The sequence below is a fragment of the Leucopleurus acutus genome (genome assembly GCF_964270905.1).
Source record: "Leucopleurus acutus genome assembly, chromosome: 5".
NCBI classification, from domain to species: domain Eukaryota; kingdom Metazoa; phylum Chordata; class Mammalia; order Artiodactyla; family Delphinidae; genus Leucopleurus; species Leucopleurus acutus.
Genome location: NC_139147.1, coordinates 20,555,780 through 20,627,868, shown reverse-complemented (window position 1 = coordinate 20,627,868; position 72,089 = coordinate 20,555,780). Strand labels below are relative to the sequence as shown.

Genomic DNA, 72,089 nt, shown 5'->3' with positions numbered 1-72,089 from the left:
GGCGGGGCCAAAACCAAAGCTGAGCCCCGGGAGCTGTGAGAACAAACAAGAGAAAGGGATATCTCTCCCAGCAGCCTCAGAAGCAGCAGATTAAAGCTCCACAATCAACTTGATGTACCCTACATCTGTGGAATACATGAATAGACAATGAATCGTCCCAAATTGAGGAGGTGGACTTTGAGAGCAAGATAGATTATTTTTTCCCCTTTTCCTCATTTTGTAAGTGTGTATGTGTATGCTTCTGTGTGAGATTTTTGTCTGTAGAGCTTTGCTTCCACCATTTGTCCAAGGGTTCTATCCATCCTTTTTTTTTTGTTTTTTTCTTTTTTCTTTTTTAAAAAAAAAATTACCTTAATATATTTTTTTATTTTAATAACTTTATTTTATCTTATTTTATTTTATCTTCTTCCTTCCTTCCTTCCTTCCTTCCTTCCTTCCTCCCTCCCTCCCTTTCTTTCTTTCTTTCTTTCTTTCTTTCTTTCTTTCTTTCTTTCTTTCTTTCTTTCTTTCTTTCTTTCTACTTTTTCTCCCTTTTATTCTGAGCCATGTGGATGAAAGGCTCTTGGTGCTGCAGCCAGAAGACAGTGCTGTGTCTCTGAGATGGGAGCGCCAACTTCAGGACACTGGTCCACAAGAGACCTCCCAGCTCCACATAATATCAAATGGAGAAAGTCTCCCAGAGATCTGCATCTCAACACCAGCACCCAGCTTCACTCAACGACAAGCAAGCTACAGTGCTGGACACCCTATGCCAAACAACTAGAACACAGGAACACAACCCCACCCATTAGCAGAGAGGCTGCCTAACACCATAATAAGTCCACAGACACCCCAAAACACACCACCAGACATGGACCTGCCTACCAGAAAGACAAGATCCATACTCATCCACCAGAACACAGGCACTAGTTCCCTCCACCAGGAAGCCTACACAACCCACTGAACAAACATTAGTCACTGGGGACAGACACCAAAAACAACGGGAACTACGAGCCTGCAGCCTGCAAAAAGGAGACCCCAAACACAGTAAGATAAGCAAAATGAGGATAGAAAAACACACAGAAGATGAAGGAGCAAGATAAAAACCCACCAGACCTAACAAATGAAGAGGAAATAGGCAGTCTACCTGAAAAAGAATTCAGAATAATGATAGTAGAGATGATCCAAAATCTTGGAAATAGAATAGACAAAATGCAGGAAACATCTAACAAGGACATAGAAGAACTAAAGATGAAAAAGCAACAATAAACAACACAATAAATGAAATTAAAAATACTCTAGATTGGATCAATAGAAAAATAACTGAGGCAGAAGAATGGATAAGTGACCTGGAAGATAAAATAGTGGTAATAATTACTGCAGAGCAGAATAAAGAAAAAGAATGAAAAGAACTGAGGACAGTCTCAGAGACCTCTGGGACAACAATAAAGACACCAACATTCGAAATATAGGGGTCTCAGAAGGAGAAGAGAAAAAGAAGGACTGAGAAAATATTTGAAGAGATTATAGTTGAAAACTTCCCTAATATGGGAAAGGAAATAGTTAATCAAGTCCAGGAAGCACAGAGAGTACCATACAGGGTAAATCCAAGGAGAAACATGCCAAGACACATATTAATCAAACTGTTAAAAATCAAATACAAAGAAAACATATTAAAAGCAGCAAGGGAAAAATAACAAATAGCACACAAGGGAATCCCCATAAGGTTAACAGCTGATTTTTCAGCAGAAACCCTGCAAGCCAGAAGGGAGTGGCAGGATATATTTAAAGTGATGAAGGAGAAAAACCTACAATCAAGATTACTCTACACAGCAAAGATCTCATTCAGATTTGATGGAGAAATTAAAAGCTTTACAGACAAGCAAAAGCTGAGAGTGTTCATCACCACCAAACCAGCTTTACAACAAATACTAAAGGATCTTCTCTAGGCAAGAAACACAAGAGAAGGAAAAGACCTAAAATAATGAAACCAAAACAATTAAGAAAATGGGGATAGGAACATACATATTGATAATTACCTTAAATGTAAATGGATTAAATGATGCCACCCAAAAATACAGACTGGCTGAATGTATACAAAATCAAGACCCATATATATGCTGTCTACAAGACACCCACTTCAGACCTAGAGACACATACAGACTGAAAGTAAGGGATTGAAAAAGATATTACATGCAAATGAAAACCAAAAGAAAGTTGGAGTAACAATTCTCATATCAGACAAAATAGACTGTAAAATAAAGACTATTAAAAGAAACAAAGAAGGACACTACATAATGATCAAGGGATCAATCCAAGAAAATATAACAATTGTAAATATTTATGCACCCAACGCAGGAGCACCTCAATACATAAGGCAAATACTAACAGCCATAAAAGGGAAAATTGACAGTAACACCTTCATAGTAGGGGACTTTAACATCCCACTTTCACCACTGGACAGATCATCCAAAATGAAAATAAATAAAGAAACACAAGCTTTAAATGATATATTAAACAAGATGGACTTAATTGATATTTATAGGACATTCCATCCAAAAACAACAGAAGACACATTTTTCTCAAGTGCTCATGGAACACTCTCCAGGATAGATCATATCTTGGGTCACAAATCAAGCCTTGGTAAATTTAAGAAAATTGAAATTGTATCAAGTATCCTTTCTGACAACAATGCTATAAGACTAGATATCAATGACAGGAAAAGATCTGTAAAAAATACAAACACATGGAGGCTAAGCAATACACTACTTAATAACGAAGTGAGCATTGAAGAAATCAAAGAGGAAATAAAAAAAATACCTAGAAACAAATGACAATGGAGACACGATGACCCAAAACATATGGGATGCAGCAAACACAGTTTAAGAGGGAAGTTTATAGCAATACAGTCCTACCTTAAGAAACAAGAAACATCTCGAATAAACAACAAAACTTTGCACCTAAAGCAAGTAGAGAAAGAAGGAAAAAAAAAAAAAACAACCCAAAGTTAACAGAAGGAAAGAAATCACAAAGATCAGATCAGAAATAAATGAAAAAGAAATGAAGGAAATGATAGAAAAGATCAATAAAACTAAAAGCTGATTATTTGAGAAGATAAACAATTTGATAAACCATTAGCCAGACTCATCAAGAAAAAAAGGGAGAAGACTCAAATCAATAGAATTAGAAATGAAAAAGGAGAAGTAACAACTGACACTGCAGAAATACAAAAGATCATGAGAGATTACTACAAGCAACTATATTCCAATAAAATGGACAACCTGGAAGAAATGGACAAATTCTTAGAAAAGCACAACGTGCCAAGACTGAACCAGGAAGAAATAGAAAATATGAACAGACCAATCACAAGCACTGAAATTGAAACTGTGATTAAAAATCTTCCAACAAAAAAGGCCCTAGACCAGATGGCTTCACAGGCAAATTCTATCAAATATTTAGAGAAGAGCTAACACCCATCCTTCTCAAACTCTTCCAAAATATAGTAGAGGGAGGAACACTCCCAAACTCATTCTACGAGGCCACCATCACCTTGATACCAAAACCAGACAAGGATGTCACAAAGAAAGAAAACTACAGGCCAATATCACTGATGAACATAGATGCAAAAATCCTCAACAAAACACTAACAAACAGAATCCAACAGCACATTAAAAGGATCATACACAATGATTAAGTGGGGTTTATTCCAGGAATGCAAGGATTCTTCAATATACGCAAATCAATCGACGTGATACACCATATTAACCAACTGAAGGAGAAAACCATATGATCATCTCAATAGATGCAGAGAAAGCTTTCAACAAAATTCAACACCAATTTATGATAAAAAACCTTGCAGAAAGTAGGCATACAGTGAACTTTCCTCAACATAATAAAGGCCATATATGACAAACCCACAGCCAACTTCATCCTCAATGTTGAAAAACTGAAAGCATTTCCACTAACATCAGAAACAGGACAAGGTTGCCCACCTTCACCACTCTTATCCAACATAGTTTTGGAAGTTTTAGTCACAGCAATCAGAGAAGAAAAGGAAATAAAAGAAATCAAAATCAGAAAAGAAGAAGTAAAGCTGTCACTGTTTGCAGATGACATGATAGTATACATAGAGAATCCTAAAGATGTTACCAGAAAACTACTAGAGCTAATCAATGAATTTGGTAAAGTAGCAGGATACAAAATTAATGCACAGAAATCTCTGGCATTCCTATACACTAATGATGAACAGTCTGAAAGTGAAATCAAGTAAACACTCCCGTTTACCATTGCAAAAAAAATAATAAAACCTAACTAAGGAGACAAAAGACCAGTATGCAGAAAATTATAAGACATTAATGAAAGAAATTAAAGATGATACAAATAGATGGAAAGATATACCATGTTCTTGGATTGGAAGAATCAACATTGTGAAAATGACTTTACTACCCAAAGCAGTCTACAAATTCAATGCAATCCCTATCAGACTACCACTGGCATTTTTCACAGAACTAGAACAAAAAATTTCACAATTTGTATGGAAACACAAAAGACCCCAAATAGCCCAAACAATCTAGAGAACAAAAAACAAAGCTGGAGGAATCAGGCTCCCTGACTTCAGACTATACTACAAAGCTACAGTAATCAAGACAGTATGGTACTGGCACAAACACAGAAATATAGATCAATGGAACAGGATAGAAAGCCCAGAGATAATCACACACACACATATGGTCACCTTATCTTTAATAAAGGAGGCAGGAATGTACAGTGGGGAAAGGACAGCCTCTTCAATAAGTCGGGCTGGGAAACTGTACAGGTACATGTAAAAGTATGAGATTAGATCACTCCCTAATACTATACACAAAAATAAGCTCAAAATGGATTAACGACCTACATGTAAGGCCAGAAACTATCAAACCTAGAAGAAAACGTAAACAGAACACTCTATGACATACATCACAGCAAGATCCTTTTTGACCTACCTCCTAGAGAAATGGAAATAAAAATAAACAAATGGGACCTAATGAAACTTAAAAGCTTTTGCACAGTAAAGGAAACCATAAACAAGAACAAAAGACAACCCTCAGAATGGGAGAAAATATTTGCAAATGAAGCAACTGACAAAGGATTAATCTCCAAAATTTATAAGCAGCTCATGCAGCTCAATAACAAAAATCAAAAAACCCGATCCACAAATGGGCAGAAGACGTAAATAGACATTTCTCCAAAGAAGATATACAGACTACCAACAAACATATGAAAGAATGCTCAACATCATTAATCATTAGAGAAATGCAAATGAAAATTACAATGAGATATCATCTCACACCAGTCAGAATGGCCATCATGAAAAAATTTAGAAAAATAAATGCTGGAGAGGGTGTGGAGGAAAGGGAACCCTCTTGCACTGCTGGTGGGAATGTGAATTGGTACAACCACTATGGAGAACAGTATGGAGGTTCCTTTAAAAACTACAAATAGTACTACCATATGACCCAGCAATCCCACTACTGGGCACATACCCTGAGAAAACCATAATTCAAAAAGAGTCATGTACCAAAATGTTCATTGCAGCTCTATTTACAATAGCCAGGAGATGGAAACAACTTAAGTGTCCATCATTGGATGAATGGATAAAGAAGATGTGGCACATATATACAATGGAATATTACTCAGGCATAAAAAGAAATGAAATTGAGCTATTTGTAATGAGGTAGATGGACCTAGAGTCTGTCATACAAAGTGAAGTAAGTCAGAAAGAGAAAGACAAATACTGTATGCTAGCACATATATATGGAATTTAAGAAAAAAAAATGTCATGAAGAACCTAGGGGTAAGACAGGAATAAAGACACAGACCTACTAGAGAATGGACTTGAGGATATGGGGTGGGGGAAGGGTAAGCTGTGACAAAGTGAGAGTGGCATGGACATATATACACTACCAAACGTAAAATAGATAGCTAGTGGGAAGCAGCCGCATAGCACAGGGAGATCAGCTTGGTGCTTTGTGACCACCTAGAGGGGTGGGATAGGGAGGGTGGGAGGGAGGGAGATGCAAGTGGGAAGAGATATGGGAACATATGTATATGTATAACTGATTCACTTTGTTATAAAGCAGAAACTAACACACCATTGTAAAGCATTTATACTCCAATAAAGATGTAAATAAATAAAGTACAGGGAAGATCTGTGAATAGGGCTTAAGATACTTAAGAGCTAGTACCTGCATTAATCAACCAGGTTATAGAATGAAAAATGAAAAAAAGTAATAAAATAAAGAGAACAGTTAATGCACTATAAGAAAACTACAAAATTTTTAGCTTTGTCTACCATGAATAACAGAACCAGATGAGTTAAATTCTATCTTTGCCCCAGGCATGCTCTGAATTTAGAATCTTTGCAGTGTTTCGTTCCACTCTTCATTTCAAGAATGGGCTTGAGGTGTCATATGAATTTCAAAACTAGAAGAAATATCTAGTCTAGTACCTGCTGCTTCAGCTTTATGCACATGAGGGATTTATCTGGAAAAATCTTACAAACAACTTCCATCTATCTGATATTTAAAATCCCACTCTTTAAGGTAATAATGTTAAGAATAAAAATAAACTTCACTACCATTGCTATGCATTATAGATACTAATATACACGTTGAGTCATCCGTTGAGGAAAATGGCAATACATCCATCTTTTGTATATTATATTAATTCTAGAAAATTATTTTAAGGTAAACGTTTTAGAAGATTGTTATTATGAGAATTGTACCCAAGATATCCTCAGAAGAAATATTTAATATTTAAATACAATAAAATTATGATTTTATTATACAGAATATCTCCAAAAATTGAGATATCAAACTTTTTAGATATTTCTGAAATCATAATACATAAATGGGTAGATAATAAGTATACAAAATAATAAATGCAGATTTAAACAAGAAAACTAATTGGATAACACTAGTATCACCAGTAATTGAAAATATAAAAATTAAAATAACAAGGGATGACTATTTACTTGTTTTCTTATTTGTCTACTTTTTGTTTCAGTTACCTTAGAAAAACATTTCATGGTTAGATAAGATGGGATAAAAATTATATACTGCTAGAAACAAATAGATCAACTTGTTTTCTAGCAATACATCAAGCATAATATCAATTGGATAAAGCAGGATATATTGTAGTTTCTCTACCAATATAATTCTACTAAAATAAAATATTCATGCACACACACATACACACACACACACATACACGTGAGAGAAGATTAGAAATTTTAACAGAAGTAATAACATCAAGTGGTTACAGTAACTGTAGAATTATGGATAGTTTCTTTTGCATTATTTTCTGTCTTCACTTTAATATGGTTATTTTTTTCACAATTAAAAATTACAACATATGGTGAAATACAGAAAATGCTTGTGATAAGATGTTGACTAAAATATGTATATTTCGTACAATTTTAAGTGTGAAAACATATGAAAAATGAATGAAAATAATTGTAAATAATGTAAAGCTCTGAAAGCAAGGATAATTTAATTCACTTTAATCTAGTTTGAAATTATCTATTAAACAAGAAATTATCATCGATGAACACATAATGTTCAGACTTTAAGATTTTATGTCATGAATAAAAATTCAGTAACGATGCATCTTTTCTTTTCATGCAGTCATTGAAATTCTGTTGTATCTTAGCTTCTGTGTTTGAAAGCTATTTGACCCATTATTGACCTATTAATCGTCTTATTTTGACATATTTCATTATGTCACACGCCTTTTGATTTGTGAAACATATAACAAGAAATTGTTCTTGCTATATATTTCTTTAGAAAAAGCAAATAATTTGCATTTAATATAGAATCTACCACATTTCATAATACTGATTTACTAATATTTGAGATGGACTCCACCTTAAACTAAATGTTATCTGTTTTTACATAACTTTGAATAAACTTAATATTATTTCAAATGCTAAATCATTTAATGTTATAGAAACAATAGCTAATATTATTTGTATGTTTACTATATGCTAGGGACTTTATAGTTATTTTCTTATTTAATACTCATAGTAGCCCTGTAAGGTAAATCTATTATTTATTCCATGTTTTTCTTAAATAAACTGAATTTCAAAGAGGCTCAATGCCTTGTCCAGGAGAGGACAGGAAATGCTTGGAAGACATGGAGCTCAAATCCAAGTCTGATTCTGGAGAAAGAGATTTAATTGCTATGATCTATAGCAGGGACTAAAACTTCCTTTACCTTTTATCCTTGTTAGTTTGTCATAATACTTGATACAAATATAAAGAATTTAGGTATGTTCTGATTGGAGGTTGTACTTGTGGGTCAGTGTAAGGCAGCCTAACTAGAAGCAGATCATGTTATATGATTGATTTAGAAAATATATTTGGCTTTGTCTGGTCGGTCTTGAGTTGGAAGTGGGAACAAAACTGGGAACTTCAATGTCATCGACCAAATCCTGATCATATGAGCCCATTGCTGCAAAGATTGTGGTTTGGCTTCCTGGACTGGTTGCTGCAGAGGTTGTGGTTTGGTTTCCTGGGCTTCTAATGTGGGCCAGAAGTCAATTGTCACATGTGGTCCGGCTCTTGTGTCTTTGTATATTGAGAGAAATATACAACTAGACAAATATACAACTTGACAAAGTCAATGGTCATTTTCTCTCTCTCCTCATCTTTCCTTTCTACCCTTCATCAACTTGAATTTCTCACTCTTTAGGAGTCTAACACTGGGAAGAGAGGACAGCAGAAAGGGAAGCATAGCCTTTACGATACTAGTAGTGGCAGGCTCTGGTGTGGATGGTCACTGGGTGTGGTGGATACTCAAAGCCAACTCTTTCTTTTACCAACCTTCTGATCCAAAGTGTGTAAACTGGACCAGAAGCATCAGCCTCACTTTGGAAATTGCTACAGCTTACTGATTCAGATCCTATATTTTAACAAGTTCTTCCGATGGTTTGTACATACAATAACATTTAGAAAGCACTGAGCTAGAATGCCTTTGTGAGATTCTCCTAAGTTTTCTTACTGGCAAATTCAATTCCAATTCTTATAAGGTTTATGGTGACCCCTCCACTGACTACGTTCTGTTTCTTTTCAGTCCCCGAGTTTCTGACCATTCGCTGTATTACCAGGCCGTTTCACCGTTTAGGCAATTCTCCTATTTGGAATGCCCTTGAGGACAGCTCCATCCAGCATGGTTTAATCTACATAGTACAGAGAAAATGTAGACTTTTGCTTTCTTCTTAGTAAAAATGCTCTCTCTCTTTTTTTTTCTCTCTCTCTCTGATTGGCTCTTTCAGACAGACTTAACCAGATTTCCTTGTACTAGACTTTAAGCAACCCTAAGCCAAAGAATACACATTGCCCGCACTCCAGTGCCCAACTGCGTTAAACTCCTCTTCCTTAGCCCAAAGAAGAGGGTAGCACTCTTTTCTTTAATGTAGGTAGGAAGCAGCATGAGTGAGAGAGCACAGACCATTTCAACAACTCAGCAAAGGAACTCTATCCTTGGAGTACAAGATTTTAAAAGCTGGAGATGGGAAACACCTACTAACATTGAAACAAACAGATGTGCAATCTCTTAGCTTGACCTGGAAGGGGTAAAGCCCCTCATTTAGGATAAGGAGATGCTTGCAACGTATTGCAATGTTCTTCTCTTTGTGGCTTTAAAAAAACAACAGAGACAGAGAGACATCCTGTTACAGTCAGAGTGGTCAAGGCACAGTTACATTGTAGGGCAAGGAATTAAAGCTTCAGGACACAAATCAAGCAGAAATCTGATAACTTTGATGCCCAAGGGCAGGTGTGTTCTTCAAACTGTCCTTTAAGGCCTTGAAGGTTGTGTTGTCTGTTTTTTTTTTCCCCATAAAATAGGGTGGGGGTTACTATTATTTAGTAAAGCATACAGAATGTTGGACATGAGAGAAATCTGGAAACCAGTTTTGGTAATAACTACTTAGCTCAAGAAACTCCCAGTTGGTGTTTAGCTTTGGGCTTTAAGAAATGTAGGACACCACGAAATCCATCTGGATATAGGTGTAGCCCTTGTTTTGACATCAGATGTCCTAAATATCAAACCTGGGTTTGAGTAAATTACAATTTTTTTTCTTTTCTTTATTTTTTGGGCAACCTTATGTCCCATTAAGTCTAAAATTTTTAACAAGTGGATGCTGCTGTCTTCTTATGAGGAGGCTTGAGAAGGAGAGCAAAGAAGAGAATTATTCACATGCTGCAAAAAAGTAGAACACTTAGAGAACTTTATATCATCCAGATCAGCTTTCAGAATTTATGATAAATAAGAACTCTCTGTAAGCCTTATGGCTTACTGTCCACGTGAACTGTTTTTTGTCGCAAGTGAAAACCAAAAGGTATTGAGTAGCTTCATCAACTAGAATGCTAAAGATTGTGCTGCATAAATCAATTACAGTAAAGAGTTTACTTTTGTTAGGAATGGGTGTTAGCAATATATTAGAGTTAGGGGAAACAGGGTGTTGAGAAATAACAGTGTATTGCTCTGATGTCATGGATAAACCTCCACCCTCAGCCCTTAGGTCTTCTCACTGATAAAATGGGAGTATTACCAAGACTGATGCAAGAGAAAATGGGGCCTTGAACCTTGTAGTCTTCTTTTATGATTTTTATGCCTTGAAGACCTTCTTGACTTATAGGTTATTGATTAATTCTGGGAAGAGATTTTGAGGGGTAGATTCCCATTTGAATCTAATGGGAGGTGCACTGTGAATTTTGCCAACATCAATTGGAGATTTTGCCCATAAGAAAGGTGGTAGTTGATTCAGTAGGCACGAATGATCAGTGTTTCCAGAATTAGCTCTAGTACTGTCAGAGACAGAACAAATAAAATATGTCAAAAGTCATTTAATTCACTGGTCAGTTACTATAATGACTACTGTCAAATTCTAGAATTATTTTCCTCTTTTGGGAGGAAGAAATTCCAGCATGACACTTCTCTAAAAAGTCTCGACCTAATAAATGGATTTCTGGGAGTGAGGGGGAGGAACTAAGAAGAACAGAGTGGGTATCTCTCAATGATCCTAAACAAAAGGGAATATGTTCAGAGACAGGAACCTCTTAAAGTTCATTAGAGATCTCCACTCTTTGAACAGTTTTATTACTCCAAGGCAGGGACTGTTTTATTTTATTGGGGTTGAGCACCAAGAGTGTGGCTCAGTATCAGTTAGGACTGGAAGGGATTCATCTCCAATCTGGAGGACTGTTTCTCCAAGCCAGTTAAGAGGGAGGGCTGGGAAGAGCCCCTGTGCTTCCTTGGAGTCCCATTATTGAGAATGACGAAGAAGTTAAAAGGACTGGTGAGAGGGCTGAAGGAGCCTAAAGTGCTTAAATTTGTAACAATCTCTTCTCCAATGTTCTAGCTCTTTACAATAGCTACAGTGTTCTAGCTCTTTACAATAGCTCTTTAGTTTAGCAGAAACTAAAAGAGTTTTGGTTTTGTTTAGGAGCCTTTATTTGCTGGAGTTGAAGATTAATAATTTTGGCGGTCTTCCTTTTAGGTGACTCATTCAGAGTGTGAGAGAGCTAGTCTTCCAGATTAAGTAAATCTGGAGTAGACATAGTTTACTATTCCAGCCTAGTCCTTTTTACTAAAAGAGAAAGTTCCTGGTTCAGCTCACTAATAAACAGAGTTAGAAGTTCCTTGGGTGAAATCAACATCTGAAGGAAGATCAGAATTTTCGTTAGAAAATAATCTGAAGTTGATTGTAATAGTCATGAACAGATTCATCAGATTTTTGTTTGCAAGCCTGAAACTTATTCCAACAGTCTTTGGAAAAGCCCTAGGAATTGCTGGATGAAGTCATCTAGCTACTGTCTGAGCCTAATCATTTAATAAATTAGTCAACTGGTCTCCCAGTTGTGATGCCAAAGAACTTTTAGGATTTTCCTGATTAGAATTTTTCATCCAGCGCTGGGACTGGCCTTCACTGAAAAGCATATGAGGTAGCTGAGATAAGTCAGAGAAACAAGGCTAATCAGTTTAAATGACTATATTAAGTTTCTCAGCAAATCTGTGAGCATCTTCATTTACTTTGGTAAAATCTTTGACTATTGCTTGCAGTTCAGTTTTAGTCCAGGGATTCTAAGAAATTAAGGGTTTAGCCTCGAACCGCAGAAGGCTGAATTTTAAAGGGACACAATCTGACAAGTTCAGAGAATGAGGGAGTGGGGAGAGTTTAAGAGAAAAGGAAAAGTTTGGGGAGAAAATTAACATGGGAAGATTGAGAGATAGAAAAGGCATTGGTGGCATATAAGGGATGGAGCAACATGGAGCTGGAGGTGAAATCTGAGACAAGGAAGCCAAGAAAGTAGAATCTGAGGCTTCAGGAGCCATTTTGCCTTTCTTTAATTTGTTTTCTTTTGCCTCAGTTAATCTTAAAATTTTATTTTTGTAGAGGGGCAATGCTAGACTTCTGATAATGCTGGGAAGCCTGAAAATACTATTCAAAATAAATATTCCATTTGGTTCTGGAAATGTTTTGATCTATTTCAATCCAATTTGATTTTAAGAAAATTAAGTTTTGGGATTTCAAAAGTTTACCATAATGACCATTGATATTTTAAATTGCCTTCGGTTCGATTGGTTCATTTAGTTAGAAATGCACATGAGGAAAGGCCATGGTTTTTCAATATAAAATCAGGTGGAGTCCCTGTGGGGATGGTGGCCTTCAAAATACTTAGATAACTAGGAACCCATTTCCCAGGTGTTTTTCTCTAGAGTTAAAGAGCAATTTTCAAACAGCTTAAAGTACAGCACAAACAGCTCAATTCAAGCAGCTTGCAAATCAAATAACCTGTGAGGCTAATGTCAGCCAGTTCTAAGGAAACAGCTTGGGCCCAGAGGGGCCAGGCCAAAGTCTTCTCAGCCAGTTTCTATAGAACAGCTTCCAAATGAGTGGTCCAAAGGCTGAAAAAAATGACACATTTTCATGAAGTAGTTCCTGTTCCAGGAGGAATGGGACAAAGGTGTATCAACCAGCTTCAGTTGAAACAGTCTGATTTTGAGATCCAAATGAGCACTTGTATACAGAACAAGGCCTTAACCAGAAATAACAAAGTCTTAAAATAGATCCCAAATAAAACCTAGAGAGCTTCAAGTGCAGAGGATATGAGCTTGGATCTAGGTGAAAAATACATCTTCAAACTCCAGGTCAGTGAGAAAAGCAGTACACTCAGAGGGCTCAATTTTTGGTACTGCACCTGTTTGCTCCTCCTGCTGTCTTCAGAAGCCTTCTCTGCTCCTGGTACAGGACACCAAAACATTGACTTAAAACAATTAGACTGCCAGATAATTCTCCAGCAAAGATGGGTTTATTTGAGATCATAAGAGAATTACAATCTAGGGTCTGCCAACAAGGCAAGCTGCATGCAAGTCTCCACAGCAAAGGAAGAGCTCTTTTAGAGAAGGGAAAAGGAAGTTGGGAGGGCTACAGTAGACAGAGTGCATGGCCTTTCATGGCTTTTGTGGCTAAGCCCTTGCCAGAAAGGGAGTTTTTCTTTGTTCTTTTGGGCTCTGCTACTGTCCCAAGGCTTGAGAGCTCACTCTTCTGTTCTCTTAACTCTACTTAATTGAGGTTTCTGCTTATTATTTTTTTTTTTACACTACACATTCTCAAATTTACAGACAGTTTTTCTGGAGAGCCCATGCCCCTTACCATTGTACTAAGCTTCCTCCCTAATTATCATTTTTCTTCCTTGGGGGGGGAAGTCCTGCAGGGTAAATGACATATCATATGTTAAATACATAATTGTGACTGATCAGTTCTAAAAATTTGAAATGGAAAGAATTATGCACTCTTTCAGAGGGACCCAAATATCTGTTTGTACATGATCAACAGGTCTCAATAATTCCTTCAGTAACTTAGTAAATGTAAGTGTAACTTGAAAAACATTAGAAAAGTAGATTTCTGTTTACTTCTTGATGACCAACAAAAATACAATGTCATAGATGAATGGATAAAGAAGATGTGGCACATATATACAATGGAATATTACTCAGCCTTAAAAAGAAACAAAATTGAGTTATTTGTAATGAGGTGGGTGGACCTAGAGACTGTGATACAGAGTGAAGTAAGTCAGAAAGAGAAAAACAAATACCGTATGCTAACACATGTATATGGAATCTAAGAAAAAAAAAAAAAGATTCTGAAGAACCTAGCGGCAGGACAGGAATAAAGACTCAGATGTAGAGAATGGACTTGAGGCAATGGGGAGGGGAAAGGGTAAGCTGGGACTAAGTGAGAGAGTGGCATGGACTTATATATACTACCAAATATAAAATAGATAGCTAGTGGGAAGCAGCTGCATAGCACAGGGAGATCAGCTTGGTGCTTTGTGACAACCTAGAGGTGTGGGATAGGGATGGTGGGACAGAGACACAAGAGGGAGGAGGTATGGGGATATATGTATATGTATAGCTGATTCACTTTGTTATACAGCAGAAACTAACACACCATTGTAAAGCAATTATACTCCAATAAAGATGTTAAAAAAAAAGTGCTTTAGAAAAAAAAATACAATGTCGTTATCATCACACATGACTTAGATATTTTCAAGCAGGGGATGAATAATCATATGCTGCCCATATACACAATGGAAGGACTCCCTAATTCAGAAGGGAACTGGACTAAATAACTTCTGGATTTGTATCTAATCAATTTATGTTGGCCTAGAGAAATAAGAATTTTCAGTGTCTAGCTCTACTTCATTGAGGAATGAATGGATATGTAATACTAATATAAATACATTATAACCTTCAAGTAGTAATCTTAACTTTCAACTTTTATTAAGAATTATATTTTAAACAAGTGTTGAAACAGAAGAGACTTTATATATATTTTTCAGTTTATCAGAACATTCCTATAAACAGAACATTTAATTGTCAGTGTATTCTGATTGGTAGATTATAGAATTTTATTTTTTTTGAGATTATCTTTCACAGCTTTACATAGACATGAAGTAATATAAGGTCTAAGTGAATCACTTTGAGATGATATAGATCAAAATCTGAAAGAGAAAACTTACAAAACATTTAAAATTTAATTAACAAAGAGAAAGAATTAATAATACCTTAAGCACAGTGTTTTATAATTTATCAGGTGTCTTCACATGAAGTATTACATTTAATGCTAAAACAACCTTTCAATGTATATATCATTTTAAGCTTATTGAATACATAAAATGAAAAAAAAAATATCAGTCTTTGCACATTCTATTACCAAAGCCTGAAAGTCTTTTTCCAAACATTCTTCTGACAGACTTCTATTAGTTTCAAAGCCCAACTTAAATGAGATTTCCTTTATGATCTCTTCTCTAATTTTCACAAAGATAATTTTACCCATCACTCTGTGCATACTTATATTAGAGCATTTATGTCACCACTGACTTTATTTCACATCATCATTTTTACCGGATATTGAACATCTAAAATTCAGGGACTACATACTATTCTCCTTTATCTCCTCATTTCAATCAAAATTCCTGGTACAGATCAGATGCTTAATAAGTTTTTCTAAACAATTAAAATATTGAGTTAATTAATTATGTAATATCATATGCTGGGTAGGTAGTAAATGAAAGTGAACACAGATTTTTTGCAATAAATTTCTGCTTTCTGATGACCCACAGCCATTTCATTAACTGAGTAAAAAATATAAAATAAAAAAATAAGCTATCACAGATATTTATTTTTTAAGGTTTTGAAAATCAAGATAACAATTTTGTTAAATTTACATATGGCTTTATTCCCTTGGTTGTTAATTTATTTAACAATCAAATCAACACTCTAAATGTACTAAGACTTTTTTACCTTCCAGTAAGAGTCACATCTTCACAAACACAAGCACACACTCTTTATTTAAGTCAACACTGCTGATATAGCTAATTGACTTTACATAGTGCAAGAGTCAATATAACATTTGATTTTTCTGAAGTTAATAGGGTGTTTCTTATGGTCATCTTTATTCACTTCTATATGATCACTTAGAATTTTAAACACAGTCATATAGGGGTTTCCCTGGTGGCACAGTGGTTGAGAGTCCACCTGCTGATGCAGGGGACATGGGTTCGTGCCCCAGTCCAGGAAGATCCTACATGCTGCAGAGTGGCTGGGACCGTGAGCCATGTCCACTGGGCCTGTGTGTCCGGAGCCTGTGCTCTGCAATGGGAGAGGCCACAACATTGAGAGGCCTGCGTACCACAAAAAAATAAATAAATAATAAATAAAACAGTCATATAGACCAGAGTTTTCAAAAAAACTTATTTGTTGGTAGTGTACAATTTTAATTATTTAATTTCTTCTAACAAAGTTAGCCTTGTGCAGCATTTACAATGATTAACAATCAGCAAATTCACTTCTGCTACTATTTGTATTAATGATTTTTATTGACTATAATGATAAAAAGGCAATTGATAAAACTGTATTACAGCTATCTATCACCCATCTGATTTGGCCTCATCATGGTTATTTATCAAAACTGCCAAATACCTGAAGAAACTTTTTAAAATGATGGCAATAGAAATTCAACATTCATTGTACAAGGATTTTGCAGCTGTCCCTATTATAAACAGTCAACACTGTGAACACCTATTGTGAAATGATACTTGTAAAAAGCAGAATTTACTGTTAAATATTTAAATTTTGAAAAATGTGTGTGTTTTGAGCCAAACAAAGAGAAAATTTAGATTGAATTTATGAAAGGCAGAGTCCTAAAATTGTTCTTTCTTAAGGTTATAAACGAATTATTACTATTATTAACAATTGTTATCAAGGTAATTACTGAGGACTTACATAAGCTCAAATAAATTTTACACCTCTTATGGTGAATGACTGATTAACGTTTGTTAGATAAAATAAAAATAATTTCCATTAAATGGAATGATGTTGAAAATTTCACCCAAAGTTCTATAATTCCATATTTTAGTTGAAAGCTTAGAAATCAGTTAATATCACATTTTATACCTATTTGGATAACCTGATATGCAACGAATAATAAATGAATTAATAATTGTTGAAATAATACATATTGAGACAGTTTTAATGTGGTAAATGTCTGCATGTTATCTTCCTTCTCCTTTACAAGCAACATTGTTTATATTTTCCTATTGGGATTTCAAGCCTTTTTCTATATCTTAGAATCATATTTAAGAATTTTATCTTTATTGGGAGTCCTACACTTACTTCTTCAGTTTTATTTCCCTTTGTATGATTTGAGAGAAAGATCTCCCAGAAGTTATATCACAGTGGAAGATGTACAATAAAAGAGTGAGGTGGGCTTCCCTGGTGGCACAATGGTTGAGAGTCCACCTGCCGCTGCAGGGGACGCGGGTTCGTGCCCCGGTCTGGGAAGATCCCACAATCCACAGAGTGGCTGGGCCCGTGAGCCATGGCCGCTGAGCCTGCGCATCCAGAGCCTGTGCTCCACAACGGGAGAGGCCACAACACTTGGAGGCCCATGTATCCCAAAAAAAAAAAAAAAGAATGAGGCAAAATGCTAACAACTGTTGAATCTGGGTAAGGGGTCAATGGAGTTTCTTGTAATATTCTTACACATTCTAGCCACTATTCTTTACTTTTGAAATTATAAGAAAATAAAATATTACAAGAAAGCAGAAATATCCATTCAACTCCTACATGGATTATAGGAAGAAATAAAATGACAAATAATTCTTCATGTCATTATCATTCTTCAAATCAATTATAATATTATTGAAGTCATGTTTCAATGTAAGTTTAGTAATAACTGCTTTTGTACCACTAAACTTTTTTTTTTAAAGGTGAGGATTTGACTTAAGAACCTTGAAGCAAAAAATATAAAAAAATATATAAAAAATATATAAAAAAATAAATAAATAAATAAATAAATATATATATATAAAAGTATGCTGAAGTGAAGAACTACTATGAATAAAAGTAAATGTAATAAAAAGAAAGCAAAATATAATAGAAAGATGAATAAATATTCAAACAATTTAAGAAAATTGATAAACATATGATAATCAGTATAAGGATAAAAGAAGGAAACTAAAATACATATTAGGAATAAGAAAGGAGTTAAAACAACAGGTAGAGAAGATACTGAATAATATGTGGAGTATTATATATTATTATTATTAGAGTTTTGCAAGCAAATTTGGCAGAAATGTAAATATCCAGATTAAAAATTAATTTTTGTAAAATATAATTGACCAACTCATATGGAAAATGGTAAATAAATTTTTAATAAATTGGGATTTTTATGTTTGGTATAGTCGGATTTAAAATATTGGAAACACAACATATAATAATTTACCTGTGAAAGAAACTAGGGAAAGGACAAGGGATTAAAAGGCTTTCTCCTAGCAAGGCTTTCAAACTGTATCTGGAAAAATATGCTCTCTATAGGGACATCTCCTGACATTCACTTGGCTAGAACTATGTCACATGACCACTCTAAGAAGTAAGGGAATCTGGGGATGTGAGTACATTTTGCAGGGCATGTTATAGTCCTGAAAAAGAAAACAATAAAAATAATAATAATAAAGGATGTGTTAATATAGAAAAAAGGAAATATAGTTGATGTAGGCAAATAGTCATATATGCCAATTTGATTGGTCAAACTCAAATACTCTTCCCTCACCCCACACTGAGTTATTTCCCATAATATACTCTGTTTTACATAGTATGTGTTACTACCTGAAATTTCCTTACTTTTTTTATTTGCTTATGTTTGTGAATCATCTCTTCCCTTCCCCATTGGAAAGTGAGCTTCATGGGAACAGGAATTCTCTGAAGCCTGTTCACTTCTGTGGTCTTCATGCCCAGATCAATATCTGTCATAAAATTGGTACTAACTAATTCTTTTAAAATAAATGATTAGGTAAGTGAATGAACAAATGCATACATAATTGAAGGAAGAGCTGTCTAATAATTACTATAGTGGATGCGATTGTATTCTTGAATGTTACCTACTAACAAATATCCAATTGTTTCTGTACACAGAAAACTATAAGACACTGATGAAAGAAATTAAAGATGATACAAACAGATGGAGAGATATACCATGTTCTTGGATTGGAAGAATCAACATTGTGAAAATGACTATCCTACCCAAAGCTATCTACAGATTCAATGCAATGCCTATCAAACTACCAATGGCATTTTTCTCAAAACTAGAACAAAAAACTGCAAAATTTGTATGGAAACACAAAAGACCCAGAATAGTCAAAGTAATTTTGAGAAAGAAAAATGGAGCTGGAGGAATCAGGCTCCCTGACTTCAGACTATACTACAAAGCTACAGTAATCAAGACAGTATGGTACTGGCACAAAAATAGAAATATAGATGAATGGGACAGGATAGAAAGCCCAGAGATAAACCCACACACATATGGTCACCTTATCTTTGATAAAGGAAGCAAGAATGTACAATGGATAAAAACAGCCTTTTCAATAAGTGGTGCTGGGAAAATTGGACAGCTACATGTAAAAGAATGAAATTAGAACACTCTCTAACCCCCTACACACACAAAAAAAAAAACCTCAAAATGGATTAAAGACCTAAATGTAAGGACAGACATTAAAAAACTCTTAGAGGAACACAGCAGAACACTCTATGACATAAATCACAGCAAGATCCTTTTTGACCCACCTCCTAGAGAAATGGAAGAAAAACAAAAATAAACAAATGGGATCTAATGAAACTTAAAAGCTTTTGCACAGCAGAGGAAACCATAAACAAGGTGAAAAGACAACCCTCAGAATGGGAGAAAATATTTGCAAATGAAGCAACTGACAAAGGATTAATCTCCAAAATATACAAGCAACTCATCCAGCTCAATATCAAAAAAAAAAAAAAACCTCAATCTAAAAATGGGCAGAAGGCCTAAACAGACATTTCTCCAAAGAAATACAGATTGCCAACAAACACACAAAAGGATGCTCAACATCACTAATCATTAGAAAAATGCCAATCAAAACTGCAATGAGGTATTACCTCACACCAGTCAGAATGGCCATCATCAAAAATCTACAAACAATAGATGCTAGAAAGGGTGTGGGGAAAAGGGAACCCTCTTGCTCTGTTGGTGGGAATGTAAATTGATACATCCACTATGGAAAACAGTATGGAGGTGTCTTAAAAAACTAAAAATAGTACTACCATATGACCCAGCAATCCCACTACTGGGCATATATCCCTAGAAAAACATAATTCAAAAAGAGACATGTACCACAATGTTCCTTGCAGCACTATTTACAATAGCCAGGACATGGAAGCAACCTAAGTGTCCATCGACAGATGAATGGGTAAAGAAGATGTGGCACTTATATACAATGGAATATTACTCAGCCATAAAAAGAAACAAAATTGAACTATTTGTAGTGAGGTGGATGGACCTATAGTCTGTCATACAGAGTGAAGTAAATCATAAATATATGTATATATATATATATATATATATAAAAATATGCTAACACGTATATATGGAATCTAAAAAAGAAAAAAAATGGTTCTGATGAAACTAGGGAAAAGACAGGAATAAAGATGCAGATGTAGAGAATGGACTTGAGGACATGGAGAGGGGGAATGATAAACTGGGACAAAGTGAGAGAGTGGCATGGACACATACACACTACCAAATGTAAAATAGATAGCTAATTGGAAGCAGCTGCATTGCAGAGGCAGATCAGCTCAGTGCTTTGTGACCATCTAGAGGGGTGGGATACTGAGGGTAGGAGAGAGACACAAGAAGGAGGGGATATGGGGATATATGTATGCATATAGTTGATTCACTTTGTTATACAGCGGAAACTAACACAACATTGTAAAGCAATTATACTCCAATAAAGATTTAAAAAAAAAACAGGAAAAAAAGAAGAAAAGAAAAAAAAAAGCATCATTGACATTACACTGGGCCAGGAAAAACCCCCCACCCCATTTTAAAGCCAGTTGATTTGCGATGTTAATTCCCTTTTTACTGCATAATCTCATGTATTCTCAGCTTCCAGGGGTTAGGAGAAGAACATTTTAGGGAAGACTACTATTATGCCTACCACAAAATGTAGACAGAGAAACTGTAGAAGAAATGGGAAAAGTATCCTGCTTTTTTAACAAGTGGCTCACATTTTTATTTTGCACAGGGCACCACAAATTATCTACCCAATGTCAGAAAGGATCTAAGTAGATCTACACTCATTCCCTCCTTTGTGGTCCACATTTAGTTCACAGAAACACTCATGCATCCCTTGCCCCCATAAATCCTGGCAGCATCCTCTTTCCTGCTCCATGGATACCTTGTTTTTCTCAGGCATGAGTCACACATTAGACTTCGTCTCACTCAACTCAGGACCTCTGCATTCTCCCATGGAAATCTCTACAGGGAGAATTAGCCCATAATTCACTGTTAGCCACTGCGTTATCTTTTATATGTTTTTGAAGTATTCATTTCCTGTGGTTGCTGTAACAAATTACCAAACAGTAGGTGGACTAAAACAACAGAAATTTGTTCTCTCAAAGTTCTGGAGTCCAGAAGTCTGAATCCATATCATTGGGCTGAAATCAGGGCGTCAGCTGGGCTATGTTCCATACGGAGTCTCTAGGGGCAAATCCATTCTTTGAGTCTTCCCGCTTCTGGTGGCTGATGGCATTTTTCACTTATAACTACATCACTCCAATTTTCAAGGTCAACATCTTTAAATCTCTCCCTGCTCCATTTTCACATGGCCTTTTCCTCTGTTAAATCTACCTTTGCCTCTTTCTTATAAGGATACATGTGATGGCGATAAGGAGCCACATAGATAATCTAAGATAATTTCCCCATCTCAAGGTCTATGACTTAATCTCCTCTATAAAGACTTTATCACATTAGATTGCATTCATAGATTGCAAATATTAAAACATGAATTTGTGGGGAGGGACAATTTCCAATCTATCACAGTTGATTGGACTGAAGGGTTCAAGAATGGTGATCCAGGTTTCTCTAAATTGCTTCTGCAGTTTGTACCTAAGGGGAAGTCTATTTCTTCCTCACTCTGGCAGCTGTTATCTGTCTAGCAGAACCTAATTTAAAAAAGAGGCTGCAAGAATTCCATTTAAACATCTTGCAAAAAATTAAATTCAACAAATAAGAGAGGTGGACATTTTTAAACTAATCGATCATTATCACTCAGATATAAATGTGAAATGTTCTGAAAATAACCTGGATAATTATTTGAGGACATAGTCTCAAAAAGATAATTTTACTAATGAATAACTTCATTAACTAGAAAGATCAATGTCAAGCTCAAGGTAGAAAAAGTGTATATGAATATTTAATGTGTTCAAAAATTCAAATGACATAGCTTTATGACTTTGGGAAGTTTCTTGTCTTATCTAAACTCAGTTGTTTTCATCTGGAAATTAGATATGTTAAATATTTTCACAATGATAGTGTGATGGTGCTAAATGAGGTAACATGTAGAAGCACTTTGGGAAATTCTAAATATTGCATAAATGTGAGCGATTTGAATTGTCATCCAATGGGCTACATATAAGGATATTTCTAGGGATTTCATTCTGCCATATACTGGTGGTTTATGACTTCAAGGTATTTACAGGTCTAGTTGTAGAGAGATTGACATAGAGAACTAACCATAATATCATTGGAGAATAGAGAAGGGAAATTTCTTAGTTACCTGGGGCTGCTTACAACACAGTTCCATATATTGGGTGGCTTAAATAAAAGACGCTTATTTCTCATAGTTCTGGAAGTTGGGAAGTTGAAGATGCAGGTCCCAGTAGCTTAGATGTCTGGTGAGATCCCTCTCCTTGGCTTGTAGATGACTGCCTTCTTGCTATACGCTCACATGATAGAGACAGAGAGGTTTTGATTTCTTCCTCATCTTATATGGGAACTAATCCTATCATGGGGACTCCATTCTCATGACCTCATGTAAACCTAGTTACCTCCTAAGGGTCTCACCTCCAGAAACGATCACATTGGGGATTAAACATGTGAATTTGTGGGAGAGGGGTGGGGCACAAATATTTATCCCATAGCAGGAACTATCCACATATGTGCCAATACTTAGAGAAAATCTGATCACACTTGAATGATTAATTCTATCATTTTTTTTTTTTTGCCAACATTCTTTTTTTTTTTTTTCTTTGTGGACACCCGGAACAGCAGGCTGGGGAAGTCAGAGTGGAAGATAAGGAAACTGGTGGCCCAGAAGCGCTGGCAAACAGACAACATTAAGATTTGCCACGTGCACCAGCCCCGACCCCACTGAGAAGGGGCGCACGCTTCCTGAGACACTTCTTTGCAAGCATTCTTATAAGAGTTTGCTTCAAAACATGGAGAAATTAGGAAACATTTTCTTGCCTCTGTTCATATTTTAGAGATTTAATATTGAATTTAAGCTTCCTTCCTTTGATTGGCCTCAATCTATCTAAATTCAATCCATATCTATATACCTAAGGTTGTGTGTATGTGTGTGGCAATTTTCCCCAAATTATCAAAAATTGTGTGGCACTCTTTTTCTAATACATAACAGAGTACAGAATCACTGTGGTGTTTCTAGGGGTTAAGCAATACGTTGGGGCTTGGGTAGTAATTCAGTTGGTTAGTTTGAGAGTTTGAGATAACCACACTGTACATGTCACTCATTCTATCACTGTATTGTTATTGTCAGTACCTTGGCATCTTGACATTTCTTTTCCAAGCTATGCCACTTTTAGTTTTATTTTTCTGATTCCTTAAAAGGTAATGAAATTGTATTAGTTATGTATGAAAAATATAACCTTTAATTTTTGAATCTATGTAGGAAAACATAATTTATATTCTTCAGCTTAGAAGTATTTATAAAACACCATAGAAAAATAAAATGAGCCTAGTAATGATTTAATATATGGCACTTAGATCAAAAATAAAAGGTATTCATTGTACTATTATTTTTCTAAACAGTTTTTTAATACACAATTGTTAGGTATATCATTTTCTTTAATATTTAAAATTGCATGTGTTTTACCTCTACATTTTGTGAGAAGCAATTGTGTATCGGTTCTTTTGAGACTCTGTAGGAAGTTTTTTCAAGTTAATTCACTAGGAAAGTACTGAACCAGCAAATCAGCATTACTAGAAATGGCTCCCCATCATCTGTACTGTAACAGGATGCTAATAAGTGTTGGCTTCCTTCCCTGGTAGTGAACCCAACTCCATTTTACCAACCTGCCTGGAGTTCTTCCTTCTGTTTTCTACTTTTATCTACCATATTCTATAATGTATTTTATTTCATCATACTTACTAGCTATGGCTTCCATAACGATTTCTATCAGGAAGGCAGTAGAGCTTGAGAACATAAGTTTTGGCAGTTTAAACATTGGTTCAAATTTTAGCTCCATCACTTATTAGTTTGCAACCTTGTTCAGCTGAACTGAATTTCAATTCCTTCATCTGTAAAATGGGAGTAACAAGAATTTACTCATAGGGATGTATAGGAATTAAAAGAGAAAGATGCAAAGCATGTGATCCACCAGCTGCCACATGGTAAAAACCTTATGCAATACCTGTTGTCTCCATTGTTGCTCTTATTATGACTACCATAAAATTAATGGTTATGAATTATATAGAAATACAGAAACTACATTTAGTTGTGCAAATGTTCCATTTGAAACTGGAAGCTAATATACAGAAAAAATTTTCTCCAACTCTGACAATCAAAAAGATAAAAATAGGGTTTCTCTGATGGCGCAGTGGTTGAGGGTCCGTCCGCCGATGCTGCCGATGCAGGGGACACGGGCTCGTGCCCCGGTCCGGGAAGATCCCACATGCCGCGGAGTGGCTGGGCCCGTGAGCCATGGCCACTGAGCCTGCGCGTCCAGAGCCTGTGCTCTACAACAGGAGAGGCCACAACAGTGAGAGGCCTGCGTACCGAAAAAAAAAAAAAAAAAAAGATAAAAATAAACAGAAAAAAAAGTTATATCTGTAAATTAAATTATTTTCAAAAGCAGAAGCTATGTATATTTATATCAATGGAATTAATTAATAGGAAATATGAACAAGCTTCTGAGTTAAGAACATCTTTAAAATATTTTGCTTAAGGAAAATGATACTTTGTAAAAGTGCAAAGTCTATTCGATATAGTCTATAGTCCAGACTGTCCCATGCTGTGATTATATCATAATGAGTGGGCAAACAAAAGTAGTAGAATAATTTTAAGTTTTCAGGATGTAAGTTTCTTTTCATCCCTGGAATATCTTTTGTATAAAAAATTAATTGTAATGTTGCTCAACTGAGTATGTCTGTCCTTCCATTTAGGACACTCACAAATCACAGTGTACTAGACCTGACCCCCTGGGTAAAATGAATTTGACCAAAATATTTCAATCTCAAGAATATGGGCTATATTGAAAATCACTTTATCACTTTAAGAATTTGGACTGCACTACCTTTGAAACAAGTATTGCATCTTGCTCATGGGAAAGGTATCATCATGGTAAATACTTAATAAGATAAAGATATTATTGGATTTTTTCATCAGTGTAAGAATAAAAGTATTCAGTTTGAGTTCTCAAGGCTTTGATTACAGTCTATGGTTGTAAATCCAGTCTTGTTCATCAGAAATATCAGTTATTAAAATATACATTTTAGTTAAATGGGTATTTGAGTTTTTAAGAGAGAATCTATCTCAAACTCAAATAAGAACATTTAATAATTTTACAGAAAAGGCAATAAAAACAAATTCCTCCCAACAAAGGCTTATTCATGTATATAAATACTTTCTAAAAAATGTTTTCATGGAATATGCTTTAGAAACTTCAACATTTTAGTTGACCTATAATCCTTTAAGAATATTACAAAGTGGCTATAAACCTATAAACCAAGGAGAAGTTTTAAATTAATTTAATCTATAGAGTGAATATTAAGACATTTTAGGTCTTAATCCATCAGATAGTATTTTCATTATGGTCAATAATTCAGAATTTATTGCGGTAGTACAAGTACTCAGAGGAGAAGGTAATCCAAAAATTAGTTTTATTTTTGTTTTGTATCCCCATATTTATATTGAACATGCTTGAATTTTTTTAGGGTTTATAGTAGCTCAAATTAAATATGCAATTTTTTAAGGCTTAATTTAGAACACTAGAAAACTATTTAGATTCTATTCTTCTTGCTCCCTGCCTCAACTGAGTAATTATAAACATCACTTTGCAAATGGATGCAGACTACATGCCAGAGTTAATCTGAAAATTCACTCTCTACATAAATTAGGAATGGTGCATCCTAATTTCTCTGCAAATGTGTATCATATGTGATAACAGTGGTGGGGGTGAGGGAAGAATAAAGATTTTATAAACGCATCAAAATTGTAGTTTGCTAGATGATTTCTGTGTGATTGAAATCTTCTATAAGCAAGGGAATATGTAAAAAAGTACAATTCCTGTTATTTTTGAAGCCAACATTAGTAGTTTATAGTGAAAAGATTCCTAAAGCTTCTGAGTTTTATATTGTCATCAAAATTCTTATCATATAGAAAATGCTGTAGATAATGTCCAGAAGATTAACAAAGATATTAAAGACTTCCCTAAAATTAACTGATTTGAAAGGAATTAATATCCACAGAGGAGAAAGTCCATTATCTCTTATTTAAATTCTGTTTATTGGGACTAAAATTATTGGTATGTTGCCATACGGTTCCTTAAAATCAATCATACCTACTATCAATTATTTGCCAAGTTTCACTGCCTAAACATATGAAAAATATGGTTACACAGTGTTGGAAATGCCAAAACAAATTTGAGTTACAGCCCTAAGGGCCCAGAAAGCCAATTTTGAATATTGTCTTACATTAAATTAGGTTCTGCTCACTATGATTTAAATTTTTAATTTCTCTCCCCAATAGCCTAAACCTATTAGTTTGCCAAACATGCTTTGGTTTTGTTTATAGACAATTTATCTTAGATTTTTGTTAATTTGAATCATACTCCTGTTTAAATATAATGCCTAAAGTGAGAAAAAAGACCACACTCGTTTATTTTTACATTTTAATATTTTGTTTATGGCATTTTTTTTAATTTTTATTTTATATTGGAATAGTGTTGATTTATAACTTTGTATTAGTTTCAGGTGTACAGGAAAGTGTTTCAGTTATACATATACATATATCCATTCTTTTCCAGATTCTTTTCCCATATAGTTTATTACAGGTGGCCACAGCTGGAGCCTAGGTCCTCTATGTGGAAACTGTGGTGTGGGTCTTTACAAGATGGTCAGTGAATTCCTGATAGGGAGGCTTAGTGAACACAGTCTCTTTCCAGAGGATGGGATGAGATAGTTGTAGGTCTTGGAGATGTCGTGGAAGGTGGGTTTAGTGAAGTTATCCATGGTGGTACTGCAGGCCCTGGCTGAGATGTAGCAGTCATTGATACTAGCCATCAACTGCAACTTCTTGGGCACAGGGGCTGAGACTATGCCAGTTCCTCTGCGGGTGGGGAAGAGGTATACCAGCACAGAGCCACGGCAGTGGGTTACTTTGCAAGGGTCGGTGCAGGGCTTGCCAATCTCGTCCCCCCACTATCTTGTTGCACAGAGAGTATGGCGACCTTGGCTGGAATAATGGCCCCATAAATTGCAATGGCTCCCTCTTTGGAGCACTTAACACGCAGAATAACATGTTGTTGTAATTCCCAATGGTGATAAATGCCTTGAACCTGGTCTGCTGGCCAGTGTAGATCTGCTTTTGCACAGGTATACTCTTCAGAATCTCCTCCTTCAGGAACACTTTCAGGAAAAAGTCAGTGATCTCAGATTCCTAAATGGGCAGGGAGAGGTGATAGATATCCTCCAGGGACTAAATAAAAGATACCTGTGTAGATTTCATGGAAGGAGTAAATTTTTGAGCAGGAAAGAAAATTAATTATTCTTCCATTTAAAAAAGTAGGATTTCTGAGCCATATGTGTAGATACTTCTATTTGTTGAAGTGCCTTACAAGAGTAGCCCAGTGTTAGGGCTTCCCTGGTGGCACAGTGGTTGAGTCCGCCTGCCGATGCAAAGGGCATCGTTCGTGCCCCGGTCCGGGAAGATCCCACATGCCGCGGAGCGGCTGGGCCCGTGAGCCATGGCCGCTGAGCCTGCGCGTCCGGAGCCTGTGCTCCGCAACAGGAGAGGCCACAACAGTGAGAGGCCTGCGTACCGCAAAAAAAAAAAAAGAGTAGCCCAGTGTTAAAACATTGGGAATGTCAAACAGGTAATTAGAATCTTGTCACAGTAGCTGAACGTTCATACTGTTCTGAGCACAGGAGCAGAGAAAGCTTCAAATTTTATATTAATATGTTAGATCATAGAGTCTGTACGATCTCCGTACGATCTCCAACATTTATTTATTTAAATTTAACCCTTTTGACAAGCATATACACGTGCACACATCCATACATCACTTCAATAAAAACATACTGGAAAATGAGAAATGAGGAACTGAATAAGAAAATAAACTACTTATTTCAATAAATACAAGAAGGAATATTTAGAAGTGAAGAATCAAGTGTATGGGTCATTGGATAAGAAGGGGTTCAGATGAGATTCATGCTTGAGTTTGAATGAGTGGGAAATAGTGATATATCTGTTAGAATTATTGGACCAAGAACATGAAAAAGTATCTTCAGACTAGTTATGATAAAGATATATTACTTCTTAGGCTCTCACCAGTCATTCCAAAGATCATATGTAACGAGAGGTACAACCATTGGCCTATGTTCATTCTGAATAAAATGGTAGTATTTCTATTCAGCCAGTGAAGCTCTAGAGGGCCGTTTTTGGATTAGGCAGAATATTGAGAGGAAGACAAAGGAATATACTTCATTTTATTAAAATAACAAAATGTGATGAAGGCTGAGAAATCTTGAACCAAGATGTCCTCTTGCACCAGATGTTCCTGAATACAGAATTCTTTGCAGTAGAGTATTTCAGTAAATATAGAAGTAAAATACCTACTTTTCTCATACAAGATTTTTGTTCCAGAAAAGATATCTGAACTAGGAAGATATTGATCATTTGGCCATCAGCAAATAATACATTTTTCTATAAATTATCACCAGCTCAAACCTAGCCATAATTAATTACGATTCTATCTGGAGGACATCAGAATTTGACTAGACTGTGTCATTGCATATAGCTTTGTATGTAACCATGTTACACTGTCACAACTAAGAAACCAACAGTGATACATTATTAGAAACTAAACTTTTCAATGTGCTTAGATTTCACCAGTTTTTCCAGTAATTTCCCTTTTCTGTTCCAGAATTCTATTGAGGACACCACATTGCATTTATTCATCATGTCTCCTTAGCTTCCTCTGGTCTATGATGATTTCATAGGTTTTCTTCTTTTGATGACCTTGGTGGTTTTGAGTTCTGTTCAGGTATGTTGTCCTTCACTGGATTTGTCTGATGTTTTTCTCATTATTAGACAGGAGTTAGGGGGTTTGGGGAAAGAATAGAGATGGAGTGTCCTTTTCATTACCTCGATCAGTAGATATGTGTCAGCAACACAACACTATCAGTGCTGTCAAACTAGATCACTTGGTTAAGGTAGTGTTTGCCAGGTTTCTCCATGGTAAAGTTATTTCTTTTTTCCTTTTGATATTCTCTTTTGTGGCACCAAGCTATTAATTTCCCTCCACATTCAGGGTGGAAGATTAAGTTCTGCCTCCGGGAGGTGGATTGTTTTTCTTTCTCTGTTTCTCTCTGTCCCTCTGTCTCTTTTTAGATTAGATATAGATAGATAGATACTGATATAGATAAAATTATGTATATACATATATATGTTCATTTTCTAGGGTTGCCCTAACAAAGTACCACAGACTGGGTGGCTTAAACAACAGAAATGTATTTTCTCACAGTTCTGGAGGCTGGAATTCCAAGGTCAAGGTGCTGGTGTTGGCAGGGTTGGTTTCCCCTGAGACTGTCTCTCTCCTTGGCCTGCAGATAGCCACCTTCTTGCTGCCTCTTTACATGGTTGTTCCTCTGTGTCCCTGTGCCCCTGATATCTCTCTCTGTGTATCTTAATCTCTCTCTTTTTTTTTAAATAAAGTCATATTGAATTAAGAGCCACCCTAAAGGTCTCATTTTAATTTAATGAAATGTATTTGAATATCCCACCCCAAAATATGCATCCTTGGCATATGAATTATGTGGAGATAAAACCATTTGAGCACCGGCAGACACAGCAAAAGTTATTTACCTCTTCCCAACTACTTAAAAATAAATTATAAATGTCTCCTTTTATAAAATAAATTTACATTTATAAGGAAAATTTCTATTTTTAAAGATATCTCTATACCAGGAAAACGGGCTAGTCCAGGGACACCTCATGTCATCTAAGAGACTCTAATCTAAATTTCAAGACAACCTTTATTTACCATAGATTTCCTTCCCTCACCCTCCCATAATTTGCCTTCTCAACCCAGAAGCCCAAAATTCCATTTCCCCTTGTTTACACTAAAATATTATATAAGCTGGCTGCCTCCTTGAGTTATGTTTTACTTTGCATACTCCCATGAGAATCTGTATAGATAACATTGTTTTTCTTTTGTTAATCTTTTATCAGTTTGATTTGCTAGCCACAGACATTGGTTTTAAGAGGAGAGAGGAAGAGATTTTTTTTTTCCTCCCCTACTTTAATCACCACTTTAAGGCCTTATTTCTAAATACAGTCACATTCTGAGATGCTGAAAGCTAGGATTTCAACATATAAATTATGGAGAGACACAATTCAGACCATAACACCTTCTCTCTATCATGTAGAATTCTTCTGTAAGGAAAATATTTCCCTTCTCTATTTATTCTATCATTTTTTACACCATTATGGATTCAATAAGTAACTTACACCTTAAGTTATAATCCAGTACTACATTATTTATTTGTTGCTTGATTTTTTTAAGTTTGGGAACTCTTTCAGACTGTCTCCAGTAACTCTTTGAATGTCTTCATCCTTTAAAATTTTTTTGAGCACTTCCTTATTTTGAGGTACTACATGAGGCTCCAAACTCATCTTGTATTTCCCTTGCTCCAGCCCTAGAATTAGCCATTTTTCCTAGGAGTCGTAGTTTCTTTCAAAGGAGAATATCACTTCTTATCATTCAGATCACACCTTCTTCTCCAGGAGGCCTTCCAGGAGTAATTGAAGTTCCCTGCTTCTGGACCCCCAGAATTTCCATTATAGTCCCTGCTGCTATTTTTCTTAATAATCAAAAGTAATTTAAAACCACCTTGTTAGTGGTTGTATATTTATTAGTTTATTGTCTGTGTTCCTCTAAGGAATAAACTGCATGAGAACAGAAACATTGTTTTGATCTCCAATCAAGCTGTAGTTCTCACAAGAGGACCTGTCTCATAATTAACACTCAAAAAACATTTTCATGAGAAGGAATTAATAATTTATTTAGAAGTTACCTCAGGTTCAATCTGGTTGCATTTATTCTATCATACTTTCAAATTATTCCATAGATCAATATAGGCTAGGTCAAGCTGCAATAACTAGCATTAGGATTTTAATGACTTAACAAAAGCTTTTTTGTTTGTTTGTTTGATGTAGGCTGTTTCAGTCATATGACTCCTTCATATCAACTTGTGCTCCACAATTATCAAGTATGGAGAAAAATAAGGTATATCAGTGATACTCATATTTCATTGACAAAGCAAATCACATAATTCCAAAGGAGCATGAAAGGCTAAGCTGTCTGGAGAAAAGGAAACATGATTATTAACATCTAATACTAATGAACATAAATTCGACAGTTTGTTTAATATTTGTGATTTCTTGGGGAAAGAGATGGTCTTTTTTTTTTCTTTTTTTAATTTCTCCAATTGACCTTACATATAATAATCATTCAACTATCTCCCTTTTTTCTTTTTTTTTTAAATTAACTTTAATTCTTATCATCTTCTCCCAGATTTTGAAGCTGGTGTTTGCAACTAAAGGTAGAATTATGAAAGCCTTCAAATAATGTCCTTAAAGACATATAGGATATATGAGTGGATTTGCTTAATCCACAGCAAAAATCATGGTTCTCAATAATATAATAAAAGTTAAGATAGTGAAGGAAACTTCTCATGGCTCAGTGAACAATAATACGATGGAATGATAAAAGAACTACATGGTCAGTTTCCTGGTCATTAACATGTTTTTAGTGTTAGGATGTTGAAAGATATTATGTCAAGGAAAGGAAGGCTTTGTGATTTAAAAAAGGTAGGAAAATTCAAGTTTAAACAAAGTAAATTAAAAATTAACATATTTATTAACTGTTGGACTTCTTAGAATTCCCATTATGCTAAATGTTTCCTATGAATTTTCTGAAAGATATTTAATATATGGTATCTGCTAAAGTATTTGAAGGCAGGTATAGTTTTGGTAAAAAAAAAAAAATGGGCCAAAAACAAAGGTTTGTAGTACAGGAAGTATATTTGGAAAGTCATCACAAAAAACAGGATTGAGAGACAGGGAATGAGAAAAACATTACAAGTATTGATCTTGGCTGACCTTGGCCTGCAGCAGCTTGAGGCAGGTTTTCAGTTCCCAGCCAGAGACTGAAGTCAGGTCAAGGCAGTGAGAGTGCTAAATCCTAGCTACTAGACCACCAGGAACCAGTGGCCACTGACGAGGCCCTGGCCTATCAGCTGTGTAGAAATGAAATTCCACATAGAGATGGGAAATAAGTGAAACAAGTAAAGTGTTTATTAGAAGGAGAAAGGGTACCTGTGGATAGACATATGGGTGGACTCAGAGAGAGAAAGTCGTGCCCTCATGGTACTTTGAATCATTTATATGGGTCATTTCTTCAGGGTTTCCTTTGGCTAATCATCTTGCTTTGCCTGGTTCTGAGTCTGTATTTGGTTTGTTTCAGGGTCTTCTCATGTATGCATGTGCATCTCTTAGTCAAGTTGGATTCCAACAAACGGGCCTATGGGTAGTTGACATCACTTACTATGGGGTGGCACCCCTTCCCTTTTTGAGCTCCAAGGAGCCTTTCTGTGCATGTGTAGTCAGAAAGCTCTCCTTGACCTCGAGAATGAAAAATGTGTGGTCTCTTATCTGGGCAAGGCTTAGCTCCTCCTCCTCTTCATCTTGGAGTTTCTGTCCACAGGGGACAAACTTCAGCTGTTCAGCCTGGGACCCATCTATCTCCTACCTCAAGATGAGTTACTGAATTGGACACTGCAAAGGTTGACTAGTGTTAGATCTTACCTGTGACCTCTTGAAGAGCCTTATGGAATGCCTCTTAGAACTGGCTACCTGCAGCATTGAAGGGGGAAGATTTATCCACCCAACATCTATTCCTAAGAGGTCAATGATGGATCCATGAGGGTTCATTACTTTCATGTCTGGGTTCACATGTTTGAATGTTAGGTTGGTTTCTAACAAGGATGTCGATGTCAATTTCTTAGGTTAGAAAAGTCTCTTGGGATGGAGGAGATTGGTTCAAGATGGCAGAGTAGAAGGAAGTGAGCTCACTCTCTCTTGCAAGAGCACTAGAATCACAACGAATTGCTGAGCAATCATCAACAAGGAAACACTGGAACTCACCAGAAAAGATACTCCATATCCAAAGACAAAGGAAAAGCTTCAATTAGATGGTAGGAGGAGTGCAATCACAATAAAATCAAATCCCATGACCACCGGGTGGATGACTTACAAACTGTAGAACACTTATACCACAGAAGTCCACCGATTAGAGTGAAGGTTCTGAACCACAAGTCAGCCTTCCCAACTTGGGGGTCCAGCAACAGGAGGAGCAATTCCTAGAGAATCAGACTTTGAAAGTTAGCAGTATTTGATTGCAGGACTTTGACAGGACTGGAGGAAATAGAGACTCCACTCTTGGAGGGCACACACAAAGTAGTGTGCACATCAGGACCCAGGAGAGGGAAACAGTGACCCCATAGGAGCCTGAACCAGACCTAACTGCTAGTGTTGGAGGGTCTCCTGCAGAGGCGGGGTGGGGGGTGTTTGTGGCTCACTGTGGGGACAAGCACACTAGTAGCAGAAGTTCTGGGAAGTACTCCTTGGTGTGAGCTCTCCCAGTGTCTACCATTAGCCCCCTCAAAGAATTGGGTAAGCTCCAGTGCAGGGTCATCTCAGACCAAACAACCAAGAAGGATGGAACACAGCCCCACCCATCAGCAAACGAGCAGATTAAAGTTTTACTGAGCTCTGCCAACCAGAGCAACATCCAGCTTTACTCACCCCCAGTCCCTCCCATAGAAAGCTTGTACAAGCCTCTTAGATAGCCTCATCCACCAGAGAGCATAAGCAAGGAAAACTACAATCCTGCAGCCTGTGGAACAAAAAACAAATTCACAGAAAGACAGACAAAATGAAAAGGCAGAGGACTGTTTACCAGATGAAGGAACAAGATAAAACCCCAGAAAAACAATTAAATGAAGTGGAGACAAGCAACCTTCCAGAAAAAGAATTCAGAATAATTATAATGAGGATGATGAAGGACCTCAGACAAAGAATGGAGGCAAAGATGAAGAAGATGCAGGAAATGTTTAACAAAGACATAGAAGAATTGTAGAACAAACACCTACAAGAATTAAAGAACAAACAAACAGAGATGAACAATACAATAACTGAAATGAAAAATACACTAGAAGGAATCAATAGCAGAATAACTGAGGCAGAAGAATGGATAGTGACCTGGAAGACAGAATGGTGGAATTCACCTCCACAATACAGAATAAAGAAAAAATAATGAAAAGAAATGAAGACAGCCTCAGAGATCACTGGGACAATATTAAACACACCAACATTTGCATTATAGGGGTCACAGAAGGAGAAGAGAGAGAGAAAGGACCTGAGAAAATATTTGTAGAGATTATAGTTGAAAACTTCCCAAACATGGGAAAGGAAATAGCCACCCAACTCCAGGAAGTGCAGAGAGTCCCAAGCAGGATAAACCCAAGAAGAAACATGCTGAGACACAAAGTAATCAAATTAAAGAAAATTAAAGACACAGAAAAAATATTGAAAGAAACAAGGGAAAAATGACAAATAATATATAGGTGAATTCCCATAAGGTTAACAGCTGATTTCTCAGCAGAAACTCTACAAGCTAGAAGGTAGTGACACAATATATTTAAAGTGATGAAAGGGAAGAACCTACAACCAAGATTACTCTACCTGGCAAGAATCTCATTCAGATTCGATAGGGACATCAAAAGTGTTACAGACAAGCAAAATCTAAGAATTCAGCACCACAAAACCAGCTTTACAACAAATGCTAAAGGAACTTCTCCAAGTGGGAAACAGAAGAGAAAAAAAGAACCTACAAAAACAAACCACAAATAATTAAGAATATGGTAACAGGAACATACATATCAATAATGACCTTAAATATGAATGGATTAAATGGTCCAACCAAAGGACACAGGCTTGCTGAATGGATATAAAAACAAACAAACAAAAAAACCCCATAGATATGCTGTCTACAAGAGACCCATTTCAGACCTAGGGACACATACAGACTGAAAGTGAGGGAATGGAAAAAGATATTCCATAAAAATGGAAATCAAAAGAAAGCTGGAGTAGCAATACTCATATCAGATAAAATAGACTTTAAAATAAAGAATGTTACAAGAGACAAGAAGGACACTACATAATGATCAAGGGATCAATCCAAGAAGAAGATATAGCAAATATATATATATACACACACACACACACACCATAGGATACTTCAATACATTATGCACATATTAACAGTTATAAAAGAGGAAAGTGACAGTACTACAATGATAGTGGGGGACTTTAACACCTCATTTACACCAATGGACAGATCATCCAGACTGAAAATTAATAAGGAAACACAAGCTTTAAATGACACAATAGACCAGATAGATTTAATTGATATTTATAGGGCATTCCATCCCAAAACAGCAGATTACAATTTTTTCTCAAGAGCACATAGAGCATTCTCCAGGATAGATCACATCTTGGGTCACAACTCAAGCCTCGGTAAGTTTAAGAAAATTGAAATCATATCAAGCATCTTTTCTGACCACAACACTATGAGTTTAGAAACAAATTACAGGGAAAATTGTAAAAAGCAAAAAGACATGGAAGCTAAACAATACAATACTAAATAACCAAGAGATCACTGAAGAAATCAAAGATGAAATTAAAAAATACCTGGAGACAAAAGGCAATGAAAACATGACAATCCAAAACCTATGGGATGCAGCAAAAGCAGTTCTCAGACAGAAGTTTATAGCAATACAATCCTATCTCAAGAAATAAGAAAAAGCTCAAAGAAGCAATGTAACCTTACACCTAAAGGAACTAGAGAAAGAGAAAAAACAAAACCCAAAGTTAGTAGAAGGAAAGAAATCATAAAGATCAGAACAGAAATAAATGAAATAGAAACAAATAAAAGAGTAGCAAAGATCAATAAAACTGAAAGGTGGTTCTTTGAGAAGATAAACAAGATTGATAAACCTTTAGCCAAACTCAAAAAAAAAAAGGGAGAGGACTCAAATCAATAAAACTAGAAATGAAAAAGGAGAAGTTACAATGGACACAGTAGAAATACAAAACATCCTAAGAGACTACTGCAAGCAACTCTATGCCAATAAAGTGGACAACCTGGAAGAAATGGACAAATTCTTAGAAAGGTATAACCTTCCAAGACTGAACCAGGAAGAAATAGAAAATATGAACAGACCAATCACAAATAATGAAATTGAAACTGTGAGTCAAAATTTTCCAACAAACAAAAGTCCAGGACCAGATGGCTTCACATGTGAATTCTATCTAACATTTAGAGAAGCGCTAACAGCCATCCTCCTCAAACTCTTCCAAAAAATTGCAGATGAAGGTACATTCCCAAACTCATTCTAAGAGGCCACCATCACCCTGATACCAAAACCAGACAGAGACACTAAAAAAAAGAAAAGTACAGACCAATATCACTGATGAATATAGATGCAAAAATCCTCAACAAAATACTAGCAAACAGAAACCAAAAGCACATTAAAAGGATCATACACCATGATCAAGTGGGATTTACCCTGGGATGCAGGGATTATACAATATATGCAAACCAATCAAAGTGATACAAACATATTAACAAATTGAGAATAAAATATGCACACATATTTAGGATAAAAACTCTCCAGAAAGTGGGAGTAGAGAGAACCTACCTCAACATAATAAAGGCCATATATGACAAACACAGCAAATATCATTCTCAATGGTGAAAAATGGAAAGCATTTCCTCAAAGATCAGGAAGAAGACAAGGATGTCCACTCTCACCACTAATATTCAACATAGTTTTGGAAGTCTTAGCCACAACAATCAGAGAGGAAAAAGAAATAAAAGTAATACAAATTGGAAAGGAAGAAGTAAAACTTTCACTGTTTGCAGATGACATGATACTATATAAAGAGAAGCCTAAAGATGCCACCAGAAAAATACTAGAGCTAATCAATGAATTTGGTAAAGTAGCAGGATACAAAATTAATACACAGAAATCTCATGCATTCCTATACACTAACAATAAAATATCAAAAAGAGAAATTAAGGAATAACTACATTCACCAGTGCATCAAAAAGAATAAAATACCTAGGAATAAACCTACCTAAGGAGGTAAAAGACCTGTACTCAGAAAACTATAAAACACTGCTGAAAGAAATCAAAGATGACACAAACAGATGGAAAGATATATCATGTTGTTTGGTTGGAAGAATAAATATTGTGAAAATGACTATACTACCCAAAGCAATCTACAGATTCAATGCAATCCTATCAAGTTACCAAAGGAATTTTTTTACAGAACTAGAACTAAAAAATCTTAAACTTTGTATGGAGACACAAAAGACCCTGAATACCCAAAGCGATCTGGAGGGAAAAAAAGGAGCTGGAGGAATTAGACTCTCTGACATCAGACTATACTACAAAGCTACAGTAATCAAGACAATATGGTACTGGCACAAAAACAGAAATATAGATCAATGGAACAGGATAGACAACCCAGAGATAAACCAATGTACATATGGTCAACTAATCTATGACAAAGGAGGCACAGATATACAATGGAGAAAAGACATTCTCTTCAAAAAGTGGTGCTAGGAAAACTGGACAGCTACATGTAAAAGAATGAAATTAGAACACTCTCTAACACCATACACAAAAATAAACTCAAAATGGATTAAAGACCTAAATGTAAGACCAGACACTATAAAACTCTTAGAGGAAACATAGGAAGAACACTCTTTGACATAAATCACAGCAAGATCTTTTATGACCCACCCCCTAGAGTAATGGAAATAAAAACTAAAGTAAACAAATGGGACCTAAGGAAACTTAAGTTTTTGCACAGCAAAGGGAACTATAAACAAGATGGAAAGACAATCCTCAGAATGGGAGAAAATATTTGCAAATGAATCAACCAACAAAGGATTAATCTCTAAAATATATAAACAGCTCATGCAGCCCAACATTAAAGAAACAAACAGCCCAATCCCAAAATGGGCAGAAGACCTAAATGAGAAGAAGACATATGTCTCCAAAGAAGATATACAGATGGCCGAGAAGCACATGAAAAGCTGCTCAACATCACTAATTATTAGAGAAATGCAAATCAAAACTACAATGAGGTATCACCTCACACCAGTTAGAATGGGCATCATCAGAAAATCTACAAACAACAAATGCTGGAGAGGGTGTGGAGAAAAGGCAACCCTCTTGCACTGTTGGTGAGAATGTAAACTGATACAGCCACTATGGAGAACAGTATGGAGGTTCCTTTAAAAAATAAAATTACCATATAACCCAGCAATCCCACTACTGGGCCTATACCCAGAGAAAATTATAATTCAAAAATACACATGCAGCCCAATGTTCATTGCAGCACTATTTACAATAGCCAGGTCATAGAAGCCACCTAAATGCCCATTGACAGATGAATGGATAAAGAAGCTGTGGGACATATATACAATGGAATATTACTCAGCCATAAAAAGGAATGAAGTTGAGTCATTTGTACAGACGTGGATGGACCTAGAGACTGTCATACCAAGTGAAGTACATCAGAAAGAGAAAAACAAATATCATATATTAATATGTATATATGGAATCTAGAAAAGTGGTACAGATGAACTGGTTTTGCAAGGTAGAAATAGAGGCACAGTTGTAGAGAGCAAACATATGGACACCAAGGGGGAAAGTGACATGTGGGTGTTGTAGTGGTGGGATGGGTTGGGAGATTGGGGTTGACATTTATACACTGATATGTATAAAATAGATAATTAATAATAACCTGCTGTATAAAAAATAAATAAAATAAAATTGAAAAAAAAAGTCCCTTGGTAGGAAATAAAGGCAAAAGGCCTAGGTAGGTCTAAGTGAAACCTTGTAATATGAACTAGTGCAAACTTGGACAGTCTGTTCATAAGCAACTGCTACATCAGAAGCTAGAATAAGAGTTGCAACCCAATTTTTTTTCATGTATTTAAGTGTATTTAAAACGTTGAAGGATAAGTTAAGGAAGCAAATTATAAGTTTTACAAAAATGTATATAATAGACCTTACTATTGATGATTCTTCATAATATTAGCAAGAATAAAATATATATATAAAGGAAGTTCTAATCTAGCATCTAAGAACTCGTAATTGTCACATAAATTTAAGAGCCATCACAGTGTAAGATGCCAAAATTGTAGTTATTTAAATATATGTGTATGCATACACACACACACATGTGTGTATATATATGCATACACATATTTATCTCTTACAAATAATCTTATTTTTCATTTTCAAATTTGTATACCAAGTTCTTACTTTTCTCATTTAGAACACATTCATGGAATGTAATGGAAGTATTATTGCTTTCATAGGCTTAATGTCTGCAACTCAATTAAAAGCAAAACTACAGAACAGCTATTTAACAATACAATAATTCTCAAGTTATTGTACACAGTGATAAATATCCACTGAGCAAACAGTATACAAGGACATTGTTTCCACAAATATAATTGGAAACGAAAAGCAGTTTAGAAATGAGAGAGAATAAAAAAAAACTAAAAGATTAGCTTTCAATACTCTAGAATTCCCAGGATTTGTTTTTTCATGTTTTCATGACCTTTCTTACAGGATCTCAATGTATAGACATTAAAGTCTAGAGTGTAAAAAGATAATAGCTATAATGATATGTCTCATACATTTCATTAAAAATGTGTTTTCTGTCAATGGGCATTTAGGTGGCTTCTATGACCTGGCTATTGTAAATAGTGCTGCAATGAACATTGGGCTGCATGTGTATTTTTGAATTATAATTTTCTCTGGGTATAGGCCCAGTAGTGGGATTGCTGGGTTATATGGTAATTTTATTTTTTAAAGGAACCTCCATACTGTTCTCCATAGTGGCTGTATCAATTTACATTCCCACCAACAATGCAAGAGAGTTCCCTTTTCTCCACACCCTGCCCAGCATTTGTTGTTTGTAGATTTTCTGATGATGCCCGTTCTAACTGGTGTGAGGTGATACCTCATTGTAGTTTTGATTTGCATTTCTCTAATAATTAGTGATGTTGAGCAGCTTTTCATGTGCTTCTTGGACATCTGTATGTCTTCTTTGGAGAAATGTCTATTTAGGTCTTCTGCCCATTTTTGAATTGGGTTGTTTGTTTTTTTAATGTTGAGCTGCATGAGCTGTTTATATATTTTGGAGATTAATCCTTTGTCAGTTGATTCATTTGCAAATATTTTCTCCCATTCTGAGGATTGTCTTTCCATCTTGTTTATAGTTTCCTTTGCTGTGAAAAATTTTGTTTCCTTAGGTCCCAATTGTTTATTTTAGTTTTTATTTCCATTACTCTAGAAGATAGGTCATAAAAGATCTTGCTGTGATTTATGTCAAAGAGTGTTCTTCCTATGTTTCCTCTAAGTGTTTTATAGTGTCTGGTCTTACATTCAGGTCTTTAATCCATTTTGAGTTTATTTTTGTGTATGGTGTTAGAGAGTGTTCTAATTTCATTCTTTTATGTGTAGCTGTCCAGTTTTCCCAGCACCACTTATTGAAGAGCCTGTCTTTTCTCCATTGTATAACTGTGCCTCCTTTGTCATAGAATAGTTGGCCATATGACCCATGACTGAATTGAATTATGGTCATACCAAGTGAAGTAAGTCATAAAGAGAAAAACAGATATTGTATTTTAACACATATATGTGGAATCTAAAAAAATGGTACAGATGAACTGGTTCACAAGGAAGAAATAGAGACACAGATGTAGAGAATAAACATATGGACACCAAGGGAGGAAAGCAGGTGCAAGGTAATGGGATGAATTGGGAGATTTGGATTGACAGGTATACACTGATATGTATAAGATAGATAACTGATAAGAACCTGCTGTGTAAAAAATAAATTAATAGAATAAAATTTAAAAAAAAAGAAAAAAATATGTGGTTTCTTATATTTTTGGATTATATTTCCCCAAACCATCTGATTGAAATATTGTTTTCACAACAAACTCTGGAATTGAATCTGGCTTCAGCTTTATGGAAAATAGCACACAAATATCATGAATTGATTATACAGCCTTGATAAATTTTATCTAAGTGTTCAGTTCCTTCAGTGATGAATGAACAGTAACAAGTGTTTCCATTTGTAGGGAACTATGGAATTTTCCAATGAAGAGTACATGTCAGATAAAGATATCTTAACTTTCAGAAGGATACTGGCTCAAATACCTTCTTGTGCAGCTAGCAACGGAGAATATTTTAAATCAAATATTCTTTTTGTCTATATTATCTGCTCATGAGCTTTAACCAAGTGCTATTCATTTACATTTAACCTCAACATCAAATATAGGTTATACGTTAATCCAAGAGCAATATATATGTTTTGGTCAAAGACATTTCAATGCTGTCACATTCCATAATCATTCATTATTATATATAGAACTAAACCCAATTACACTGACACCAAAAATGCAGAATCTAACATTCAAATTAAAAAAAAAAAACATCTAAAAGTATTTCTCACTATAGTGGTTAATTTTATATTTCAACTTGGCTAGGCTATTGTGCCTATTTGTTTGCTAAAGCACCAGTCTAGATGCTGCTGTGAAGCTAGTTTTTTTACATGTGATTAACATTTTAAAAATTAGACTTTTATTAAAGCAAATTAACCTCCATAATGACTATTATCAGTTGAAGACCTTACTAGAAAATATTAAGGTCCCCCAAGAAGGAATAAAATCTGCCTCCAGACTGTCTTTAGATTCAAGACTACAACAATTCTTTCCAGCACTTTTAGACCTGTGGCCTGCCCTGAAAATTTTGGACACTTCCACCCCTACAATTGCATAAGCCAATTCTTTAAAGTAAATGCATATGTTTTTCTGGAGAAAAATTGGGGGTTAAGACTTCAGCATGTGAATTTGTGGGAGAAGGGTGGGACTTGAACATTCAACTCATAACAGGAACCCTCAGTATATGCACCAATACTTAGACATAATTTGATCACATTTGAATGATTAATTCTATCAAAAATTTCTCGCCAACATTCTCTTATTTTTCTTTGTGGACACCTGGGGCAGTGAGGCATTTTGGGTTATTTCAATTTTTCAAATTCCATTTTAATTTGTTTGTTGACTTTTGATTATATCTTTTAGTATACTATTGTAATGGTTATTTCTGGTATTGAAATATACTTACCAAATTTTATATAGGTCACTTGTTTAACATTTTACCCTTTCAAATAGAAGAAAGAAACCTAAAAATTTCCATAAGTCTTCTTACTCTCCCAGCAGTGCCATATTAGGGAAATTTTCACTTTCATCTGTTTTGCTGAAAGCCATTTTGATACAAAGTCTTACTTGATTTACTGGCTATTAACTAGCTAGCCAGTAGTTAAAATTTTCCTTTCTACTGAATAGAAATTATTTTTTAAAATTACTCTATATATTGAATACATGCCAATTGTGTTTAACTCTTTTCTCCCGCATATAAAGTACTTTGAGATCATAATCCATGGCATATTTTATTTTTAATCACTTTAGTTTGTAGGAATTGGCGAGCAGAATAAACTGAAAATTATGGGTCCAAAACTTGGAAAGTAAAAGGTACTAGACAGCTATGATATAAGTTTAAGAAAGTGGAAACTCAGGAGTAAGGACACATAGTCCAGCCCTAGAAGATAAAATCATATTTTGCTATATTTACTATTTTAAAACCATTTTAGCAAGAGGGTCTTAGCATTGGTTGCTAATGTCCCTATCAGTGGGAGAATGGCAGAATGGAAAATACCAGAGCAGAGTTCCTTAGATATCTTGTTTAAGGAGCAAAGTGTTGAATACTGGAACAACCACTGTAGGGTTCTTAAATAAATTAACTTTCCAAGTTAGAGTGTCTAACATTTTCAATACTGCAATAAAACACCTGCATACCAGAAAGCACCATGGGGACTTCAGTGGAATAAATATCTGTCTCACATGGTAGACACCTGTCAAATGTTAATGATGACAGTGACAGCTTAAATAACTTTCATTGGGCTTAAGAGAAGCAATGTGTGCCTTAGAAAGAGAAAAGAAGAATCATTTATATCATATCTTATTTTTACATAGAAGATCTTAAAGCCAATCAACCATTCTTACTTGAAAGTTATGCTATGCCCAATAATGAATAGCTTTTCAAAGCAATCCTTGAGCACAGTGATTTTTTCACTTTCTGCACATTAATTTCCCATAGTAAGATGAAATCTCTAAATGTCTCTTTTGGTCCTGATCATTATACAGGCTATCATTAAAACCATAAAAATGATAACCCACTGTGTAATCATACTCAAATACATTCTATCATGTATTCCACAGAATGTTGAAAATAAAATTAGCAAATGTAGGAGCTTGTGGTTTTAAATCACTAAACAGTAAAATAAGGCATCTTGATCTTCTAAAATTGAAAGCCTAATATAACTAAATCACATATATAACGTTTTTGTGATATTACTAGTTGAATATCAATAGTATATATATATATATATATATATATATATAAAAGGTTAGCTTTTTGTTTTTATTAATAAAGATAATATCAATATTGCCAATATCCCAGATGCCAGGGTCTGCATGGATTTCAAGATAGATACACTATTAAATAGCAATGAAATTCAATAATGATTATTGAATGGGGATCTTCACTGGGCATCTCTGGTCTGGCTCACAATCTACAACCACCATCCTTATTGTCTCTGAGGACCTCCTTTCTTTCTTTCGTGAGTTTTCTGATGAGTAGCTGGAGCCTGCACCATTGGGTTAGTGTTTGGGCTGGTTCCCAGGACTGCCCATCAGCCTCATTTCTGTTTATTTCTTTCTTTCTTTCCTTCTTTCTTTCTTTCTTTGTTTTTTTAACATCTTTATTGGAGTATAATTTCTTTACAATGGTGTGCTAGTTTCTGCTTTATAACAAAGTGAATTCGTTATTCATATGCATATGTCCCCATATCCCCTCCCTCTTGCATCTCCCTCCCACCCTCCCTATCCCACCCCTCTAGGTGGTCACAAAGCACTGAGCTGATCTCCCTGTGCTATGCGGCTGCTTCCCACTAGCTATCTATTTTACGTTTAGTAGTGTATATATGTCCATGCCACTCTCTCACTTTGTCCCAGCTTACCCTTCCCTCCTCCCAATGTCCTCAAGTCCATTTTCTAGTAGGTCTACATCTTTATTCCCATCTTGCCCCTAGGTTCTTCATAACCATTTTTTTTAATATTCCATATATATGTGTTAGCATACAGTATTTGTTTTTCTCTTTCTGACTTACTTCTCTGTATGACAGTCTCTAGGTCCATCCACCTCACTACAAATAACTCCATTTCACTTATTTTATGTCTGAGTAATATTCCATTGTATATATGTGCCACATCTTCTTTATCCATTCATCTGTTGATGGACACTTCAGTTTCTTCCATGTCCTGGCTATTGTAAATAGAGCTGCAATTATTTTTTTTTCTTCTCTTTTTCTCTTCTTTTCTTCTCTTCTTACTTAACTTTTACCCTATAAGCAGTAATTAACACCAATCCTCTTACATATATTTTCCTTCTTTGTGATTTTCTACCTGTTTCACTCTCTAGGCAAAAACACAATGTTGTTGAAATACAGTATCCCACCTACTCTCTACTTCTACCTGTGTTGAGTATCACAGGAGAAAACACACAATGATGGGCTTTTAGTCTTGCCTTACAAACCTGATTTTATTTATTTTATTTTTTTTTTAGTTAATTTAGTCTGTACCTTCCTAAACAATTTCACATCTTTTATTCTCTCTTTAAAGTCACACCTCATCCTCACACTCTTCACTCAGTTGATAAGTTTGCTTAATAGGAGCCATTAGAGAAATTTCACATCAAATGTTATCAGCTTATGTGCATCTGCATATATGTAGGCTCTTTCTTTATGCCCTGGATTTATTCCATCCCATTCACATAAGGACTCCGCATCTGTAATTGTTCCTTCTTGTTTTCTGTGTTATCAAATTCTCCATCTTTGCTGGAACTTTTCCACTAGTGTGCACACATGTTAATATTTTCTACTTATTCAACTTCCTGATAGTGACCTTTCTTTTCACTATTTCCAGCCAAATCTTCAAGAGAGTTTTCTGTATTCTATCTCCATTTTTCCACTCATTCAGTATTGGTTTTTATCATCAAGTTTCCAGTCTCTTCTCCCTTGAACCTGTTTCCATCTAGATCATTTGCTACATTTTCATTGTCAAAATTTGTGGTCCATTCTCAGCTTTCTTCTTGATTCATCTGTCACAGCTAATCGGAAGCCTTCTTAAAATATTTTTTCTTCACTTGACTCCTTAGATAACCTCTCTCATGTGTCTCCTGTGACAAAACTGCTGCCAATTCATTTTCTATTGCTTTTGTTCATTCTTCCTTATATTCCCAAATTCTACCTGTTTGAGAGTCCCAATTACAGTTCTTGGCCCTCTTCCTTTTTTCAATACATACATTTAAATCTTTTATAGCCCAGTTTCTTTCAATGAAATCTGTATGTTGACACTTCCCATACTTGTGCTTCCAGTCCCAACATCTCAAATTGAACCACAGATTCATATTTCCAACAATCTACTCAACATCTCTGCTTGAATGTCTAATAAGCATATTACATATCCAAAATAATTTATTCCTTTCTCTTGTTGAACTTGCTCTTCCCAAGGCTTCCTCATGTTTATAAATGTCATTCTTGCATTTGCTCAACCCCTAACTTGGAGTCCTCTTTGCTCTTTTGCTCTCTTTCACACCACATGTCCAATTTATCAGAATTTCCTGTAGCTTGTGTTAGAAATATATCAAAATTCCAACCATTCTACATCAATTCCACAACTAAGTGGTCTAAGTACCTCAATCTCTTAGTTGTATTATTTCAATAGACTCATAAATTGACTTTCTATTGTGTATTCCCAACACTGCAGTTAGAGGGATGCTATAAAACCCAAAGTCAGATAGAGTGACTCTTTTACTGAAAAAACTCTCATATAGATTGCCATATCACCCAGAGTGGAGTTCAACTTTGCTATGAACCCCTGTATTATCTCTCCTCCCACTGCTTCCCAGACATAATCTACAATTCCCTCCTCACTCTTTGTATTCTAGATATATCAATCCCTGATATGAGGGATTTTTTAAAAATAATTATTACAGTGAATAGAGGAGGGCCTCTTTTTTTTTGTAACTACAGAAAGCCAAAAAGTTTCACAGACCCTGTTCTAGTTTTTCTCTAAGAAGTATAAACTCGTTCCACAACAGGATGGAATGGACAATGGCAGGGTGGGGTGGGTATACATATCCAAATAGAATGTATTTTATATATATTTTAAAATATATGCACATATAATATGTTAAATTATATAATATGCATTTATTTATATTACATTTAATATGTAACCTATACCATATAAATTATATTATATATTTCCTATATATATATATTATCCTGTGAGTCCAAGCACATATATTTATTAAATATTTAGCTTCCACTAGGAACAATGACAATTCATTTAAATTTGTCCTCATTTTAAATTCTCATAACAAGCTCATATAGTGGAAAATAATCAAATTTCCTTTCTTTCTTTTTCTTTCTTAATGAGGGAACTGAGATTCAGAGGTGTTAAATATCTTGCCCAAGGTCATGTGACTACTGAATAACAGCTGGGATTTGAATTCAGTCTCATTGCATGTGATTTATTGTACTTTTCTCTCAATTAATTCTTCTGTTCTTGTGCCATTGACTTGGGGCTTAGTCATGCTAATTATTTTGGTTAAAGAATGCAAGTGTACATAGGCATACTATTTCTAACAAGAGACTTTACAAATGCTCCATGGATAGTTTCCTCTCTTACACTAAGTGAAAAGACTATGCCCAGGTAGCCTCAAGTTCTTCAACCAGACTTTGAAACAAGAGACATATTTCTGGTAAAGAACTCAACATGCAGCATGGATGAGAGTTACCCCTGGACAAGAAAAAGTGAATGTGTTTTGTTAATAGCCACTGAGATATTTGGATTGCTTGTTATATTACATTTCCATAGGAATAGCTAACTAACACTGTTCACAGGTAACATTCCTTGTCTGTAGAATTAATGATAATTACTATGATAAAATAAAGGCAGATAAAGCAAAGTTATACTTCAGCATGAGAGACTTAGTTTTAAGGATGAACATGCACATTGTTACTAGAAATCCTGAGTTCAAATACTGTCTCTATTCTCCTAGCCAGTAAGTTTTATTAACTTCCTGAGCTTCTGTTTCCTTAAATTAGATAGTGAATAATACTGCATGTCTATTGAACTGCTGTAAATATTAAATTTAAAAGATATACAGGGACTTCCCTGGTGGTCCAGTGGTTAAGACTTCACCTTCCAATGCAGGGGGTGCGGATTCAATCCCTGGTCAGGGAGCTAAGATCCCACGTGCCTCGCAGAAAAACAAAACATAAAACAGAAGCAATATTGTAACAAATTCAATAGACGTTAATTTTTTTAAATAAAAAAATATATACAAAATTTCCTAATATAGAACAAGTCCCATAACTGATATTTAACATATATTATGTTTTATCCTGATAATGAGGATTACAGATACTGATATAAGCAAGCACACCAATATAGTCACTTTGAAAGTGTCTAACTCAGAGTAAAGATTCAACATGTTTGGTGTATTTATGAATGAACACGCTCTTTATATATCCTCTAACAACCTCATCTAATTTTGTAATCAAGTCACCCAAATAGGCTAACATAGGTTGAATAAAATAATATTCTTTATTCTATTACTTGTGTCCATGTAGGACAAAGTAAATAATTCATTTAGCATTTATATAGTTAACTTTGACTTTCAAATCAGTCTACATGGATTATCCTACATTAAATAAATAAATTGATATTTCCTTCAAGCTAATGAAAAATCAGATCTATTTCTTTGGTTTATGTTGTTTATTTCAGGATTCTTATATTGTGGTCATCAGGTTCTTGCTGTAAATGAATAACTAATATGCGTGATTTATAGGCGAGATTTCTATAGTCAAAAATGGTTGGAGAAGGATTCTAGGAGAATGTTTGGAGACATACATTCAAGTATTCCCCAAATCTATAACCCTCTACCCCTGAATCACTGACAGTGCAATTTAGGTAGCAAAACTAAAAATTCCTGAGCAACATGTGCAATAAATGTAGATGATCCTTAAATATGAGTGAATGTGGACAAACCATTGGTTGCCACTTGATCTGAGTAGTATTAGCACTATGCAGAGGGTAGAAGTAAGCAAGGGTATGCCTTACATATCTGTGAAATTCAAAAGGGCCACAATTTCTTGAAAACTCAACAGGTCAATTTGAGATCATCTGAAACAAGAGTGGGGCTCTACTCACTGTAATGCTAAGTGAAAACATATCTCCATATTGAGATCTAAAAGGGCTGGGAAGTCTAAGCCCTCTGAACTCTCAAAACTAGGCAGCCAAACAAAGCCCCACACAGGATAAACTTAGAACGAAGTCTATATTGAGCATAAAAAGGAAAATAGAAAAAATAATAAAGTCCAGATAAAAGTATAAAATGAATATAGGAGAATTAAGAAAGCAGGATGCCATTCTTTTGAACTAAAGGGATATCTTGAGCTATAAAACAATCTTGAACCACTTTTCTCATTTAAAATATAATATTAAAAATACTGGTTGCCTTAGAATAACTCCTAGAGACAAAAAAGCATGCTAGAAAGAAACACTCACACACACAAAAAAAAACAACTATAACATTTTTAAGTGTGCTAAAAGAATTATACAAATAATACATATATGATAGACATAACTTTATAGCTAAGAAGTGAGGGGATAAAACTCAGAACCAATAAAATTAAAGAAAACATATTTCTTAACTGAAGACAAAATAAGAAGATCAGAATAAAGACAGGGCAAACAAACAAAATAGATAATGCCTTCTGAGTAATAATGTAAAAAATTAATCCAAAAGAAATGAAGAAAAGGATGCAAATGGATCAAGAGAATGTGATAAATATAGAAACTAGTCAAAGAAGATACAGCTTATGTAAAATAAGATTGCTAAGGAACACCAAAGCAAGAGAATAAAGTAAATACTAAAAATTATAATTCAAGACAATTATCTGGAGATTAAACAAGGAAAATGTCAGTCAGTAAGAATTCCTGGGGATTTATATTCATATTTCAAAAAACAATGACCACTCCTAATATCCAAATTGAGGTCCTGGAATCAATTTCCCACCAAAATAAATAAATAGGTGAATTGCCTGCTTCCAGTTTAGATGTAGAATGGCCAAAGGTGGACAAATTTTTACATCAGTGAGGATAATAAGTACAATATATCAAACCACATCAAATATACTTAAGTTCACCAGTTTTAAATAACACTTAAAAAAACATAATTGCTTATCTTTTGAGGATTCTAGAAAATCAACTCTTTAACAGTCGGTAAAGAAGGGAGAAAATCTATTCTGTCTTTCTTATATTAACTATGTCACTAGGTAGCTAAGACATGGAAGAAATGAAATATATATATTTAGAAATATATTCTAGTTTTGTAAAGAAGAAATTTTAGAATGAGAACAAATTAATTTTGCAATCCCTAGGGAATTAATTGAAAATTCATGGCTGTTAATATCACGACATAAGAGATAATCAAATAGTATATTCTTCCTAACTGAAGTAAACATGTTATCTATGAGGTAGACTTGCTAAAACATTCACCCTAAATTTAATTACACAAGGGATCCCATTATCCATTAACAAAAATTAAAAACGACAGAGACACATATTAAATTACAACATCGTGATCCAACCAGCAAAACCTGGATTGTGGGAAACTTCAGAAAAAATTATCTGACTTTTTAGACAAATAGGTAACAAATTATACAATAAAAGAGATCAAGGAGGAACACATAGATTTTTAAAAAATTGAAAAGAAGCAAAACTATGGAATAATAAAGTTATTTTAAAGAACATTAGAGTGTTTATCATAAAAGCCAGCATGCAATTGGAAGGGGCTAGTGGAATGTATATGCAGAATTTCTATTTTCTGACCTAGTAGCTGTTAAAAGTGTACTTGTCTTTTAATAATTAACGAAGTTCTAAACTTTTAAACATTTTTATTTAAATATAGAAACATTTGGGAGCTTGGGATTAGCAGATGCAGACTAGTATAAATAAGATGGATAGACAACAAGGTCCTACTGTATAGCACAGGGAACTAGAGTCAATATCTTGTGATAATGGAAAAGAATATGAAAAAGAATATACATATATAAATATATATATATATATAAAACTTTGCTGTACAGATGACTACAGATCAATAACTCTGTTAAAACATTCTCATGATTTAAGTATTATTTTTATATCACAGCAACTCCCATATTTTTCTTTATAAGTAACCAAAAGCATTATTTAAAGAATGGTACAAAGCTGAATGTTTACAATTGCATCTTCTGTTAAATTAAAAATCATTAGGCCTTCTTCTTTATGCTTGTAACTGAAACATAGCCCAACACAAGTGCCAGATCCAGCACAATTAGGCCTCTTCATCGAAGGCAAGAAATGAGACATTTTGACAGTTCTGGAACATTGTATTTCATGGGGCTCTGTGCACAGTTAAGTAGCACAGGTATAATTGCAGTACAATGGGAAAATTCAGTGCTCAATGACCTTCAAATTCTCCACTTCTTTGTGTGATGTGATGTGAAGGTCATATGTTAGTGCTGCCTGCTTTCTCTGTGACAGAATGGCATTATGTGAAATGCAACTGAAAATATGTTGAAGTTCTCAATCTCTGAAACTAGATTAAAGTTATATATTTGGCTCTTTTTCCTGTCTCCATAGCTTCTGTATATCTGCATCTGTGATTTTACAAATATAGAAAAAAAATATTTTAAAAGTCTTTGTTGACAAAAGTTTACATTGTGAGAGATATTTTCTCTTTCTCTTGTTAGAATGCTACAGCCAAACTCTGCTAGTTCCTGAGCCAGCCTGCCATAATTATCTTTAACAATGTGCTGCTTAATGTGGCAAGAATTCTGGTGATTTTTTTCCCAATTTTCTTGTCATAATCGAGCCAGTTTCATGTTTAAGTTCCTAAACTCCCTCTCAGTGAACTAGAACATGAAAGATAGAAACTTAGGTACAAAAAGAGGTCAAGCATCTATTCACTTAAAGTCGTGCTATATTCAAATTTTGAAGAACATTTGATATTAGAAGATATTTTTTGAAGAAAATTTTCAAGTTTAATTTTTGAAATCACCATTAAATTGACTAAGTGATAATCTCAATGGAGAGCCATAAGCTCTTAACTGAATCTTTAATAAAAATTGTTCTGTCTTTCAAAGTTTGCCTATAGTAACGGGACATGGTAAGATACTTGTTTTTAATTATAGGGTGCGAAAGTTGTGTTGATAACTGGCTTATCCAAAATAAGAACTCAGAAATTGTGTTTGAGGCTGGCACATCAGTTGAAAATAGGAGAAAACTCTTGGAAGAGAAGCAAATTCAGAGAAGGTTAGCCCCCAGGTAAGTAAATTATGCCCAAATACTTGGAAAATTACATACTGAATCACGTAGGGTGGACATGCTAAGCACATATGTTGAGCTCTGCAGAGCTTCTGAATGTTGATGTTAAAGATTTCTACTGTTATAAATGATCTATCAGTTATTCATAATTATTTCCTTTCTTGAAAAATGATATAAAATTGATATCTATTTTCACTTTCTTTTCTGTTTCATTTTACATTATGGATGAAAGAAAATCACTATCTTTAATGTTTGCAATTTTCATCATGATTTTTATCATTATAATCAATAAAACTGTATGAGATGACTTACCAGTCATTGCAAAATGGGATTTTCTTGAACTTACCCACTAGAAATTAATAACTCAAGGGATGTGAGCCTTCTGTATAATTAGATCTCAACAGGTATCTGTTGAATAATTGAGTTAATGACTTGTATTAGTGTATTGAAAATAACCTAATAAATATGTTCAGGTTAAGGTCTCATTCCCTTTCCACATTTTATTCACCTATTCTTTCAGAAAATCATCATTCTTTCACATGGCTGATGACCTTATTACTACTGACTCCAGAACAGAAGATGAAACTCAACTTTTGAATGAAAGAAGTAGCTACGAAATTAGCAGGTGGTGGACATAGCTGATATTTCATTTTCCTAACCCTTCTCATAATGGATCATGCTCCAAGAGTGTGACTTTATTTTCCATCCATAATGCAGAAACTTCTTTCCTTTTGCTGCCACTCAGAGACTGAGAACTTATTAACATTCAGAAGCTTTACAGAGAGTCTTCTTCAGCCCAAATATCACAGGAACTATTTTTTTCTTTGAAGGAATTCATGCAAATTTAAGAAAATGCTCTCCAAATAGTCAGTTTTCAGGTGCCCCAAATAAATATATATTAGGGACCCAGGTATAAGTTTTGAATGATTAAAACAGGCAAAATTATTTGATATTAAATAATTATATAATCTTAATATTACTATGATTTATTTTAAACATAATGGTATCAAATTGGCATGAGTTGGTATATTTTACACTTCAATACATATAAAAGTTACTATTAGCAACTATCACCATGTAAGAATAACTAGATAATATTGTAAACATATGGAGAATAGGAAATACTTGATTTTTCCAACTGATGCCAAAGTTGTAATGGGGTCCATTACTGACCACATGATTTTTAACTTATGTGACATTTTTATGTCATTATTACACCTCTTCTTCAAATGTAAGCAAATGCAGAAAATAAAAGTGGGACACTGACAAACAAAAAGAATTTAAAAATGTTTCCTAAGAAATTGATGTTGGCTTTTTATTTGCATATTTATTGTAAAAATGGCTCCCTTAATTTTTAGTTCATTAAATTTTTATATTAACAAAACTGAAGTAATCAAAATCTGGTCAATAGGAATATTTTGAGGAAATCCTAGAAACTAGGTCAGAGATAAGGTTTTTCTTTAAAATCTAAGAGAGATACATGTTCTATCACAACCACATTAAAACAGGAATTTATTTTCTTCTCAGACACTTTATGTACTTTAAGATGACATCCACTAGACACAGCACAAACTTATCCTATTGTAGTACTGTAGTAGTCACTATACTCTGCTTGCTGTCTCACATGTGCCTACTTGAGCTTTACTTCTACCTTACTATCTGCACATGATTAAATTTGTTACTAAATTCCACTACCACAGGGAACATTTTTTGTTTGTTTGTTTTTTACTCAAATGACTGAAAACTCAGGGCATTCAGCTGAAGTTAGTATTCCCTCACTTTATCTCTCTCTCTCTCTCTCTCTCTCTATGTATATATATATATATATATATATAGAATACATATAAAATCAAGATTTTATGGAGTCTTAGAGATATCTGACAATTCCCTGTAAATACCTTCTGTTGAATCACAAGAAATTTCAGAGTAGATAAAAAAGTTTTTATTCAATTAATTGTAGATTAATCTACTAGGACTCTTTCTTTCAACATCAGAGGCCATATGTTCTTCAGATCTGATAACTATGTTAAATGTAGTCAAATATAGTAAAAATATAGTATATGGTCTACATGTTTTATAAACATTCTATACTTTCTATAAATTGTATTACTATTTTCATGACTTCTTTTGCATCATTTTATTTTGATAAAACGGAACATACAGAAGAACTTTTGGTAAGTATTGACACAGAAGGGCAAAAATTAGGTGGTCAGTCTAGTATTATAAAGCAAAGAGTTTTATGCAACCATTTATAAATAGATTTTTGAGTCCTTGAATTAGGGTCTGCTTTCTCCTAGACTTGCTAGAGATCTACTGACCAATTATGCATTGTTTGATTCCACTTTCAAGAACAGTAACACAGATTTTCTTCAGACAGAGAACAGTACAATCTGTTACAAATTTGTTTATTGATTTTATAAATTTCCTGTCACTGACCACCTAAGTACATCTTCCTTTTATCTTGAAACTTTCCTTTTATTGGCCTTTTCTCTAGAAAAATAAACATATTACATCCACACAAATTTTGCATATTCTTTAAAATTATTGACAGATATGTTGAAGTTAATTCATATGCCATGAGTTAAGAATAAGTTCTTAGGGGTTGCTTTACCTTGAGCACCAGAACATACTTAATTTTGTTGTTCTTAGTAAATTAAAATAGATCAGAGATTTCAGGAAACCATGAAACTGAAATGGAACTAAAGTGGGATTAAAAATTTCAAATACAGAATTCCATACCAAATGCAGTGTCAGGCAATGCTTCGATCTCTTCTTAAGGCAGATAACATCCCTAAGCTGAGATCTAGCTTTGCTTATAGTGAGAACTGGGGCCAAGAACAGAGGTTTTTATCTGCAGCTTCCAGCAAAGAGCGAAGCTGGTGTTCTCCTCTTCTTACTCTGTTCAAAACAGAAATGACTGGTCAAGTATTCCCCTTGTCTCTTTTGGGTTTCTAACTGGCAGGGGTGGTGAAGGTTTCAAAATATTCTATTGAAAAAAAAAATCAAACGTTAGTTTAAACAAAAAGATATGATAATGGTCTACAGACATGACTTTTGTTTCTCTTTTCTTGCAGATACACAGCTTATTTTGTAGAAAGTCAACAGACGCTTTGGCACAATTTTCTTAATTAAAAAAGCAATGAACATGTCTGTTATCCACATTGCTTCCCATGAGGACAAATGTTGTGATATTAGGGAATCTTGGGGCTGGGGTGGCAGGTAGGGGCTTTTGCTCATTGTCTTGCCACCTGATTTTGCACATTATGAGTTGACTTTTGTTAAATTTACCTCTGTATTTTACCCTTCGTTTCAAGCTGGAGATTACCTTATTGTCATTCTTGTTGTCCTCATTTTTTTTTACTAAGAAACCTTTTTACTAAGAAATTGTGCATATGTTGCCAATAAATAATTTTAAAAAAAATTACATCTACTTTTGAAGCACTTTTCAAATACTTCATGTAACTGAATCAATAATGTATGTGTATTTCTCTTGATAAAACTACATTAAAATTAGAAATACCATAAAAAATTTGGTAATGCTTATGGTATGCTGAGAAAATATGGTGGAATTTTGTACTCTTTGTAAGAAAACGTTATGCTGATTTCCATTGCATTCATACACTCTGCCCCCATACCTTACGCATAGATTACCTATTTATGTCTGAGTTTATTTTGAATGCCTTCATCTCACTAATATCATCTGGTGGCTATTATATCTCTGTGTACTCTTTCTCCCAGAGTCAAAATGCTAAATGGAAATGCCATTGCATAACTTTAAAGAGTCTATCTTTATTTTGTCAATTTTTCTTTTTTTTTTTTTTTGCGGTACGCAGTCCTCTCACTGTTGTGGTCTCTCCCGTTGCGGAGCACAGGCTCCAGACGCGCAGGCTCAGCGGCCATGGCTCACGGGCCCAGCCGCTCCACGGCATGTGGGATCTTGCCAGACCGGGACACGAACCCGTGTCCCCTGTATCGGCAGGTGGACTCTCAACCACTGTGCCACCAGGGAAGCCCCAATTTTTCTTTTTAATGTGCATGATATGTTTCAAAATCCAGTAGTTAATATATTTTAATATATTTAATATATTTTAAGAAGATTCTAACATTAACAGGAAACTGCTTTATTGTTGGTATAGTAGAAAAATACATTTTAATTTTTACGTTAGCTTTCCTATATATGTTTTAGGTTTTGCATAAAATACACATTTTCATAAGTCAAAACTGGTCAGATATGGCAATTTCATATGGTCCGAGATAAACTGTTTATTTTAGAGGCAAATTGAATTCTGCTACATCTTAATGAATATGCATATTTCTCTTATGGCATATCTTTAAGAAAAGTCCTATTTCTTTATTTCCTGACTCAAAAATTATGCTTGTTATCTCTTGAGAGTTCGGAAAAATTATTTTATCTGTCTATCAACAAGGTCTCTAAAAGATCTAGCTGATGGATGGAGATTTCCACAAAGAAGTCAGTTAATTACTTGCCAAAATTTCTAGATGAGGAATCATGTTTTGTGTCATTTGGTTTAAAGATTCCAGCTGCTTTTTGTGTCTATCACAACATAGTGCATGCACTAAGCAACAATTTAGAGACAAGCTCTGTAAGTTGTTAAGTACAATGTTGGTGACTGAAGAACATTTCCAAGAGACAGAAAATTTTAAGTCAACTAGAGTAAAGTGTATATGATTAGCTTTCGCAGGATAGTTTATCTAGATCATTATTTTATACAGTTTTGCGACCTAAAGCTCAAAGCATTTACTCAGCATTCAATTCATATAACTTCTTAGAAATATTCATAAAATGTCAAGAACTTGGAGTTTCTGTTTCCACATGTAAGGAGCTTAGAAGTGACCATTCCATTCTAACAAGTTAAAAAGCTAAACAGGGGCTTCCCGGGTGGCGCAAGGGGTTGAGGGTCCGCCTGCCGATGCAGGGGACATGGGTTCGTGCCCCGGTCTGGGAAGATCCCACATGCCGCGGAGCAGCTGGGCCCGTAAGCCATGGCCGCTGAGCCTGCGCGTCCGGAGCCTGTGCTCCGCAACCGGAGAGGCCACAACAGTGACAGGCCCTCATACCACAAAAAAAAAAAAAAAAGCTAAACAGACTGAAAAATCAACAATTCTTCTTGGATTCATAAGAGAGATAAAGACACGGGGCCAACTGCTATCTCCCAGGCTGGAGAGACAGACAGGCAAATACGGGAAGTCATGGCTTACTGAAACTGAGACTCACGAGAAGAAACCTCCATGGGAACCAGTACCAGTGGAGGTAAACATGGACTGTAATTGACAAACTACTCCGCCTTTCCAGCCCACTGAACACAGCTGTGTATGATGCTTCTGGTATTATTTATAGTAGTGATGTTCTAACAATTTCATTTCCAAAAGTTCTTTTGAGAAGACATTTCTCTTGTATGATCTTTGAAGGACATTTACAATGTGTGATTTTATAACTTGATGTTATTATACGGTAGCAACCTGCTTACATTTAGAATGTGTAGATATAGCAAAATGGTCTAATATGCAAAATTTCCAGAAAAGTTTGAGAGCTTTTTCATAGGCAAAAAGACCTTCTACAAATGGCCCCCAAATCTTCAAAGAGTAGTGAGCATTTCTTATTCAACAAATGTGGAACATTATTCTACACTTTTTCTCTTCTAATATCAAGTTCAAGTAGAAAATCACACATAGGTAGGCTGCTGACCACTCTATCATTCTACTTTGGGAAACTGCTGGGCCTTGCTTGAACAGATGGAGTCTTGTCCATTTAGGAAACAAGAGTGACCCAAGGTCCCAAATCTTTGTGGCTCCAAGGCTCGAAGCTGTGTTGTTGGATCTGTGAAACATTATGTACCCAATTTCTTGAGTCAAGGAGACACCCTTCTTCCTGCATTGGTTTGTTATTGTGACCTTCATTCTTTCTACACAATTGTACCGTGAAGCAAGGCCTTGTTGGGTCTCCTCCGTCATTCTTTCACTTAGCATAGTGTTTTCCCAGTTGGACTATATTGTAGCATGTATCAGTATTCTATTCCTTTTTATGGCTGAGTAATATTCCATCATATGCTATATTATATTTTGTTTACCCAGCTATCAGTTAATTGGTATTTATGTTGTTTTCACTGTTTTGCTTTTATGAATAATGCTGCTATGAGCATTCATGTACAGATTTTTTGTGGGTTTGATTTTTGTGGGGGTATACGAACTAGTATAAAACTTCTGAGCCATATGGTACTTCCATGTTTAAGTTTTTAAGGAACTGCCCAGTTGTTTTCCATAGACATTAAACCATTTTACATTTTATGAGTATTCCTATTTCTCTATAGCCTCGTCTACACTTAGTGTTTGATTGCAGGTATCCTAGTGACTATGAAGTAGTATCTCTTTGTGGTTCTGGTTTGCATTCTCTTCATGACTAATGATCCCGAGTATCTTTCCACATGCTCATAGTTTATATAGATATAGATACATATATATATAGATAGATAGATAGATATAGATATATAGATATAGATATCTTCCTTGGAGAAATGTTTATTCAAACCTATTGCCCATTTTTAATTATTGGGTTTTAATAGACATTTCTTCAAAGAAGATATACAGATGAATAATATATACACAAAAGATGCTCAAGGTCACTACTCATTGTCTCCAGAAATATATAATGAACTCTTACAACTCAACTCAATAAAAGAACAAAACTGGGTTATTTGTCTTTTTATTGTTAACTTGAAAGAATTACTTTTGTATTCTCGATAGGGGACCTTTATTAGATATATGATTTGCAAATTTATTCTCCCATTATGCAGATTGTCTTTTCAGTTTTTTTGATAGTGTCCTTTGAAGTACAAAAGGTTTTAATTTTGATAAAGTCAATTATGTATTTTTTTCTTTTGTTAATTGTACTTTGATTTCACTTACAAGAAACTGTTGCCTAATCCCAGGTCACAAAGGTTTACGTGTTTTCCTTTTTTTATAATTTTATCACTTATATTTGGTTCTTTGATCCATTTTGATCTACCTTTTATAAATGCTGTAAGATAGAGAACTAATTTTACTCTTTGTATGGAGATATTCAGATGTCCCAGTGCCATTTGTTAAAAAGACTCTTTCTCCCTTGCTTTATTATCTTGACACCCTGGTGAAAATCTATTGGTGATAAATGATTGTGTTTACTTATAGACACATAATTCTTTTCAAATGGTCTAATATGTCTATGCTTATGCCAGCACTACATTGTCTTGTTTACAGTAGCTTTGTAGTAAATTTTAAAATTGGGAAGTATGAGTATTCTAACTTTCTTCCTCTGCTTCAAGCTTATTTTGGCTATTCTGAATGCCTTGAATTTCTATATGAATTTTAGGGTCAGCTTAACAATTACTGCCAAAAAAAAAAAAACTAGCTAGGATTTTGCAGAAATGATGTCTAATCTATAGCACAATTTAGAAATTATTGCAATCATCTTAACGATATTGTCTTCTAATCCATGAACACAAGATATCTTTTATTTATACAGGTCTTCTCTAATTTCCCTCATTAATGTTTTATAGTTTACACTGCATGAGTGTTGCATTTCTTTGTTAATTTAATTTTTAAGTATTTTATTTGTTGTATGGAAGTGCTCTATTAATTTCTGAATTGTTCATTGCTAGTATTTAGAAGTATATTTAATTATTTTATTTAATTTTGTAACTTGCAACATTGCTAAATTCACTTAATCATCATACTTGTGTGTGTACATGTCTATGTGTATTTCTTAGGGTTTTCTATATACAAGATCATGTCATCTGCAAATAGAGGTAGTTTTACTTTTTTCTTTCCAAGCTGAGGGTCTTTCACTTCAATTTCTTGCCTAATTAACTAGTCTATAACCTCTATACTGAGTAAAATGACAGTAGCAAATTTCTTTGTCTTGTTCTTTATCTTGGGGAAAAGTATTGAATATTTTACCATTAAGAATGAAGTTAGCAGTAAGTTTTTGTAATAAATTCCTTTTATCACCTTAAGGAAGTCTCCTTCTATTCTTAGTTTCTTAAAATGTTATATCCTGAATTTTATCAGTTGTTTTTCTTGCTCTACTAAGAAGACTATGTGTTTTTCTCCTGTATTCTATTAATATATTATAATACACTGATTATTTTTTTTTGTATTTTGAACCAAAGTTACATTTCTGGAATAAGTCTCAACTTGGGCATTGTGTTATCATTTTTTTTTGTTTTTTATTATGTTGCTGGACTAGGTTTGCTACTATTTATTGGAAATTTTAGTGTCAGTATTCATAAGAAATATTGTTCTGTAATATTCTTTTCTTGTGATATATTTGTATAGTTTTGAAATCAGGGTAATAATGGACAGATGGAATGAGAAGGGAAACAGTCCTTCTTTTTTTGGTTTTATTTTTGTAAGAGTTTGTGGAGGATTGGTTTTAGTTCTCTTTAAATTTTGGGAAGAATTCACCAGTGACATTATCTAGGCTTGGGCTTTTCTTTATAGAAAAAAATAAATAAATAACATCTTTATTGGAATATAATCACTTTACTGTGGTGTGTTACTTTCTGCTGTATTGCAAAGTGAATCAGTTTTACATATACCTATATCTGCATATCTGCTCACTCTTGCGTCTCCCTCCCACCCTCCCTATCCCATCACTCCAGGTGGTCACAAAGCACCAAGCTGATCTCCCTGTTCTATGCGGCTGCTTCCCACTAGCTATTGACTTACATTTGGTAGTGCATATATGTCCATGACACTCTCTCATTTTATCCCAGCTTACCCTTCCCCCACCCCCATGTCCTCAAGTCCACTCTCTAGTAGGTCTGCATCTTTATTCCCATCCTGTCCCTAGGTTCTTCAGAACCATTTTTTTCTTTCTTTTTAGATTCCGTATACATGTGATAGCATACAATATTGTTTTCCTCATTCTGATTTACTTCACACAGTATGACAGACTGTAGGTCCATCCACCTCACTACAAATAATTCAATTTTGTTTCTTTTTGTGGCTGAGTAATATTCCATTGTACATATGTGCCACATCTTCTTTATCCATTCACCTGTTGATGGATAACTAGGTTGCTCCCATGTCCTGGCTATTGTAAATAGAGCTGCAATGAACATTGTGGTACATGACACTTTTTGAATTATGATTTACTCCGGGTATATGCCCAGTAGTGGGATTGCTGGGCCATATGGTACTTCTATTTTTAGTTTTTTTTAAGGAAACTCTATACTGTTCTCCATAGTGGCTGTATCAATTTATATTTCCACCAACAGTGCAAGAGGGTTCCCTTATCTCCACACTGTCTCCAGCATTTAGTGTTTGTAGATTTTTTGATGATGGCCATTCTGACAAGTGTGAGATGATAGCTCACTTTAGTTCTGATTTGAATTTCTCTAATGACTAATGATGTTGAGCATTCTTTCATGCTTTTGTTGACATCTGTATATCTCTTTGGAGAAATCTCTATTTAGGTCTTCTGCCCATTTTTGGATTGGGTCGTTTGTGTTTTTGACATTGAACTTCATGAGCTGCTTGTAAATTTTAGAGATTAATCCTTTGTCAGTTGCTTCATTTGCAAATATTTTCTCCCATTCTGAGGGTCGTCTTTTGGTCTTGTTTATTGTTTCCTTTGCTGTACAAAAGCTTTGAAGTTTCATTAGGTTCCATTTGTTTATAATTGTTTTTATTTCCATTTCTGTAGGAGGTGGGTCAAAAAGGATATTGCTGTGATTTATGACACAGAGAGTTCTACCTGTGTTTTCCTCTAAGGGTTTTATAGTGTTTAACCTTACATTTAGGTCTTTAATACATTTTGACTTTATTTTTGTGTATGGTGTTAGGGAATATTGTAATTACATTCTTTTACCCGTAGCTGTCCAATTTTCCCAGCACCACTTATTGAGGAGGCTGTCTTTTCTCCACTGTATATTCTTACTTTCTTTATCAAAGGTGACCATATGTGTGTGGGTTTATCTCTGGGCTTTCTATATTGTCCCATTGATCTGTATTTCTGCTTTTGTGCCAGTACCATACTGTCTTGATTACTGTAGCTTTGTAGTATAGTCTGAAGTCAGGGAGCCTGATTCCTCCAGCTCCTTCTTCTTTCTCAAGATTGCTTTGGCTATTTGGGGTCTTTTGTGTTTCCATACAATTGTGCAATTTTTTCTTCTACTTCTGTGAAAAAGGCCATTGGTAGTTTGATAGGGATAGCATTGAATCTGTAGATTGCTTTGGGTAGCAGAGTCATTTTCAAAATATTGATTCTTCCAATCCAAGAACATGGTATACTCTCCATCTGTTTGTATAATCTTTAATTGCTTTCATCAGTGTCTTATACTTTTCTGTATACAGGTCTTTTGTCTCCTTAGGTACGTTTATCCTTAGGTATTTATTCTTTTTGTTGCAGTGATAAGTGGCAGTGTTTCCTTAATTTCTCATTCAGATATTTTGTTGTTAGTGTATACGAATGCATGACACTTCTGTGCTATAATTTTGTATCTTGCTACTTTACCAAATTCATTGATTAGCTCTAGTAGTTATCTGGTAGCAACATTAGGTTTCTCTATGTACAGTATCATGTCATCTGCAAACAGTGACAGTTTTCTTTTCCAATTCGGATTCCTTTTATTTATCTTTCTTCTCTGATTGCTGTGGCTAAACCTTCCAAAACAGTGTTGAAAAAGGTGAGAGTGAGCAACCTTGTCTTGTTCCTGATCTTAGTGGAAATGGTTTCAGTTTTTCACCACTGAGGACAATGCTGGCTGTGGGTTTGTCATATATGGCCTTTATTATGTTGAGGTAAGTTCCCCCTTTGACTACTTTCTGGAGGGTTTTTATGATAAATGAGTGTTGAATTTTGTTGGAAGTTTTTCAGCATCTATTGAGATGATCATATGGTTTTTTATTTTTCAGTTTGTTAATATGGTGTATCACATGGATTGATTTGCATATACTGAAGAATCCTTGTGTTTCTGGGGAAAAAACACTTGATCATGGTGTATGATCCTTTTAATGTGCTGTTGCATTCTGTTTGCTAGTATTCTGTTGAGGATTTTTGCATTTATTTTCATCAGTGATATTAGTCTGTAGTTTTCTTTCTTTGTGACATCTTTGTGTGGTTTTGGTATCGGGGTGATGGTGGCCTTGTAGAATGAGTTTGTGAGTGTTCCTCCCTCTACTATATTTTGGAAGAGTTTGAGAAGGATAGGTGTTAGCTTTTCTCTAAATGTTTGATAGAATTCTCCTGTGAAGCCATCTCTTCCTGGGCTTTTATTTGTTGGAAGATTTTTAATCTCAGCTTCAATTTAAGTCCTTGTGATTGCTCTGTTTATATTTTCTATTTCTTCTTGGTTCAGTCTCATAAGGTTGTTCTTTTCTAAGAATTTGTCCATTACTTCAAGGTTGTCCATTTTACTGGCATATAGTTGCTTGTAGTAATCTCTCATGATCCTTTGTATTTCTGCAGGGTCAGTTGTTACTTCTCCCTTTTAATTTCTAATTCTATTGATTTGAGTCTTCTCCCTTTTTTCCTTGATGAGTCTGGCTAATGGTTTATTAATTTTCTTTATCTTCTCAAAGAACTAGCTTTTAGTTTTATTGATCTTTGCCCTTGTTTCCTTCATTTCTTTTTCAATTATTTCTGATCTGACCTCTATGATTTCTTTCCTTCTGCTATCTTTAGGGGTTGTTTTGCTCTTCTTTCTTTAATTGCTTTAGGTGTAAGTTTATTTTTTTTATTTGAGATGTTTCTTGTTTCTTAAGGTATGATTGTATTGCTATAAAGTTCCCTCTTAGAACTGCTTTTGCTGCATCACATAGGTTTTGGGTCGTGTTTTCATTGTCATTTGTTTCTAGGTATTTTTTGGTTTCCTCTTTGATTTCTTCAGTAATCTCCTGGTTATTAAGTAGTGTATTGTTTAGCCTCCATGTGTTTGTGTTTTTTACAGATTTTTTCCGTAATTGATATCTAGTCTCATATGTTGTTGTCGAAAAAAGATACTTGATACAATTTCAATTTTCTTAAATTTACCAAGGCTTGATTTGTGACCCAAGTTATTATCTATCCTGGAGAATGTTCCATGAGCATTTGAGAAGAAAGGTATTCAGTTGTTTTTGGATGGAATGTCCTATAAATATTAATTAAGTCCATCTTGTTTAGTATATAATTTAAAGTGTGTGTTTCCTTATTTATTTTCATTTTGGATGATCTCTCCATTGGTGAATGTGGGGTGTTAAAGTCCCCTACTCTGATTGTTTTACTGTCAATTTTCCCTTTTATGGCTGTTAGCATTTGCCTTATGTATTGAGGTGCTCCTATGTTGGGTGCATAAATATTTACAATTGTTATATCTTCTCGGATTGATATCTTGATCATTATGTAGTGTTCTTCTTTGTCTCAGGTAATAGTCTTTGTTTTAAAATCTATTTTGTCTCATATGAGAATTGCTAATTCAGCTTCCTTTTGATTTCCATTTTCATAGAATATCTTTCCCCATCCCCTCACTTTCAGTCTGTATGTGTCCTTAGGTCTGCAGTTGGTCTCTTTTAGACAGCATATATATGGGTGCTGTTTTTTTGTCCATTCAGCCAGTCTATGTCTTTTGGCTGGAGCATTTAATCCATTTACATTTAAGGTAGTTATCGATATGTATGGTCCTATTACCATTTTCCTAATTGTTTTGGTTTTGTTATTGTAGGTCTTTTCCTTCTCTTGTGTTTCCTGCCTAGAGAAGTTTCTTTAGCATTTGTTGTAAGGCTGGTTTGGTGGTGCTGAGTTCTTTTAGCTTTTGCTTTTCTGTAAAGATTTTAATTTATCCATCAAATTGGAATGAGATCCTTGCTGAGTAGAGTAATCTTGGTTGTAGGATTTTCCCTTTCATCACTTTAAATATGTGCTGCCAGTCCCTTCTGGCTTGCAGAGTTTCTGCTGAAAGATCAGCTGTTAACATTATGTGGATTCCCTTGTATGTTATTTTTCCCTTGCTGCTTTTGATATTTATCTTTGTATTTAATTTTTGATAGTTTGATTAATATGACTCTTGGCCTGTTTCCCCTTGGATTTATCCTGTATGAGACTCTGTGCTTCCTGAACTTGATTAAGTATTTCCTTTCCCATATTAGGGATGTTTTCAACTATAATCTCTTCAAATATTTTCTCAGTCCCTTTCTTTTACTCTTCTTCTTATGGGACCCCTATATTTCGAATGTTGGTTCATTTAATGTTATCCCAGAGATCTCTGAGACTGTTTTCAATTCTTTTCAGTCTTTTTTATTTATTCTGCTCTGCTGTAGTTTTTCCACTATTTTATCTTCCAGGTTACTTATCCTTTCTTCCTCAGTTGTTCAACTATTGATTCCTTCTAGAGAATTTTTAATTTCATTTATTGTGTTGTTCATCATTGCTTGTTTCATCTTTAGTTCTAGCTCCCTGTTAAATGTTTCTTGCATTTTCTCTCTTCTATTTCCAAAATTTTGGATCATCTTTACTATCATTATTCTGAATTCTTTTTCAGGTAGACTGCCTATTTCCTCTTCATTTGTTCAGTCTGGTGGGTTTTTATCTACTTCTTCATCTGCTGTGTGTTTCTCTGTCCTCTCATTTTGCTTAACTTACTGTTTGGGGGGGTCTCCTTTTCCTGCAGGGTCGTAGTTCTTGTTGTTTTACATGTCTGCTCCCAGTGGCTAAGATTCATTCAGTGGGTTTTATAGGCCTCCTGGCGGAATGGACTAGTGCCTGTGTTCTGGTGGATGAGGCTGGATCTTGTCTTTCTGGCGGTCAGGTCTGTATTCATTGGTGTGTTTTGGGGTGTCTGTGACCTTATTATGATTTTAGGCAGCCTTCATGCTAATGAGTGGTGTTGTTTTCCTGTGTTGCTAGTTGTTTGGCATAGGGTGTCCAGCACTATAGCTTGCTGGTCCTTGAGTGGAGTTGGGTATTGGTGTTGAGATGGAGATCTCTGAGAGATCTTTGCCATTTGTTATTATGTGGAGCTGGGAGGTCTCTGGTGGATGACTGTCATGAACTCAGCTCCTCCACTTCACAGGGACAGGCCTGACACCTAGCCAGAGCACCACATAGCTCAGAATAAAATTTAGTAAGTTATTAAAATAAAAAATAATTATTAAAAATAGTAAAAAGTAAAAAAAAAATGAAAGAAAGAAGAGAGCCACCAAACCAAAAAACAAATCCACCAATGATAACAAGCACTAAAAACTATACAAAAAAAAGAAAAAAATAGGACAGACAGAACCCTAGGACAAATGGTAAAAGCAAAGCTATACAGACAAAATCATGCACAGAAGTGTACACATACAACTCAGAAAAAGAAAAAAAGAAAAAAAAAAATATATATACACATATATATAATTGCTCCCAAAGTCCACCCCCTCAATTTGGGATTATTTCTTCTCTATTCAGGTATTCCAGAGATGCAGTGTACATCAAGTTGACTCTGGAGATTTAATCTGCTGCTCCTGAGGCTGTGGGGAGCGATTTCCCTTTCTCTTCTTTGTTCACACAGCTCCTGGGTTTCGGCTTTGAATTTGGCACCACCTCTGCGTGTAGGTCACCTGAGGGCATCTGTTCTTCTCTCAGACAGGATGGGGTTAAAGTAGCAGCTTATTACGGGGCTCTGGCTCACTCAGGCTGGGGGGAGGGAGGGGTACAGATGCAGGGCGAGCCTGCAACAGCAGAACCCAGCATGACATTGCACCAGCCTGACGCATGCTGTGTGTTCTACCAGGGAAGTTATCCCTGGATCATGGGACCCTGGCAGTGGTGGGCTGCACAGGTTCCCGGGAGCGGAGGTGTAGAGAAGACCTGCACTTGAACACAGGCTTCTTGGTGGCGTCAGCAGCAGCCTTAGCATCTCATGCCCGTCTCTGGTGTCTGTGCTGATAGCCGCAGCTCGTGCCCCTCTCTGGAGCTCGTTTAGGTGGTGCTCTGAGTCCCCTCTCCTCACGCACCCCAAGACAATGGTCTGTTGCCTCTTAGGCAGTTCCAGACTTTTTCCCAGACTCCCTCCTGGCTAGCTGTGGTGCATTAGCCCTCTTCAGGCTGTGTTCACACAGCCAACCCCAGTCCTCTCCCTGGGATCCGACCTCCGAAGACAGAGCCTCAGCTCCCAGCCCCTGCCTGCCCCGGCGGGTGAGCAGACAAGCCTCTCGGGCTGGTAAGTGCTGGTCAGCACGAATCCTCTGTGTGGGAATCTCTCCGTTTTGCCGTCTGCACCCCTGCTGCTGAGCTTTCCTCCATGGCTCTGAAGCTTCCCCCCTACCTTGTTTCCACCAGTGAAGGGGCTTCCTAGTGTGTGGAAACCTTTCCTCCTTAACAGCTCCCTCCCACTGATGCAGGTCCCGTCCCTATGCTTTTGTCTCTGTTTTTTTCTTTTTTTTATTTTGCCTTACCCAGACATGTGGTGAGTTTCTTGCCTTTTGGTAAGTCTGAGGTCTTCTGCCACCGTTCAGTAGGTGTTCTATAGGAGTTGTTCCACGTGTAGATGTATTTCTGATGTACTTGTGGGGAGGAAGGTGATCTCCGAGTCTTACTCTCCTGCTATCTTGAAAGTCTTGCCTGGTGTAGCAGCTCCAATAGCCTTGAGAGTCACTTTTGGGGTCGCCAACGCAGGTGAAAGTAAAGGTGGAGTCTGAGTATCTGAAATCCGCTGCCCGGTTCACTGCTGCTGAAACCCAGGAGGCAGGCTCGGACACTCCAGGCATTCACTGGGGACTCGGAAAATTTTAATTATTTGTTCTCTTCCCTTTGACATCATCTCAAAATTCCAAATTTTTTGCCAGTACTCTATTTTTTAAACGTTTTTGTAATAACATCTGACTTACAAGAAAAGTTGCAAAAAACGCAAACAGTTTTCACATAGCTTTCTCAAATCCTCATATATTTACATTTCACACACTTGCTTTATTCTCTTTCATTCTTTATTTTTCCTTGGAAATATTGAGCATAATTTACAGGGATATGTCCTTTTAGCTCTAAATACTTCACTGTATATTTTCTAAGATAAATGATATTCTCTGATATAAAAAAAAAATATGATGGTCAAAGTCATAAAATTACATATTGATGTCTGTTTCTGTTCATGATCCAATATAACAACACACATATTTAATTCCATATTTGCTAAATATAGAACAGGTCCTCAGGGTTGCTTTTGTTTTAACAGTTGTGAAGAGTTAAGGCTAGTTACTTTGTAGAATGTCCCTCAGTGTGGGCCTGTCTGATGTTTTTCATAGATTCAGGTTATATACTTTTGGCAATAATACCAAAGAAATAATAGGTGTTCCTCTCAGTGTATCATGTCAAGAGGCATATAATGTTAATTTGTCCATTAAGGTGATGTTAATGTTGATCACTTGGTTAAGGCTGTGCCTGCTAGGTTTCTCCACTGTAAAGTTAATATTTATACTCTTGTAATTAATAAGTACTTAAGCAGAGATACTTTGAGACCATATAAATATTCTAATTTCATTTCAACTTTTGCTCACTAATTTTATCATTCACTGGTGATTTTTGCTCAAAGGAATTATTACTGTGATGACTACCAAGAGTGATGTGCCATTATCTTTTAAAGGAAAAAGTTCATCTCTTTCATACATAGTATAACCAAGCAAAATACCAGTACAAAAAAAGGAAGGATAACTTGACTTATTCATTAGATTCTATTGCTATTTCACACATTCTGATTTGTTTTATAATTTAAGATCTTGGGTTAGTTTATATATTTATAGTTGTTTTAGGCAAGTGTTTATTCAAAAGATAAAAGAATTTAAAGGGCAAAAGCAAAATCATTTCACGATTTAATTTTGACCTAGATATACATTTTTTTTTAATTTAAAACTTCAATGATTACTTTGGTTAGTTCAACATAACAATAGAGCATATGCGATTTGGCAAAATGCTTGTCATTGTCACAATCAATTTATACTTAGAACAAGCAAAGTATTCGTCACATTTTAGATGGAATTTATAGTGTATCAGAACAGAAGGAAGGCAATGATTGACAAAATGTTTATGTGACAGATACAATCACCATATAAATATACATCTGATGAACTTGAAAATTAACTTACTTTGTGGAACGAAGTGCATGTTTTTAGAATTCAAATTCCACCCTTCATTTCAGCTAAGAGAGAGTGAATGCATAAATCTAGTAAACTAAAACAAAATTATTTCCTTTACTAAGCCATTACAAACAACTGATGGCTGGGAGATGTAGAAGCCAGACCTTTTAAATCCCTAGGACATGTAATAAGTGACATACTGTTTTTTTTAAGGGAGAGAGATCATTATTTTACTTGATTATAGTATGCATTGATAAAATTTTAGTGAAATTTATTTTTATCTTTTTAGCATTCAGAACCAGAGATGCACATACAGTGAGTAGTTGAGCTATAATAATACCTTAGTTTCCAATCCTGGATTCCCTACCCCTCCTTCCTGTCCTCCCATTATGCTTCCCAGAGACTGGTTTTACTTTCTCCTGACTCTTTCTCAATATTATCTTTAGGACCTGGCTACAAAACTCCTCATGACTCCAAGAATGTTTACAACCCAACTTTCTTCCAGCCTAGCTCAAGTTCTCCACCCTTAATGCAATAACATCCTTCAGCTAACTCACAGCAGAGACAGCAAGACCAGAAATCAAAGGTAAGGAAAAGCAATGAGAGCCTGCCCTAGAGTTACAGTACCAGAGATGTTGCCAAATCTGAGAGATAAACTGCAGCCAGCATCCCTTGAGTCCCAAGGGGATAAAGCCTTGTTTAGAGTTTGCTGTATATCTTTAGTGTCACACAGGTCAAAAGGCAACCCTTATTATGCTATTAGCCTCAAAGAGAGTTCCAATTTTTTTTTTGATCCAGACAATGAATAAATGGAAATTTCTTTTTATTATAATGGCATACAAATGTTTTAAGTGGGGTAATTTTTTTTTTAAGGGAACACTATTTATTTATTTATTTTTTCGGTTGTGTTGGGTCTTCGTTTCTTTGTGAGGGCTTTCTCTAGTTGCGGCAAGCAGGGGCCACTCTTCATCACGGCGCACGGGCCTCTCACTGTCGCGGCCTCTGTTGTTGCGGAGCACAAGCTCCAGACGTGCAGGCTCAGCAGTTGTGCCTCACGGGCCTAGTTGCTCCGTGGCATGTGGGATCTTCCAAGACCAGGGTTTGAACCCGTGTCCCCTGCATTGGCAGGCAGATTCTCAACCACTGCACCACCAGGGAAGCCCAGAAGTGGGGTAATTTTTATTTAATAAAATTCTTCCATTTATTTCAAAATATTCATTGAGTCATTGAATTGAACACAGAAGAAATTGTGAGATAGTTGGAGGGAGGGTGGAAAAAAAACGTGTATTAAAGTCAGACTGATTTGAACTCAGAACTCCGTTCTGCAATGTACTACTGTGTGGCTTTAGCTTAATTTCATGCCCAATCCAGCCTTAGTTTTCAATTATCTTACAGACAAAATGTGGGTGTTTGTTGTTGTTGTTATTGTTTATTGATCTTATATCTTACCACACTGATGAACTTGATTATTAACTCCACTAGCTGTTTGTGTGGATTTTTTAGAGCATTCTTATATACAAAATCATTTCATTTTCATATATAGTTTGACCTCAGATTTTGGAGTTTAACAAAGCATTCTATGTACAGTGAATACATATAACAGATAATTGTCTAAGTTGGCTCTTTATTCTTTGATAAGAAGAAGCTTAAATGAAGATGGCTGGGGAGGAATGTCTTCAGTTATCTGCATATAGTTCTCTGATCTAATGGCAATTCTTAGGCCCAATATTAAGCTTTTTGAGAAAATCACTCAACTGAAATTATACAATAAGAAATAAACATTCTCAATTTAGATTAGCAAACACTCCTTTCTCAAGCTAAGTAAGATAAAAGGTCTTCTCCAGACATAGTTTTAAGCATGAAATTTTAAAACATTCCCTTGAAAAAGAGATCAGGCTGTCTCTTTTCGTTCATATAAACAGGAAAGTGAAAAGAAAGAACAAAATAACAAGAGAAAGGAGAGACAACAGTATTTCATTTATTTATCTAGTTATTTAGTTATTGCTTTTATTATCATCAGTGGCTATTACTGACATGACAAAAAATAGACTGAAAACTTAATTCTTGTGTAAACAAGAAAATTAACACTATCTTAACATATTTGCATTGAGGGAGAAGGGAACCAGTCTTTTAGCCTCTTGAAAATTTACAGTACATCTTCAATTTCAAAAGGCAAAAGAAAACAATTATTGTTTTAAAAGGGACAGCATTCTGTGTTATTTTATAAAAATCTTAAACAGTTGTGTCTCTGAAGTCACAGGTAACGAGGTGCAGCTCATCTCATAAGTATTTTGAGGTGGTTATACACACGATTATATTAGATTTTTTCATTCATTTCAAATCATTCTATTTTACATTGTTTAACTCCTCTGCCAAGTTTGATAATATACTACCAAACTATTCCCTGCTGAGCAGAAAAAAATGTATCCCTGGAGAAATTGTGTTTTAGGGTTCTTGTTTTCAGGGTGGTAGGTCCCTAGAGGAAAATTGCTTTGGAACTGGTAAGAAAGAATCAATAATCTTTAATTCTATCAGAAGTTTAATCTTGTAATGAAGCCTGAAAATTCCATTTTTGTTAATAGAAAGAGAACCAGCATGAAATGTAGAGAGCAAAACATTTTACTGGCAGCGAACAGCCAGACTTAGTCATCACAGACTCAGCATACAAATTTGATTTAATTATATTGAAGAGAAGGAGGGCAAAAATGGACTGAACCAGCACAGTCAGCCAAATGCAAACACGGCACACAACTCAAATTGTGTTACTGGTGGAGAGGGAATATGCTTTAGGTTTAGAGCTGAGGTTTTCATTTTTGTGCTATTCTTAAGAGTTCTGACACAAAACAATATCAGTCTTATCTAAAAGTATCTGTCCTTGCTGGAGATCTTTCCTCATTTCTGATATGGCTTCTTTGGAACAACACTTCACTTGT

At 35.2% G+C, this 72,089-nt stretch overlaps 1 pseudogene across 1 annotated transcript; it reads right to left on the bottom strand.

Annotated features, from left to right (window-relative positions):
• Positions 1–27,212: 27,212 nt before the first annotated feature.
• LOC309962569 (small ribosomal subunit protein uS5-like) lies at positions 27,213–67,797 on the bottom strand (annotated as a pseudogene). Its single transcript has 2 exons — positions 67,627–67,797; positions 27,213–27,830 (listed from the first exon to the last, which is right to left on the bottom strand). The product of its transcript is annotated as a small ribosomal subunit protein uS5-like (transcript).
• Between the last annotated feature and the right edge of the window lie 4,292 nt (positions 67,798–72,089).